This window comes from Lithobates pipiens, unplaced genomic scaffold, assembly GCF_037356315.1.
Source record: "Lithobates pipiens isolate NorthernLeopardFrog02 unplaced genomic scaffold, aLitPip1_a1.2 Scaffold_8, whole genome shotgun sequence".
Lineage (NCBI taxonomy): Eukaryota > Metazoa > Chordata > Amphibia > Anura > Ranidae > Lithobates > Lithobates pipiens.
Genome location: NW_027507903.1, coordinates 447,824,761 through 447,896,849, shown reverse-complemented (window position 1 = coordinate 447,896,849; position 72,089 = coordinate 447,824,761).

Below are 72,089 nucleotides of genomic sequence, written 5' to 3'. Positions count from 1 at the left end.
TTCACTGATGGGCACTGGTGGGGCGGCACTTATGGGCACCGATGAGGTGGCACGAATGAAGTGGCACTGATGAGGTGGCATTGGTACAGATGGGCATGGATAGGCGGGACAGATGGGCATGGATAGGCGGCACAGATGGGCACGGATGGGCACTGATAGGTGGCACGGATGGGCACTGATTGGTGGCACAGATGGGCTCTGATAGGCGGCACAGATGGGCACTGATAGGCGGCACAGATGGGCACTGATAGGCGGCATTGTATTGTTTTATACTGCACTAATGGATGCCAATCAGTGCCAAACAATAATGCATGCCAATCAGTGATGCCCATTGTGGGCACTGATTGGCATCCATTGTGGGCACTGACTGGCATCCCTGGTGGTCTAGGGTGGCATACCTTGTGCTGGGCATCCCTGGTGGTCTGGTGGCGTCCCTGGTGGTCCAGTGAGGGCATCCTCAGGGGGGGAGGGGGTGCGCTGATAATCGATCAGCACAGACCCCCCCTGTCAGAGGAGCAGCTGATCGGCTCTCCTCTACTCGCGTCTGACAGACGCGAGTGAGGAAAAGCCGACCACCAGCTCTTCCTATTTACACTGTGATCAGCCGTGATTGGACACGGCTGATCACGTGGTAAAGAGTCTCCGTCAGAGACTCCTTACTGAGATCGTAGTTGGGGGGTGTCAGACTGACGATCGCCACGATGCGCGTCTGATCACGTCATATGACGTCATATGATTTTGAAACCACTATGCCGCCGTGCTTTTGTTGTAGGGCGGGCGGCAAGTGGTTAAAATCAAAATTCAATTAAAAAATTATTAATAAAACAATTAATTTCTAAGTCCACGTTTAATCATTTAGGCACCAAAGACTGTAATTGATATATCCATTGAGTTTCATTTTGAAAAATAGCCTGTTTTAAATTGGTACCCTCCAATTTCCCTCCACTCTATCAATGCCACAAAAAATTATTTAGATGGATCCTTATTATGATATCTTCTGAAGTGGTATGATAAGCTGTATTTTCGGAAGCCCTTGTATCCCTTCTGTTCAAACATTTCCAACAACATATTATTTCATAGTCCTCTGGAAGATCACAATTTCGTTTTACCCTCCATTTTGGATGATGGCCGCTACAGGTGGGAATATAGCTGTTCCTATCTGTATTTTTAAAGAATGTGCAGGTATGTATGCTATTGCCTTGTGTGAATATTTCTAAACCCAAATAATTAACCTTCTCTATATTGTACCTTGCTGTGAAGGAGATATTGTATTTATTAATATTGATATGTTGTAAGAATTCTTTTAAAGCATTCTCATTGCCCTCCCATATAAGAAAAATGTCATCAATATACCTTCTATACGTTATTAATCCTGGGATATTTCTGCCATATAATTCTTCTGATTCCCACTTGTTCATCAAGATATTAGCCACTTTGGGAGCATATTTAGCTACCATGGCAACACCCCTTATTTGTTTATAGTATTGGATGGACTTTATATGATTGCACTTTATATATATTATTATTATTTTTTTGCAGTTTATACTTGCACTGAGCACTTTATACCACGTAATTAAGCCATATCATGAAATTGTATATGTTGATATAGATTTGCTTAATATTATACTGGTTTGAGTTATAGGAGCAGCGCTGAGTTTAATTTTTAATCTTTTTCACAAGAAGGAGTGCTCCAAAAAACAGAAAGAAGGAGAAGAGAAAAGAAAGGAGGAAGCAGAGGGAAGACTGAGGATCACCGGAACACTCAAAATAAAAAAGGTAAAAGGGAAAAAGTGATCAAGGTGGATCTCCCTGGAGATGCCAAAGTTCCTAACCATGGTTAGGGGCCTCCAACCTATTATAGATCCTAGCAGTCATCTTCTCTATTAACTCCACATCCTTAATTCTAGCGTACATTGCAACGGGAGGAGGGAGGAGAACACTTTTCCAGTTAAGAGCTATAAGACAGCACGCCACCATAAGGACATGCCATAGTAGCTTCCTATAGGGCTTAACGAGTTTCAAAATAGATTGACTTGTCAAAAAAAACTTAGCAGTCAGTGGGATGGACATCTCAGAAAGATAATTGAAAAGGCTTTGCACTGAGTGCCAAAAAGGAGCAATCAGTGGACAACTCCAATACATGTGAAGGAGAGTACCCTTGTCCCTATGACAGTGCCAGCAACGATCAGAGCTGGTTGGATAGATGGCATGTCTGGCTTCAGGTACCAAATATAATTTTTTTTATATGCATTCTCTTTATATAGCGTACACAGAGATCTTTTAGCTACCCGAAACCAAATTACTTGCCACTCCTCTAAAGAAAGTTCCTCTCTCAGCAGCCGCTCCCATCGGAGCATATAGGAGTGCTTAAATATAGGAGTGAGGTAAATATCAGATATCAATCCCTGTCATGAGGGACCTTCAAAAATTAACTGTTTAAAGGGGGACGAACGGGAAAAGGTTAGGGTTGGATTGATGGTTTGGGTGTAGTCCCGGTGTTCTGTCAAATTAGCCAACTCGTCAGAAACTCCAATTCCGTCATTTCCAGAATCAAATTTTGATGAGTTGGCTGTACTGCCCATGCGCGTGCACCCGACATATAAACAGAAACCCCGTAAGATCTTCATGCCTGAACAGAAACCCATCAAATACTTTGATCACCACAGTGCGCCTGTGCAACAGACTTACTGAAACCCCGTCAGATCTTCCTATCCCCATACTGCGCCTGCGCTAAACACGACAGTTCTGTCACCTATAAAACATGGCAAATACGCGGATAGAGGAGAAATGGCATGGGGTTTTCACATACGAGATAGAATGCAATTAACATGATGAACTGGCAAGATCATCTATGGAACAATTTGTGGATCTGTATGGGAGTGACAATAAATCAAACACAATTACAGACGGCTGTTCCTGGGTGACTGGATTATAATAGGACAAGCAGATCAGATTACCGATCTTGTAGTTTAAAGCGGGAGTCCGCCGGGAGTCCGTTTTTTTTTTAATTTTTTTTAAAAGCCAGCAGCTACAAATACTGCAGCTGCTGACTTTTAAAATAGTGACACTTACCTGTCCAGCGCCCCCGCGATGTCGGCACCCGAAGCCGATCTCGATTGTCTCTCGGGTGCTGCCGCCGCCATCTTGGGTATGGGAATCAGGAAGTGGAGCCTTTCGGCTTCATTTCCCGGTTCCCTACTGCGCATGCGCGAGTCGCGCTGCGCAATAAGGATGGACCCGCTGCCTCTGGGATCTGTGTGTTTCCCAGCAGGCAGCGGGGGACTTTCGGAAAGGGGTGTAATCTACGCCCCTTTCCGCAGAGAGCTATCCCGGAAGTGGGTGCCGATACCTGTACTGTACAGGTACCTGCACCCCCCTCCCCCCTGAAAGGTGACAATTGTGGCGCCGGAGGGGGGGGAGGATTCCAAGGAGCGGAAAGTCCACTTTAGGGTGGACCTCCGCTTTAAACTGAGGGTAAGGCTGGGAGTCAATCGATGTCATACAAATTGATTACAGTAGCACCAACATAGAAACCACAACATACAGGACCCATCACCCCCAACATACAGGACCCATCACCCTAACATACAGGACCTATCACCCCCCAAAATTCAGGAGATATCAACCCCAACATACACGATCCATCACCCCCAACATACAGGTGACCCAGATCCCCAATATGAGGAACCTAGCAAGTCAAGACAAGAAATGTCATAATTAAACACATACCTTAATAAATAGACAATAGCAGGAGACCACCATCACCAGGTGGCTTGCTGATTATATGGGTCTCACAGTCTGATAAAATAAAATGAATTTATCTGCATAGCTTTCTTATGGGATATTGCTGATAAATATTTCTGTCCCATTGATGGTAATCCAAACTACATTCTCATCATGCAATAACTACCCCCCTACCCGCACTATAGCAGAAAGATGGCTACAGCCCAAGCATGCGCTGTCTGCACGTCCCCTGCTAGGGGCACATGGTGTGCTCTGTCATCAGAGTCAATGAGACTCGGCTGATCACAGATCGGAGCAAGGCCCGGCCCATTGCCACATGATCAGCTGTCAGCCAATGACAGCTGATCAGCGTCAGGGAAAAAAAATCTCCAGCTTCTGTCACAGAGACACCGGTCCTATACAGGGAGAGGCACTGCTGCTGTAGATTGCCCACCAGTGCCACCTACCAGTGCCCACCAGTGCTGCCTACCAGTACCCACCAGTGCCACCTATCAATGTCCACCAGTGCCAGCTATTAGTGACCATCAATGCTGCCAATCAGTGCCCATCAGTGTCTCATCATCAGTGCCACCTATCAGTGTTGCTTATCAGTGTCACCTTCCTGGATAGGCAATGGTATGGCTGGGCACTGATAGGTGGCATTGGTGGGCACAGATGAGGCGGTACTGGTGGGCACTGATAGGTGGCACTGATGTAATGCACTGATGGGTGGCATTGAAATGTGCTGATGGGTGGCACTGAAGCTCAATGATAGTTGGCACTGATGGTCACTGGTAGGCACTGGAAGGTGACACTGATTGGCAGCACTGATAGGTGACACTGATGATGAAACACTGATGAGCATTGATTGGCAGCACTGACGGACACTGATAGGTGGCACTGGTGGGCATTGATGGAGGGCACTGGTGGGCATTGGTAGGCAGCACTGGTGGGCACTGGTCCCTCTGACAGAAGCCAGTGATCAGCTTTCCCCCCCCCCCCGACGCTGACAAGTGATCACGTGGTAAGGGGCTGGGATCTATGATTAGCCGGGTCTCATTGACTCTGTGATCACAGAGCACACCATGTGCCCCCAGCAGGGGACGGGCAGCCAGTGCATGCTTGGGCGGATGGACATACATGGATGCCATCCCAGCAATTATGGCCTGTGCTGTAGCCGTCTTTCAGCTATAGCGTGGGCAGGGGGTGGTTAATGGATGATGAGAATGTGGTTTGGATTACCACAAATGGGACAGAAATAATTATCAACAATATCCCATAAGAAATCTATGAAGATAAATTAATTCTACTTTATCAGACTGTGAGACTAATAGCAAATGTTAAAGTGGTGGTCCGCCCACCTCTGCAAAAATTAAAAGCCAGCAGCCACACCTACTGCAGCTGCTGACTTTTAATAATAAGCCACTTGCCTGTCCTGAAGTCCAGCGATGTCAGCATGCTTTTGACATTCCCGGTAAGGGAACCCAGCAGTAAAGTATTACAGCTTCACACTGGGCCCCTACTGTGCATGCACGAGGCACTGCTGCTCTCTCCTACTGGTCCGGCAACAAGGGAAGGAGGGAGCCGAGCTTCTGACGTAATGCGCCACAGCCTCGTCTCCCCAAAATTGGAACAGGATGCCTGTCAAAGACAGATATCTGCTCCCCTTTCCCCCCAAAAGGTGCCAAATGTGGCATCGGGGGGAGGGGGGGGCACAGATGAGCAGAAGTTCCACCTTTGGGTGGAACTCCGCTTTAATATAATCAGCAAGCCACCTGGTGATGGTGGTCTCCTGCTATTGCCTGTTTATTTAGGCATGTGGTTAATCTTGACATGGTTTCTCTTCTAATAACTTGCTAGGTTCCTCATATTAGGGATCTGGGTCACCTGGATGTTGGGGGTGATATGTCCTGTATGTTGGAGGTGAGGGATCCTGTATGTTGAGGGTGATGGGCCCTGTATGTTGGGGGTAATGGGTCCTGTATGTTGGGGGTGATGGGTCCTGTATGTTGGGGGTGATGGGTCCTGTATGTTGTGGGTGATGGGTCCTGTATGTTGGGGGTGATGGGCCCTGTATGTTGGGGGTAATTTGTCCTGTATGTTGGGGGTGATGGGTCCTGTATGTTGGGGGTGATGGGTCCTGTATGTTGGGGGGGGATGGGTCCTGTATGTTGTGGGTGATGGGTCCTGTATGTTGGGGGTGCTGGGTCCTGTATGTTGTGGGTGATGGGTCCTGTATGTTGGGGCTGATGGGTCCTGTATGTTGTGGGTGATGGGTCCTGTATGTTGAGGGTGATGGGCCCTGTATGTTGGGGGTAATTTGTCCTGTATGTTGGGGGTGATGGGTCCTGTATGTTGGGGGTGATGGGTCCTGTATGTTGGGGGTGATGGGTCCCGTATGTTGTGGGTGATGGGTCCTGTATGTTGGGGGTGATGGGTCCTGTATGTTGGGGGGGATAGGTCCTGTATAGGTCCTACTGGAATCAATTTGTTTGACAGTGATTGACACCTCAGTGTAAACTACAAGATCGGTAATCTGATCTGCTTGTCCTATTATAATCCAGTCACCCAGGAACAGCCATCTGTAATTGTATTTGATTTATTGTTAACCATGCAGATCCACATATTGTTCCGTAGATGATCTTGCCAGTTCATCATGTTAATTGCGTTCTATCTCGTATGCTAAACCCCGTGTCATTTTTCCTCTCTCTACGTATCTGCATTGTTTTATGGGTGACAGGGCGGCCGTATGTAGTGCAGGCACAGTGCGATGATAGGAAGATCTGAGGCGGTTGGAGTATTTGACGGGTTTCTGTTTGTTTGTACTGCACAGGCGCGAAGATCTGGCGGGGTTTCTGTTTATATGTCTAGTGCACGTGCGCGCACATGGGCAGTACAGCCAACTTGTCAAAATCTGATTCAGGAAATGACGGAATTGGAGTTTCTGACGAGTTGGCTAATTTGACAGAACGCCATCTCTGCAAGTATCCATAAAACACCTAGTGGGGGAGGCCAAATATTTCCTGAACTTCATTAAACTGCAGTAATTTACAGAATCTGCCAATTGCCAAGCAATGTGATACACACTTCTGCCTTCGTAGGAATTTGAGTCAAAATGTGCTATCTTGTTGATGGGGCTCCCCCCCCTCCTCCTCCCCCCCTTTTTTTTCCGGGGGGGGGGGGGGGGCTGGGAGGGGCTTTGTTTGAGGCCTGGATTGACTACAAAATCCATAAGGCGGGGGAAATGAGAATGTTCGACCTCCAGAATATCATAAGATAGTGTTAGTCATGCGACTATTTGTTTTGTTGTATACTAATTACGGTCATCGATGATATACTGTTTCTTTGGTCTGACACCAAATTTTTTGTCGGTGAATTAATGTGTTATGACACTGCATTATATGTACCGCATTCCTTAAATAAAGATTAAAAAAAAAAAGTGCTATCTTGTAATATTTGCACTGTGCTATCTTGTTGATATCAATTGCTTCCCCCTAGAAGACCCTCCACCCCTGGGAGTTTTAAGCGTGCTGGCCAAACAGAGTCTGTAAAATGTGCATCCAGTGCTCATCTGAACTGAGCCCAAAAGACCAATAAACCTAGAACACAAGTGGCTTCAATAAAAAAAGGTATAAAATGAATATAATATGTCAAAGGGTCATCGGAATCTGTGGTACTTGAAATAAATATAAGATGCTATGTTGCACTTAGCTAACATAGCAAATGTTAGTATCATAAGAAATATCTTGAATTTAGTTATGGTGTTAAATCTACTAAATATATAAATATTATTTATTTTTTCTCCAACCCTTCTAAACTCATTTGCCATCTGAACTAAAAATAAAAGCAGCAAAAAATAGCTTTACCTGCAAAAAATATTCTTCCACTGAATTCTAAGACACACTTCCCGAGACTAGCAACTGTCCACTAGGTGTCATTACAGAACTTGTACTCTAAATAAATTCTATCAAATAAAATTAAACGATTTTCTAATATGAAGAATGCCTCCAGAACGTGGATACCCAAAGGTGTCCCTCTAAATATATAAAGCAGCACAGGACTTTCTTGCATAAATTTCACTTTTGGATGTACTTAAATTGTGTCATGCTAAGCTAGGGATTGGGACACATTTCTACATACCAGCACAAAGTGTATCACCAGCTAGCGAGGAAAAAAACAAAAAAAAAAACAAAAAACACTTTGCTGTAAAACAAAGGTTTTAGTTGCATTCAATTGCAAATACATGTGGAACCCATACTGTTGCACCAAGGCACCTCTGATAAATTTGGTCCCTGAAGCAAGCCATATAAACTTAAGCCCCATACACACTATCTGATTTTCTGCTGATTTTTGTCTTCAGATTTACCAAAACCATGTAGTGCAAGGGCCTGCCTGATTGCATACATATTGAAACTCCTAAGGTTTGACCTCATGTAATATGGTTTTGGTAAATATGAAGGAAAAAATCAGCAGAAAATCTGATAGTGTGTATGGGGCTTTAAACTCTTATGCCTTACACACGATAGGATTTTCCGACAACAAATCTTGGATGTAAGCTTATTGTTGGAAAGTCCACGCATGTTCGGAATCAAGCAGAAGAGCTGCACTGGCTATTGAACTTAATTTTTCTTGGCTCGTTGTACGTGTTGTACGTCACCGCGGTCTTGACGTTCAGAATTTCTGACAACGTTTGTGTGACTGTGTGTATGGAATCAAGCAGAAGAGCTGCACTGGCTATTGAACTTCAATTTTCTTGGCTCGTTGTACGCGTTGTACGTCACCGCGTTCTTGACGTTCGGAATTTCTGACAACGTTTGTGTGACTGTGTGTATGGAAGACAAGTTTGAGCCAACATCATTCGGAAAAAATTCCACGGTTTTGTTGTCGGAAAATCCTATCGTGTGTACAGGGCATTCGATTTTTTCTTCCACCAGTCTGTGCATTGAACAAAAATATAAAATCTAATAACAGATTTCTTCTTCCAGCTTTACAACACAGATGTAGGAATCCTCCACTGCGTCCAGCTGCTGACAGACACTACCAGCAGCTGCCAGAATATCCAAACAGGGTGACTGAAAGCAGTCACTGTTCAGCTGAAAAATGTTTTGTCAAGCTCCTTAAATTTTTAATTTGAAGGATGTGGGTTGGGAGGGTGATTACATGGCCACTCTAGAGTGAATTTCAGATGTCTCTGGCTGAAATTCGCATAGTGTATGGCTAGCCTAATTCTAAATGATCAGATTTTTCTTCTAGTTTTAGGAGATATTTAGAAATTCGCAGAGAGCAGGCTTACCTGAATGCAACCCTTTCCTCCTTACAGTAACACGCAAGAAGCTCAGACATTATCTCTGCACAGCATCTTAAGACTTCTAGTATGTGCCCACACTATAATCCAAAACGACAATGGCAGCCTCTCTGATCTCCACAAGCCAGGCTGTAATATCACAAAGTTAATAAAAGAGTAAAGTAGTGTTTCAGCTAAAACATTTTCTAGAGTTTTGGATAGAGAAGAATGATCAGGGGTGTCAAACTGAATTTCATCATGGGTCGCATTTGCATTACAGTTGCCTTCAAAGGGCCGGTTACACCTGTAAAACTATATACTGTAAATGTTTCTACTTTTTTTTATCATATTAAATAATTGCCTCTGCATTTGATTATTGCTGGTTTTAGTAATGCTTTTAGACTCCATGCAGAATGGCACTGAGATCATTCACACTAGCATGTTGCACTGACTTAGTAAGTCTGAAAAGGAGGTTTGCACACCACTGGTATCATCTACAAGAAACTTTATTGGAGACTCTTCAGACTGAACATGGTTCTGCCATGGTGTTCTGTATGAGTAATTCCTAATAAAGTTTCTTGTGGATGATACCACAGATGTGCAACCCACCTTTTCAGCTGCTATAGAATCTTATTAGAAACACATTTCCAGAGCACTCCTCCCTTACATCACATGTCAAGAGTAGGGATGAGCCGAACAAGCCCCGGTTTGGTTTGCACCAGAACCTTTGAACGGACCAAAAATTCGTACGAACTTTAGAACCCTATTAAAGTCTATGGGACTCGAACGCTCAAAATCAAAAGTGCTAATTTTAAAGGCTTATATGCAAGATATGCAACAGACAACACCAGCAATAAGGTGTATCTTCAGGTGTATACTGTTCTGGAGGCACACAACACCCACTTTAACTCCTGCAGATGCCTGTATTAGAGAACACCAGCAATAAAGGGTAGATACAGGTGTATACTGTGCTGTGCTGGAGGCACACAACACCCACTAACTCCTGCAGATGCCTGTATTAGAGAACACCAGCATAAAAGGGTAGATACAGGTGTATACTGTGCTGGAGGCACACAACACCCACTAACTCCTGCAGATGCCTGTATTAGAGAACACCAGCAAAAAAGGGTAGATACAGGTGTATACTGTGCTGGAGGCACACAACACCCACTAACTCCTGCAGATGCCTGTATTAGAGAACACCAGCAAAAAAGGATAGATACAGGTGTATACTGTGCTGGAGGTACACAACACCCACTTTATCTCCTGCAGATGCCTGAGAAAAGAACACTGTCCCTGCCTATTTTGCTCTTTCCCTGCACGCCGGAATACACTACACAAGGCCGCTGCACTGGCCAATTATGCCTCTTCTCTCTGCCGGCGCTGTTATTGGTCAAGCATGCGGGGTCACAGTGCATGCTTGGCCAGTCATGAGCCAGCAATGCACTGCGATGGCGTAGTGCATTGTGGGCCGTTCGTGCCACACGAATTTGGTGCGAATGGTCCACAAAGTTCCGAATTTGCTGAACAGACGAACGGCCAATGTTCAAGTCGAACATGCGTTTGAGTCAAACACCGAGCTCATCCCTAGTCAAGAGTCCCCCACCCTTCCTTACATCACAGTTCACCCCCCTACCTTGTCCTGCTGCTGTGAAGAAGCTGAGGGTAGAGGTGGGAAGCAGAAAGTGCAGGGTCTGGAGGAGGACCAGAGGAGGGCTGGAGTCAGATGCAAGAGTCTGCTGAATGCTGAGACCAGGGGAGGTGGAGACGTGGGGGTGCTGTGGCTGCATGAGAGGCATATAGGATCTGTAGGAGGAACTCTTTCCTCCTCTCTGCTGCTGACTGCGGAAAAGAGGGGGGTGCCACAGCTGCAGGAGAGGAGCAAGGGCCACATGAAATGGCCTGGTGGCCTGGATTCAGCCCACAGGCCTTGTGTTTGGCAGATGTACTCTAAATGCTTGTGTGAATTATTGGGGAGATTTCTCCTTCTAGCCTAAACTGGTTACAGGTTATTACCACCAAAGCAGGTCATGAGGGTAAATCTCTTTAAGCCCTTGTACACACGGTCAGAGATTCTGATAACCAAAGTAGTCGGAGTAATTCTGACAGATTAATTCCGGAAGAGGTCCGGAAGTGATGTTGCACACACACGGTCGGACTAAGTTGTCGGAAAATCCGATTGTACGTAACGTGATGACGTTATTTCGTTACGACGGGACTACGTTCAGGCTAGTAGCCAATAACTTTGGTCTAGGAATTTGATCTGAGCATGTGTGGCACTTTGTCCGTCGGAGTAGGCTACACATGATCAGAGTATGTCCGATCGGAGCATTTTGTCGGAAAATTTTACGGGCAAGTTGGAAAACTTGGTCCGTCGGATATTCAGACGGAAACAGTCCGATGCAGACCACACACAGACGGAATATCCGACAAAACGGTCCGATAGGACACATTCAGTCGGAATCTCCAACCGTGTGTACAAGGGCTAATAGCAAAGTAAATTTTACAAAGATGTTATGCTTTTCCCACCCTAGTCCAAACTTTAAAGTTGGAGTTAAAGAGACACTGTCTATGTCCATGCATAGGTTATTGGATATGCCATTTACCTAAATGGATGGGAGTAGGCTAGTAGTGATTGGCTCCAGGGGAGGAATGTGGCAAACCCAGTTGGAAATTTGCACATGACCCATTTTATCCACCCTGGACTCTGGAAAAGAAGAACGACTTTATAGTTCATAGCAGCTGGTGATTGATTTGGGGTATTTGGAGGCCATCAGTTTGGTGGTGATGTAAAATGATAAGGAACCCATCTTCAGTATGGAGTCCTTTATTCAGTGCAATTAACTTGTAATGACCTGGGTTTTTATGGATCAGGATGTGACTGTGGTTAATTTAGAAACTGTCCTAGCGGCATGATGTTGTGGCTGGGGGCCTAACCTGTGTCTCAATGGCTCTGCAGATACATGTTTCCTGGTGATAAGAGTGGACAGTGCCTGTATAATGTTTTTAAAGCGGTGTTCTTCCTCAAAAAAATACACATACTGCAGGTGCTGGCTTTTAACAATAGGACACTTACCGGTCCTGGAGTCCACCACAGCTAATGTTTCCATCAGCTGTCGGGTGCTGCCGCCGCCATTGTCGGTAAGGGTGCCCAGCAGTGTAGCCTTACGGCTTCACACCAGGAACCCTACTGCACATCCACTCCTCTCTTCTACTGGCCCGACGACAGGGAGAGGAGGAGGGAGGAGGAGGGAGCCCCACGGTGATATCACAGGCTACGGTCTGTACCCCCGGAGGTGGGAACAGGATACCTGCCGAGGACAGGTATCCCCCCCCCCCCCCGAAAGGTGTCAATTGTGGCACCGGAGGGGGAGAGGAGACAAATGAGTGGAAGTTACATTTTTGGGTGGAACTCTGCTTTAACTTGGCTCTTGTATACTGCATTATAACCATGAGTGACAGCACAGGAACACAGCTAAAAGACAGAGGCAGAGGTAGTCATTTACTATAGCGTGAATATGTGATTGCATGGTAATTAACGCTAAGCACGCCAAATAGCGCTAATTAGTGCACAAACGGAATTCACAATAGTGCTGGTGAACAATTACTCACAAAATCTAATTTACTATAGCACCCAGACAACAGATAGCGGCCAAACCCTTACTCTTGTTAGGACCTGGAGAATTGCACATGTAAATAATGTTTAGCTCATGATATGATCCCCTAAATGGTACTGAAATATGTGGTATATTGTTTAAAGATAATCTGCTTTTAAAGTGTGTGAAAGAGTGACTTCTACACTGAAATGTCTTTAAAAGTCTGAGAAGCGACTTTTCTCTGTCTCTTTACTCAGACTCTTTACTCTACTCTACTCTTTACTTTTTACTTTACTCTATGCTCAGACATGCAAACTACTCTCCTTTTTACTCCCATGCCTTTTTATTACAAGAGTTATAGTAAATACCAAAATGGGCGCTGGGTTAAAAAGCATTTTTGGGAGTGAAAATGAGAGTTATGCAGTCTATTTCAGTCATTGATTCTAATGGTACAATTGTAACTTCCCCAAATAAACACTTTTCATGTTGGGATGAATGTATCTTTCTCTCAAAGAAATTGTCCTTGCAACAATGTTACTTCAATCTTCATCATCTATTTTGTTTTTAAAGAGGGATTTCACTGTGAAAAAAATATTAAAAGCCTGCAGCTACAAATACTGCAGCTGCTGACTTTTAATAAATGGACACTCACCTGTCCCAGGATCCAGCGATGTAGGCAGCTGAGGCCGATCGATCGCTCGGCTCTCGGCTGCTGCCGCCACCATTCTAGGTGAGGGAATAAGGGAAGTGGGTGTAAATACCTGTCTTTGACAGGTATTTGCACCCCCTCCCCCCTGAAAGGTGCCATTTGTGACACCGGAGGGGGGGAGGGTTCGGATGAGCAGAAGTCCCACTTTAGGGTGGAATCCCGCTTTAAGAATGTTAGAATGTGTAATGTTTTCATGTTTTGGTAAAATATATTTTTCTCTGTCATGTTCACTTGCTACTTTCCATCTCACAACAATCTTTACCCAAACTCACACGTCTTTACAAACCACAAACAATACCATTGCTGATGCAAATTTAAAATGAGTCCCAATTTTGTGTGTTTTTATTATTTCCAAATGATCCTAATTTGAGCCCAAAAAATGTGACATGTGTACCAACATCAGAGATCAAAATGTAATTCCCAAAAATCACAGGGTAACATCACTATTCTACGCTCACACACCAAGAACCACCAACTATCACAGAATAAATCAAGATGAATAACTCCTGACTAATGTAATTCCACCACCTGTATGTCCAAAGATATGCAGTATATGTGTAATTATGTGTAGGAGCATGTAGCAGCATAGTGGCTCACAGGTTAGTACTTCTGCCTAGCAGTGCTGAGGTTCTGGGTTTGAATCCCAAATATGCCACTTTATGTAGAGAAGTTGTCTGTTCTCCCTATGTTGTTAAACATGACTCAGGGCCTTACATAAATGATGTCTAAATGTAGTATTTATGTGTAGGAGGGTTCCACCACCATTGCAAATTGTGTCATATGTTTTCCATGGGCAAGGACTCTAATCAGCCTCAACATTTCCCCACCACCACTAATTGCAGCCTCCTACCAAGCCAAAACCCACAAAATGACAGCTGTTTAGCTCTCAGCATGCTGACAGTAATCAGCCATAACCAGCCTTCAAAACAGATGGTATATGCCAGAAACAGGTTATTCATTGATGTTACACCGAGTAAATTGATACCCAAAATGCTGAGTGCTGAGCACGTGCCCTCAACTTCTTTAGTCAACCATGGCGAGGCCAGTTCTGAGTGGAACACGTCCTGTTAAACCACTGTATGGCCTTGGCCACCATGCTGCAGCTCAGTTTCAGGGTCTTAACAATCTTCTTATAGCCTAGGCCATCTTTTTGTAGAGTAACAATTATTTTTTCAGATCCTCAGAGCGTTGTTTGCCATGTGGTGCCATGTTGAACTTCCAGTGATCAGTATGAGAGAGTGAGAGTGATAACACAAAATTTAACATACCTGCTCCCCATTCACATCTGAGACCTTGTAACACTAACGAGTCATATGACACTGGGGAGGGAAAATGGCTAATTGGGCCCAATTTGGACATTTTCACTTAGGGGTGTACTCACTTTTGTTGCCAGCGGTTTAGACATTGATGGCTGTGTGTTGAGTTATTGTGAGGGGACAGCAAATTTACACTGTTATACAAGCTGTCCACTCACTACATTACATTGTAGCAAAGTGTAATTTCTTCAGTGTTGTCACATGAAAAGATATAATCAAATATTTACAAAAATGTGAGGGGTGTACTCACTTTCATGATATACTGTATAATGTTAATGAAAGCTTCAGATTTAAAAATATTGAAAATGACTGTACATTTGGAATGCTATCAACATAATAAACCTTATATGATGTTTACAAATAGTTTAAGGAAAAGAGGCAGTGATAACATGACCCACCCATGGCGTGGATCCCTGTGTTGATCAAATGCGTAAGGTGCCCCATTTTGGTGAGGGATCTTAACTCTAGAATAAAATACTTGTCTTACCAGTGAAAAAGTGAATGCTAAAGTGACTTTTTGAAAGCTGGGGACATAAAGTCAATGACACTTTTATAATGGCGTTAAACTATAAAATGGAAAAAGATCGACTGAAAAAAATATAGACTCAACCCTTGATAACTAGGCCAAGTGTCTGTGCCACCTAATATGAATGTTTTTAATGCAGAAGTCATATTTAGAAGCCTTTTAGCCCTGTGAACATTACTGCATTGAACTCAGTAGCCTTTGTTGCTCTCTGGGAAACCTCTGGACATTTACTAAAGTACTTTTTACCCCATTCCGCTCTGACCTGTCCTTTCTGTTCCTACCTTGCTGATTTCACCTTTCACGACAAGAAATGTGAATCAGAACCTGCAAGTAATACAATAGAGCAAATGAGAGCTGCTGCTCCCACACAATTCTGCCACAATATTAAAACTGCTGTGCTGACTTTAATAACATGGCAGGGTTGATTGGTTATCTATAATTACTGCTCTCCTGCTGCTTGGGTATGCAGGAACAGATATGCATACATTCTCTATGTTTTTTACATAAGAGCTTGTAAGTTGGCATGTGTTTAGACGTGTGTGCTAATAATAGGTAGATACTAGAGCTGCACGATTCTGGCCAAAATGAGAATCACAATTTTTATGCTTAAAATAAAAGGATCGCGATTCTCTCACGATTCTCACAGCGTAAAATCTTTCACAGAAAAAAAATGGGCTAACTTTGCTGTTTTTTTTTAGTTAATTAAAGTGTAATATTTTCCCACAAAATTGCATTTGAATGACTGCTGCGCAAATGCAGTGTGACATAAAACATTGCAACAAATTTCTAGTAAAAGAAAAATGATTTTAACTTGAAACCAACAAATGTCAGAAAAATGTTTAGTGGTTAAACTTGCTGTCATGTCACCTTGAGGCCAGGTGACAGATGCCCACCATAGGGATCAGGAGTGCACTGCAAGGTTGTGGACCCTACGGCTGACTGCTGCGGATGGGGGTCAAGGTGATAGGAAGGCAGGGCCGCCAGAACACCAAGATGGATCCCACCGGGGTTAGAGCGTAAGATTCCCTGGGGCGCGGAGTCTAAGAGCCAGCAGGTGTTCACCAGAGCCTCTAGTGGTGAGGATGGACTTGGTTGCAACTGGCTCCAGGTCACGACCCCCAGGGTCCCCCAGCTCACACCCACAGTAGGCAACAGGAGGATAGGGATGGTGAGGGACAAAGCCAAGGTTGGGGCCACAGGCAGACAGGAATAGTCAGGGACACGCCAAAAGGTCAGGATCACGGGCAAACAGGGATAGTCAAGGACACGCCAAAGTCAGTAACGGAACAACAGAAGAGCACACGGCAGGTAACAGGAAGCTAACACACAATGGTTGATCAGCAGGGTTGGCCTGCAGTGCACAGGTTAATATAGAGTTCTCTGATAGGAGCTAGGGTGGAGCCATGCCAGAGGATGGATTACAAAAGCAGTCAGGTGAGGGTCGGCTGGTCTCTAGAGATGAACACATGGAGACAGGTAAGCAGACGAATTCTATTGCATAACCATGACAGTACCCCCCTTCTTACGAGGCCTCCCCCTTCCCCGCCTGGGACCAGGTTTAGAGGGGAACTTCAAATGAAACTTCCTCAACAGATGAGGTGCAATCCACGACCTCTCCTCAGGACCACAACCTTTCCAGTGCACGAGGTACTGGAGAATGCCTCTACAGAGTCGGGAATACAAAATTTGGCTAACCTCGTACTCTTGATCATCCTCAGAGACCGGTGCTACGGTAGAGAGAGGACAAGAGAACTTATTGAGGACTAAAGGCTTCAGAAGGGCAACAGAAGGGCAACATGGAAGGAGTTAGAGATTTTGAGGCTTTTGGGAATCTGGAGCTTGAAACAAACCGGATTCAGTTTAGAAATTATGGTATACGGACCAATGAATCTTGGGGCAAATTTGAGAGAAGGAACCCGGAGTTTGATGGCGGAGAGCCAGACTTTTTCTCCTGGCTGAATAGAAGGTGGCTTACGCCTGTGACGGTCAGCAGAACTCTTAAATTTGTTGTCAGCTTTCTGGAGGGAATCATGAACGTCAGCCCACATGGAATTGAATGATTCCTGAACAGTAGCCAAAGCTGGAATGTCAGAAGAACAAGTCATAGGAAGAGGGAGTTGAGGATGTCTTCCATAAACAGTGACAAAGGGTGTTTTCTGAGAACTGACGTTGACATGATTATTGTGGGAGAACTCAGCCCACGGTAATAGTGATGCCCAATCATCATGATGGGCAGAGACCAAGGTACAGAGAAAGACCTCCAACTCCTGATTAACTGTATCAGTCTGGCCATTGGATTGGGGATGATAAAAAGAGGTAAAATCCAAGGTAATGTCGAGGGATTTGCAAAAGGCTCTCCAAAAACGAGAAGTAAACTGCACACCCCTGTGCGAAACGACATGAGAAGGAACACCATGAAGGCGGAAAATCTCTCGTACAAAAATGGGAACCAAGGCAGGGGCAGAAGGGAGACCAAGAAGAGGAACAAAATGAGCCATCTTGGAGAACCGATCAATTACTACCCAAATGGCCGTATTATTCTCCGACAGTGGAATATCATTGATAAAATCCATGGCGATATGAGACCAGGGCTCCTTAGGAATGGGTAAGGGCATGAGAAGACCAGCAGGGGCTTGAGTGGAAGATTTAGACTGAGCACAGACATGACAAGCCTTAACGTAGTCTTTAACATCCGAGCGGAGATTAGGCCACCAGTAGTGACGACTGATGAGCAGGAAGGATCGGAGGAACCCAGCATGACCTGCAACCTTGGAATCATGTCCCCAACGAAGGATCTTAGCTCTTAGCTCCGTGGGAACAAAGGTCTTGCCAGGAGGAATTTTTGATTCCAGGGTGGTAGAATGGGCAACAATGCATGAGGTAGGAAGGATCGGCTCAGGATCAGGGTTGGACTCGTACAAAGTGTCAAATGACCTAGAGAGCGCATTAGCTCGACCATTGCAGGAACCAGGTTTGTACGTAATCGTGAATTTAAAACGGGAAAAGAAGAGACTCCACCTGGCCTGTCTGGGGTTCAGACGTTTAGCATTCTGTAGGTACTGTAGATTCTTATGATCAGTAAAGATCGTTATGGAGTGAGGGGAACCTTCCAAGAGATGACGCCACTCCTCCAACGCCAATTTAATTGCGAGAAGTTCCCGATCACCAATGGCATAATTTCTCTCTGCCTGAGAATTTTTTTTGGAGAAGAACGCACATGGTTGACGTTTCTTCTCAAAGAACTGAAGAAGCACAGCTCCCACCCCCATCGAAGAAGCGTCTACTTCAATAAAAATGGGTCCCCAGGATTTGGTCTCCTGAAGAGAGGTCCAGAGACAAAGGCCTATTTCAGAACGTGAAACGCAGAGACAGCCTCGGGAGGCCAGTCTTTGGCATTCGCACCCTTCTTGATCAAAGCGATAATAGGCGCGGTAATTCCTTATGAACTGCCTATAATAATTTGTGAAGCCAAGAAAGCGCTATGTGGCCTTGAGGCTAGCGGGAAGGGGCCAGTTGGTAATGGCTGAGACCTTTCCGGGATCCATGCGAAGACCCGCACTAGAAACAAAACATCCCAGAAACAGGACCTCGGAACATTCAAAGAAACATTTCTCCATCTTGGCATAGAGATTGTTCTCTCTAAGGCGCTGAAGTACGGTGCGTACATGGTTTCTGTGAGCAGGCAGATTTTCGGAAAAGATGAGAATATCATCCAGATAGATGACAACAAACTGGTACAGTAGATCCCTGAATATTTCATTGACAAAGTTCTGGAACACAGCTGGAGCATTACACAAACCAAAAGGCATAACCAGGTATTCGTAATGCCCGTCCCTAGTGTTAAACGCGGTCTTCCATTTGTCACCTTCCCGTATTCGAATGAGATTGTATGCTCCTCTGAGATCCAACTTAGTGAAAATGGAAGCCCCCTTCAACCTGTTGAATAGCTCAGATATTAGAGGTAAGGGGTATCGGTTTTTGATAGTCACTGCGTTTAAACCTCTATAGTCGATGCAGTGTCTGAGGGTACCATCCTTTTTGGCAACAAAGAAGAACCCTGCTCCTACAGGCTATGAGGATTTCCGGATGAAACCTCTCTCTAGATTCTCGGCAAAATACTCAGACATGGCCTGGGTCTCTGGAATGGAAAGAGGATAGGTACGACCCCTGGGCAGGGTTGCTCCAGGGACAAAGTCAATAGCACAGTCAAAAGATCTGTGGGGAGGAAGCACCTCAGCAGACTTCTTACAGAACACATCCCGGAAATCGCTGTATGCTGCGGGAAGATCAGACGATACGGAAGTGGTAGCAATGGGCAGTTTCCCCTTGGGGGTCACCTTGAGAAGACAGGACGAGAAACACGAAGGACTCCAAGCCAGGATCTGCCCAGAAACCCAGTCCACATGTGGCGAGTGGAGCTGTAGCCAAGGACGGCCCAATACAATGGGGGTAGAGGCCTTGGGTAGGATGAGGAAGGAGATCCACTCCTGGTGGAGTATCCCTACCGACATCCTAATAGGTAGCGTCTGGAAATGGATAGGGCCCCCTGGGAGCACAGTGCCATCAATTGCCGAGACTACCAGTGGAGTAGCGAGGGGAGAAAGGGTAAGCTTCATAGAAGAAGCAGTTCTCCAGTCCATAAAATTGCCAGCAGCCCGGAGTCCAGATATGCTAGGACTGATTGGGGAGAAGTGCGTACATGGAGGAACACCGGAAGAAGAAGACGAGAAGGTGATGTTTCTGGGTCCAATACTCCACCTTCCAAATGTATTAGAGCCGAGCGTTTCCCAGACGAAGCGAGTAGGAGTCACGAAAATGACCCTTGCCCCCACAATAAAGACACAAGCCCAGAGTTCTGCGTCTAGCACGTTCTTCGGGGTTAGTCTGGTCCGGCCCAGCTGCATGGGTTCCTCAGCAGACAGAGGATGCTCCACAGGGCGACGGGAAAAAAGTTCAGGCTGACTAGGACCTAGGGGGTGCTGGCGTCTTTTATCTAAGGACCTCTCCTGGAAACGAATGTCAATCTGATTGCATAAGGAAATTACATCGTCCAGACCAGCGGGGATAGCTCTTCCTGCTAATTCGTCCTTCACTCGGTCAGAGAGGCCATGTAAAAAGGTTGCGGCCAGGGCCTCATTGTTCCAGCTCAATTCAGCTGTGAGGATACGGAACTGAAGTGCATATTGTCCCACTGAACAAGATTCTTGGTGAAGGCGTAAAAGCGCACTAGCTGCAGAAGAAACCCGAGTTGGCTCCTCAAAGATATTACGAAAGAGCTTCAAGAAGTTGGACAGGCTGGAAACCACCGGATCATTGTTCTCCCACAGGGGAGCAGCCCAGGCTAAAGCTTCACTGGAGAGGAGGGAAATGATATAGGCTACCTTTGCCCGATCACACGGAAAGTTTTGAGGCTGGAGCTCAAAATGAATGGTGCATTGGCTGAGGAAGCCCCTGCAGGCCTTGGAGTCCCCAGAGAAACGGGACGGAGCTGGCAGTAATAATGAATGCATGGATGCGACTGGTGCGATAGGTGCAGTTGTAGACTGTACTTGAGGCTGCAGGTTCGGGGTTCCCAAGGAAGCCTGTAGCTGCTCGAAGCGGGAAGCCAGATCTTGAAGGAATCGCATCACCTGAGTCTGATTAGATTCCTGGGTCTCAAGTCTCCAAACTATGCCCTGCAAAGGATCGACTGCAGGAAGCGGCACGTCAGCCAGGTCCATGGCTGACCAAACTGTCAGATCACCTTGAGGCCAGGTGACAGATGCACACCGTAGGGATCAGGAGTGCACCGCAAGGTTGTGGACCCTACGGCTGACTGCTGCGGACGGGGGTCAAGGTGATAGGAAGGCAGGGCCGCCAGAACACCAAGATGGATCCCACCAGGGTTAGAGCATAAGATTCCCTTGGGCGCGCAGTCTAAGAGCCAGCAAGTGTTCACCAGAGCCTCTAGTGGTGAGGATTGACTTGGCTGCAACTGGCTCCAGGTCGCGACCCCCAGGGTCCCCCAGCTCACACCCACAGTAGGCAAAAGGAGGATAGGGATGGTGAGGGACAAAGCCAGGGCTGGGGCCACAAGCAGACAGGAATTGTCAGGGACACGCCAAAAGGTCAGGATCACAGGCAAACGGATAGTCAAGGACACGCCAAAGTCGGTAATGGAACAACAGAAGAGTACACGGCAGGTAACAGGAAGCTAACACACAAAGGTTGATCAGCCGGGTTGGCCTGCAGTGCACAGGTTAATATAGAGTTCTCTGATAGGAGCTAGGGTGGAGCCATGCCAGAGGATGGATTACAAAAGCAGTCAGGTGAGGGTCGGCTGGTCTCTAGAGATGAACACATGGAGACAGGTAAGCAGACGAACTCTATTGCATAACCATGACACTTCCCTTATTTACACACCAAAGTGTATATCTTTTATCTAAAGGACAAATCATTACTATGTTTATACTTAAGTTCCAATGCTAAAGAATGTTGTGATTTTTGGCAGACTGCCCGTTTTGTTTTTTTTTTGTTTTTTTTGACCGCTGTCGGCTGTAGCAGAGCGGAGAGAATTCTCTGCATAGAAAGAATCAGGAAATACTTTGTCAAGATCGCAAAGGGGAAAAAATTGCAAAAAGGATTCTTACCGATTAATCGTGCAGCTCTAGTAGGTACCTGTCATATGTACACTGTAAAATAAAATAAAAAATGATATGCTTTTCTAAGCCACTGTTCTTTTTTTATGATGCAAATTAATTCAACATGATCGGAGCTATATTCTGATTAAGATATCCATATAAATTCAACGTCTTGCATGATATTATTCATGATGGAAAAATCATGCAAGAATCGGATAGAATAGGGAAGTAAAGCAACTGCAACAGGTACCTTTTTAGAGTCCTGCCAGGGCTGCATTTCCATTTTTTCCCTATGTATTTATACTGTGCCACGTCCTAGAGCTCAAGGTTAGCTTTGCCTCAAGATACTGATGTGATTGGAATTTATACAGGTCCTTCTCTTTACTTAGGGGATAACAGTAAAATTGTCATTCATTTACACAAACTTAAAACTATGCCTGACTGTGATAGAGAACTGCAAAGATGTTTTAAAAATTGTAGATGCCAAGGCTGCAAGTCACTGCAAAGATGTTTTAAAAATTGTAGATGCCAAGGCTGCAAGTCACATCTGAAAGATGCAGGAGTGCGCTGCACAATAGGAAATTGAAATAAATGTTTATTTTTGGGCAAATAACACATTATTAAACAGAAAATCAGAAAGACTGGGTTTTGAAAGAGTGATGCTGCATACACACGACCTGACTTTCCGGCAGACTAGGTCCGACGGTCTTTCCGATGGACTTTCGGCGGAGTTCCGATGGACCTCCCGAACGAACAGACTTGTGCACACACGAACGGACTAAGTCTGTTCGAAAGTCCATTTCGCTTTGACGTAAGAGGAGACTAAAAAAGGAAGTTCAATAGCCAGTAGCCAATAGCTTCCCTTACTTCGTATTTGGTCCATCGGACCAGCATACAGACGAACGGTTTTCCTGATAGGAATGGAGTCCGTCAGACATATTTGAAACATGTTCTATTTCTAGGTCCGTCGATTTTTTTTTTTAATGAAAAACAATTGGATTTTTCCCCACACCATCGGATTGTCCGATGGACTGATAGTTCTGTACAATAGTGTCAAAAAGAGTTACACTAAGGCCGCGTACACACGGGCGGACTGTTTGCCCAACTTTGTCCACTGAACAGTGTTTCAGCGGACAGTCCGCTCGTGTGTGGGCTTCAGCGGACAGTTTCAGCGGACAGTCTGACGAACAAAGTTTTTCGGAATTTCCGTAAGACAGTCCGCTGAAACTTGGTTTCAGCGGACAGTCCGCTCGTGTGTAGGCTTGTTCGACAAACTAAGTTTCGTGCATGCTCAGAAAGGATTTACACGGCGAAGGTTGCATTGCAGTGTATTGGACGTCGAATTTCTCGTCCCGTCGTACCTGCCGTTCACATCATCACGCACGCTTTCAGCGGACTGTTCATTCATCGTGTGTGGTCAAGTCCGTTCATGCAAATTTTGAGCGGACTGTTTGTCGGATTGTTTGACGAACAAAGTTGGGCGTGTGTACGCGGCCTTACACATGCTGTAGACAGGTTCAATATCTGCTCAAAAATGAAAGGCTGGAAGATATTTGTCCATTCTGGTATGAATCACTGGAGCACCACATCTGGCCCGATACTAAGCTGTAAATTGTAAATGACAGTGCCGCAAGCATGGCACTTCAATACTTCCACTTATAGACTACAAACCACCTTCACCACCTGTTAAATTGTTCACAGTAGATAGGGATGGGCAAACAGTTCGGTCTGAGCATGGGTTCGGGAGGAACATTGAATTATCAGGGTGTTTGACTGTTTGATCGGCCTGATGAACAACCACAATGCACTGTGCCGCCACACAGTGCATTGAAAGTCCTGATTGGCTGAAGCAATGAAAGCTTTGCCCAATCAGGCCACAGAGCACTGTCAGAGCCATGATAACTCTATTCAATCATGGCTCATTGCTGTTAGGAAGAAAAGAATGGCTGCACACCACAGGAACGTTCTAACGATTCTATAAAAAAATAGCAATAAACAGCCAACAAAGACAGAGTGTCCGAACCCAGGAGGTGACACGCGCATTTCACACTGACCTCGGTGCTTCTTCAAAGGTTCAAGGTCAGTGCGTTGCATACTGTTTAACGCAGTACATTTCTGTGCATTAGTGCACACTTAATGCAGTACATTTCTGTGCATTAGTGCAGGCTTAATGGAGTATATTTCAGTGCCTTATCTTCCATTTACCGAAGTATAGTTCAGTATGTTACTCTAAGTTTAACGCCATATATTGCAGTGCGTTACCTTCCAATTAACGCAATACATTTCTATGCATTAGTGCACGTTTGACGCAGTATATTGCAGAGCGTCAGTGCAGTTTTTCTGCAGTATAATATTGTGTATCAGTGGAGTGTGTCTGTGTAGTAGTACTCAAGTTAAAGTGCACCAGACACCACTTTCCGTGCCATGTACACATTTCCACATCTGTATTACATTGTGTTAATAACCCCCCCCCCATCATGCCTGGGAGGACAAGAGGACAACAAGGAGAGGCAGACGTTCCCATGGCACTGTGAGTGGGCCAGCAGCATATGTGTCCACAGGCAAAGGTGGACATGGTCAGTCCTCAGGCAGGGCATAATTTCCTCTGTTTAGTAATGTTGCCCATGCTATCCAGCCACAGCATGCAGGGGAGGTGGTGGACCAGCTTACTAAACCATCCTTATCCTCCTCATCCTCCATCACCCAAGCAGAGACTGGTGCACAGTCCACTGCAGTTGCCAAAGTGGCTAAACCTGCCTCCTTGTCCACAGCTATTCCTGCCATAGTCCCAGCATCAGGCAAGGAGTCAGCTGAGTTATTTGAACACAGCGCCAGCCACTTGCTCCTTGACGATGCACAGCCATTACTTGATTCAGATCTTAGTTCTCAGGTTGAGTGTCAGGAGCTTGGTAGGAGGCCGAGATGCCGGGAGGGCTCCTCTTGCGGCTGAGTGCAGCACAACCCTGAAGAGGACACAGGGATGCGGTGCCCATAAAAGCACGGGTTGCCTGGTAGTAGCAGCTGGTGCCAGGAACTAGGTAGAGTAATTCTCTGGAGGCAGTCGTGCTTTAAGATGTCCAAAGGAGAGGACAAATGGAAGTCCAATAGCAGAGTCGGAAGCCAGGTCACACGGTAAGACAGTCCAAAGATCGGAGCCACAAGTCCAGGAACAGGAGACAGGAGCACACTGAGTCCATTAGCCAAGCCGGGATCAGATGCAGGGAACAGACAAGGAGAGGTCGGATGCAAGCCAGTAAGTAGAGCCAGGAGGTCAGAACAAGCCAGGTTGGTGTACAGGAGATCAGGTAACAGGAATCACAAACACAGGTATACAGGAGAAGCTGATGATAATCCAGCGATGTGGCACTGTCAGTGGAGTGTTTAAATAAACAAGGTGCCTGTGTCACGTTGTGAGCGCACCGTTGTACACGTGCGTTTGCATGAGAGCGGCATTGTTGCACACGCGTTCGCATGACCACGGAATTGTTACGCACGTGCGTTCGCCCAATCGCGGCGCCAGGCGTTAGTTTAGCAAAGACATTGCGCGTTTGTGTGACCTTCCCTATGCTGGTTCACTAACCTTGCGGAATTGCGCATGGGATGCGCCAATTTACCTGACAGTGCTCCACAAGGGGCAGCCTCCGGATACCTAAATGTGCCCATTTTTTAGGATAACTGCTGTCTAACCTGTGTACAAGCCTAGGAGCGTGCACATAACTTGCAGGCTCCCAAGAGTTTTCTTCGGCAGAATACCCCTTCCACTTAATTAGAAACTGAATTGTGCTACCTCTCCGACGACAGTCAAGGATAGATTCCATTTTGAATTCAGTTTCATCTCCAACCTGGACCGGAGGTGGGGGCACTTCTTCTCTCCCTGGAAAAGGACTAGAAATAACATGTTTAAGAAGTGAAACATGAAATACCAGGTGGATTCTAAATGACTCAGGCAAAGCAAGTTCAAAAGCTACAGGGTTAATTTCATATTTGATCTCAAATGGACCCAGGAACGTGGGTCCCAATTTCCAAGATGGGCATGGCAGCTTGAGATTTACTGATGAGAGCCACACCTTATCCTCTATCTTAAAGGTAGGGTTAACTCTTCTTTTCCTATCATCTTATACTCCTCTTGAGCCTTCTTCATGGTATCCTGGAGTATTCGGTAGTTTGCTTGAATGAAGTCTACTCTGTCCTGAACTGCCGGAACTGAGGATTCAGGAATGATGTTAGATAAAAATGAAGGATGAAAGCTGTAATTTGCCCAGAAGGGTGATTGATTGGTAGAAGCGTGCACTGAGTTATTGTATGCAAATTCTGCACAATCCAGTCATCCTGAGAAAAAGAACAGAAGCATCGCAGATATTGTTCCAGCGACTGGTTGGTCCTTTCAGTTTGACCGTTACTCTGTGGATGATAGGCTGTGGACAAGCATATCTCAATTGACAGTAATTTGCAGAGACTTCTCCAAAACCAAGAGGTAAATTGTACCCCTCTATCTGATACGATGTTATCTGGTATTCCGTGAAAGCGGACAATTTCCTTTATAAAGATCTTTACTGTATCCAAGGCAGAATGAGTACCCTTCATTGGCAAGAAATGCACCATCTTGGACAGACAGTCTACTACAACCAAGATGGTCGTGAATCCTTCTGAGGGGGGCAACTCTACAATGAAGTCCATGGAAATCATCTTCCAAGGTTGTTCTGAGACTGGCAACGGCCTTAACAAGCCCCAATATCTGGCGTTGGACCCCTTTTTCGCTGGCAGGTTGTGCAAGAGTCAACGTATTTCTTACAGTCCGATGTCAGAGTGGGCCACCATAGGGACCGCTGCACAAGTTTAGTTGTTTTTCAGACCCCAAAGTGGCCAGCTAGCTGATGGTCATAAAAGGTTTTCAACACCTGTAGTCTGGCTTTCTGAGGGACAAAAATCTTGTTTTGGTGCCATAGAAGCCTTTCCTGGCTTCTCAAGGAGGAGACTTCTCTTCAGTACAGTGACTAGAGGCATGCTCAATTGAGGATCTTAGATCTGGTTGGATTAATAGGAAATTTTGGCGACAAAATTGCACTGGGTGTAATCTCTTCCGGAGTGTCCGGGAACATTCGGGATAAGGCATCCACTTTTCCATTCTTATACCCTGGGCGATAGGTTATATGAAAATTAAACCTTGAGAAGAATAGAATCGAGCCTGTCAGTGTCTCCAGCATTTGGCCATGCGGAGGTACTCTAAGTTCTTATGGTCCGTAAAAATTAGGATGGGATGAGTGGCACCTTCCAGGAGATACCTCCATTCCTCGAGAGCAGTTTTAATTGCTAAAATTTCCTTATCCCCCACATCGTAGTTCCTCTCTGGAGGGCAAATTTTTCGTGAGGAAAAAGCCACAGGGTGCAGTAATGCCTTGGGGCCCTGACATTGAGATAGAATCGCCCCTGTGGCAACTTCCAAAGCATCAACTTCCAGGACGTAAGGCAAAGCAGGATCGGGATGCTGCAGAAGTGAAGAGGGTCTTTAGCTGGTCAAAGGCAGACTGCGCTGATACACACCAATGGAATTTGGTATGTTGGCGGGTGGTCTGAGTAATGGGTGCTACAATGGTGGAGAAATATATTATGAATCTTCTGTAAAAGTTTGCAAAGCCGATGAATCTCTGAACACCCTTCCTGTCGGAAGGAGCTGGCCAGTCAAGGATAAACTTCACCTCTTGAGGATCCATGGTAATTCCACCTGTGGTAATGATGAGTCCCAGGAATTTAATTGATTCCTTTTTCGAAATCACACTTTTCAGCCTTAGCCGTGTGTGTTGTGAGGATGCATAGTACTTTCTTAACATGCATTCTGTGAAGTTCCAGAGTGGCGGAGAAGATAATAATGTTGTTGAGGTAGACGACAAAGTGGTCTAAATGCTCCTGGAAGATGTCATTAATAAAATGCTGAAAAGTCACCGGGGCATTACACAAACCAAGAGGCATGACTAATGCCGCGTACACACGGGCGGACTGTATGGCCTACTTAGTCCGTCGAAACACATTTCAGTGGACAGTCCGCTCGTGTGTGGGCTTCAGCGGACTTTTTCAGCGTGCAGTCTGGCGTACTAAGTATTTCGGATTTTTCGAAATTCTGTCCGTCATACTTTGGTTTCAGCGGACAATCCGCTCGTCAGTAGGCTAGTTCGACGGACTAAGAATGGTGCATGCTCAGAAAGGATTTACACGGCGGAAGGGTGCATTGCTGTGTATTGGACTTCCTATTTCTAGTCCCGTCGTACGTGCTGTACACGTCATCGCGCAAGCTTTCGACGGACTGTTTGTGCATCCGTGTGTGGACTGTCCGTCGGATTGTATGACGGACTAAATAGGCCATACAGTCCGCCCGTGTGTACGCGGCTTTAATATTCAAAATGTCCAAATCTTGTTCTGAATGCTGTTTTCCACTCATCCCCCTCCCGGATATGGATGAGATTGTAAGCCCCACGTAGGTCAAGTTTGGTGAAGATATGTGCTGTACGGAACCTCTGAAAGAGTTCAGGAATGAGTGGGAGCAGGTAGCGTTTTTTAAGGGTGATTTTGTTTAATTCCCTGTAGTCCACACATGGTTTCAAAGTCTTATTCTTCTTCTCAATGAAGAAGATGCCTGCGCCGGCAGGGGAGGAGGAAGGACAGATAAATCTCTTTTCAAGATTTTCGTTGATATATTGCCTCAGGGTCTCGAGTTCAGTCTCAGGAAGGGGAAATATCTGACCAAAAGGAATTGGAGCACCTGGTAGTAACTCGATGAGGCAATCATAGGGATGGTGTGGAAGTAGGGTGTCCGCCTTCTTATCAAAAACGTCTTTAAATTCCTTGTAAGCTGCTGGTATATTAGGAACTGGACTGGATGTGGGTTGCACGGTCAGGCAACTAGAAAAGTCTTTGGATTCAAGGGCCAGACAATGTTGCTGGCAATAGGCAGATGTAAAGAATACCTCCTTCTTGAACCAATCAATCCAAGAATTGTGCACCTGTAGCCACGGAATTCCCAGGATGACCGGGAATACCAGGGGAACTTAGCACATTAAATCTAAGAAACTCCCGATGACCATTGGTGATGGTAAGTAGTGATGGACGAACGTTTCGCCCGGCGGTCGTTTCGCGGCGAATTTCCGACATTCGCGGTCCGCACGTTCGAACGCCTTTTTCCGTCGTTCGCCGCGGCGGACTTACGTGTTTAATGTATACAAGAACTTTAACCTTTGGTGACACGTTTATCATGTGATACAGGACAGCCAATTGAGACATGACAGCACATGGACACTTGGACATTCCCCCTAACCTATAAATACACCCGATCCGGTGGCCATTTTACATTCTTTCTTCTGTTACGATAGGGACAGGTTCCTGTGTGGAGTAGGGAGAGATAAACCACTAGCTATTTGGTACACAAAAGTTCTTTTCAGGACTGGTATAGGTGTTAGGTGTTGATAGGTTTGCTGTGCTGCTGATTCTTGCAGCAGCCTGAGTGTCTTTTGTTAGTTTAGAGAAAGGGAAAGGACGGTGTATGCTACAGGGACAGCCAGATTAGTCTTTCATCATCATCATCATCATCATCATCATTAGCTGTTACTATCAAGGTCCACAAAAGAGCTGTTCCAGTAACCACTAATCGTTCTCTTTTTTTGCCAATTTGTATAGGGACAGGAAGGAAGCAGTGTTGTCAGGCAGTGAGGGTAATTTTAAAGACTTGCTGTTATTATTAGTTCCACAAAGGTTCTTTTCAGGACTGGTATCAGTGGTACAGTAATAGGCTTGTACATGTATAATATTCTTTCTTCCAAATATAGAAAGGATATTATACTTGACTGCTGCCCTTCTGCTGCAGTCTGCTAAACATTCACAACTCACTTGTTCCACAAAAGTTCTTATAAGGACTGGTAACTTGGTATAGGGTGCTACGGTACATAGGCTTGAGTGCGGTACAGTCTGCTGTTCTGTAAGGACCGCTATCGGTCCACAATAGATAGGGTTGACGTGCACCACTGCTGACCGCTGCCCTATACTGCAGCAGTCCTTCAGCGGTATAGGGACTGACGTACAGTCTGCTAATCACTAACACACAACCTGCTTGTTCCACAAAAGTTCTTATAAGGACTGGTAACTTGGTATAGGGTGCTACGGTACATAGGCTTGAGTGCGGTACAGTCTGCTGTTCTGTAAGGACCGCTATCGGTCCACAATAGATAGGGTTGACGTGCACCACTGCTGACCGCTGCCCTATACTGCAGCAGTCCTTCAGCGGTATAGGGACTGACGTACAGTCTGCTAAACACTAATACACAACCTGCTTGGTCCACAAAAGTTCTTATAAGGACTGGTAACTTGGTATAGGGTGCTACGGTACATAGGCTTGAGTGCGGTACAGTCTGCTGTTCTGTAAGGACCGCTATCGGTCCACAATAGATAGGGTTGACGTGCACCACTGCTGACCGCTGCCCTATACTGCAGCAGTCCTTCAGCGGTATAGGGACTGACGTACAGTCTGCTAAACACTAATACACAACCTGCTTGGTCCACAAAAGTTCTTATAAGGACTGGTAACTTGGTATAGGGTGCTACGGTACATAGGCTTGAGTGCGGTACAGTCTGCTGTTCTGTAAGGACCGCTATAGGTCCACAATAGATAGGGTTGACGTGCACCACTGCTGACCGCTGCCCTATACTGCAGCAGTCCTTCAGCGGTATAGGGACTGACGTACAGTCTGCTAAACACTAATACACAACCTGCTTGGTCCACAAAAGTTCTTATAAGGACTGGTAACTTGGTATAGGGTGCTACGGTACATAGGCTTGAGTGCGGTACAGTCTGCTGTTCTGTAAGGACCGCTATAGGTCCACAATAGATAGGGTTGACGTGCACCACTGCTGACCGCTCACCTATACTGCAGCAGTCCTTCAGCGGTATAGGGACTGACGTACAGTCTGCTAATCACTAACACACAACCTGCTTGTTCCACAAAAGTTCTTATAAGGACTGGTAACTTGGTATAGGGTGCTACGGTACATAGGCTTGAGTGCGGTACAGTCTGCTGTTCTGTAAGGACCGCTATCGGTCCACAATAGATAGGGTTGACGTGCACCACTGCTGACCGCTGCCCTATACTGCAGCAGTCCTTCAGCGGTATAGGGACTGACGTACAGTCTGCTAAACACTAATACACAACCTGCTTGGTCCACAAAAGTTCTTATAAGGACTGGTAACTTGGTATAGGGTGCTACGGTACATAGGCTTGAGTGCGGTACAGTCTGCTGTTCTGTAAGGACCGCTATCGGTCCACAATAGATAGGGTTGACGTGCACCACTGCTGACTGCTGCCCTATACTGCAGCAGTCCTTCATCGGTATAGGGACTAAGAGTTTTGTCACAGGGTCATTTAAAAAATGACAGGCAGAGGAAGAGGCAGGCCCTTCCGCAGGGGTGGTAGGGGTAGGGCAGGAGCAACAGGCTTGAGCCAAAGTGGGAAGTTGCAGAAGGTGCGTTCAATTACTTTAAAGGATGCACCAGACTTGGTTGAGTGGCTCGCTCAGCCTTACTCTTCTGCACCCTCCTCATCCTCTCGATCTGCACCCTCTTCTTCACTCTCTGCTATGTGCACCCCCAAAGACACTACCACCAACAACACGACCACCACCACCACCACCACATACCTTCCGCTTGAGTCACTGGAATTATTTTCCGATCCATATCAAGAGGACATTTCTGATGCGCAGCCACTCTTGGTATTGGATCAGGAAGAGGAGGTAGCAACAAGCGCTACTCAGCAGTCTGACGACAGTACCCAGATCAGCCCAAGGAGGAGGTTGGTCCCCGGTGTTGCTGCCTACTCCGAGATCTCTACTTATAGCGGTGGGGAAGGTGACGTTGATGATGACGTGTCTAGTGATGTCACGTGGGTGCCCACAAGAGAGGAAGAGGAGGGGAGTTCAGAGGGAGATATGGACCAGCAGATAGGGAGGAGAAGCAGCAATGACTTACATTGCACAGCAGGGACAAAGCAGACTGCAAATGTATCAGGAGCGAGTCATCGACCATGTACGGTCACATCTGGCGCTCCCAGGACACCGGCACATGGCTCCGCAGTGTGGGCTTTTTTTAACGTGTCCGCTGCTGACAATAGCGTTGCCATCTGCAATCTTTGCAGTCAACGCGTTAGTCGCGGTAAGCCCAATACTCACCTAGGGACGACCGCCTTAAGAAGGCACATGAGCAGCCATCACCGAGCCCAGTGGGAGCAACGGAACACACAAAGCCACACTGCAGGCTCTCACCGTCCAGCCTCGTCTTCTACTTCTCCTTCTCCTCTCTCCTCACAATTGTCCTCCACTCCACCTTCCATCACGCCAAGCTCACATTTTTCTGCAAAAAGGCAGGCTTCCGTGGGCCTAATGTTTGAGCGTAAAAAAATGATGACGCCGGATAACCCTCTTGCCCAACGGTTGGCGGCTGGCTTGTCAGAACTCATAGCCCGCCAACTACTGCCATATAAACTGGTGGACTCGGAGGCCTTTCGCAAATTTGTGGCCATTGGAACACCACAATGGAAGGTCCCAGGAAGGAAGTATTTCTCAGAGAAGGGCATCCCAGAGCTATATGGCCATGTTCAGCGGCAAGTGAATGTATCTCTGGCACACAGTGTCGGTGCCAAGATACATCTGACCACAGACACGTGGTCTAGCAAACACGGGCAGGGAAGGTATATCAGTTTTACTGCCCACTGGGTGAACCTTCTGACGGCCGTCAAGCATGTAACCCGTGGCACCCGTGTAGATTTGGTTTTACCGCCACGGATTGCATGCAGGCCTGACTCTTCTTCTCCTCCTCCTACTCCATCCTCCTCCCTCTCCTCCTCAGCTGCCTCCTCCTTTTCCGCTGCTAGCGTCTCTTCCGCTGCACCGCCCAAGCTCCCCAGAACCTATTCCACATGCCAGGTGAGACGTTGCCATGCCGTGCTGCGTCTGTTGTGCCTGGAAGCAAAGAGCCACACTGGCCCGGCACTCCTTTCAGCTTTGCGTTCACAGGCAGATGAGTGGCTAACACCGCTCAATTTGACAGTTGGTAAAGTGGTGTGTGACAACGGTGCCAATCTGCTTAGCGCATTGAAACAGGGCAAAATCACGCACGTGCCGTGCATGGCACACGTCTTAAACTTGGTCGTGCAGCGATTCCTTGTCAAATACCCTGGGGTCCAGGACATCTTGCGGCAGGCAAGGAAAATCTCGGCCCATTTCAGAAGATCTTACACGGCCATGGCTCGCCTTGCTGACATTCAGCGGCGACACCATCTGCCGGTCAGACGTCTTATTTGCGATTGCCCGACGCGATGGAACTCAACCTTCTATATGCTTGATAGGCTGCTCCAGCAGAAACGTGCAGTTAACGTCTACCTGTATGAACTCTGCGAAAGAAACGGTTCTGGGGAGCTGGGTTTTTTTTCACCGCGCCAGTGGCTGCTCATGCGCGACACATGCAGACTTCTGCGGCCATTTGAGGAGATCACCAAACTGGTCAGTCGCAGCCATGGCGCCATCAGTGACATGGTACCTTATGCCTTCTTTCTGGAGCGTGCATTGCGTCGTGTCATTGATCAGGCTGTGGAGGAGCAGGAGCGGGAAGATGAGGAAGTCGCAATGCTGGATGAATTCCCAGGGGGGGCTACTCTATCTGAGACAAGTCAACAACAGGAGTCTGATGAGGAGTCAGAGGAGGATGGTGCCGGGGCGGATGAGCAGGAGCAAGAAGAGCATGCTTTAAACCTTTCTGGGATCCCTGTTGTGCGAGGATGGGGAGAGGAGAATGAAGAGGACGACATTATCCTGGATGATGAGCAGGAGCCAGGCCACCACACCGCTTCCACTTTAGTGCAAATGGGGGCCTTCATGCTCCAGTGTTTTAATAGGGACCCCCGTATAAAAAGCATGAGGGTCAAGGACCAGTACTGGGTGGCAACGTACTTAGACCCCCGGTACAAACACAAAATGGCGGAAATGTTACCGCCGTCGCAGAGGGCTGTCAGAATGCAGCACTTCCAGGCCTTGCTTCGAGAAATGCTGCATTCTGCTTTTGCGTGCGCTGGCAGAGGAGCAATTCCCACTCCCAGAGAAGGATTTGCGGGTACCAATCCAACAGCGCCTGCAAGAAGAGGCCGGTTTGAAGATGTGTTGGTGACTTCGGATATGAGGTCATTCTTTCAGCCGACCCATCGACAGGTGTCATCCGGATCCAGCATCAGGGAACGCCTAGACCGTCAGGTGTCCGACTACATTGGGTTAACGGCCGATGTGGACGCTCTGAGGAGTGATGAACCCCTAGACTACTGGGTGGGCAGGCTTGACCTCTGGCCAGAGCTTGCCCAATTTGCAATCGAACTGTTGGCTTGCCCCTCATCCAGTGTCCTGTCCGAAAGGACGTTCAGCGCAGCAGGGGGGATTGTGACCGATAAGCGTACTCGCCTAGCTCACGACAGTGTTAACTACCTCACATTTCTAAAAATGAATGAGGCATGGATCTCGGAGGAATTCAACACATGTGACCAGTAGACCATGTATATGTCTATAAACTATTTTTTTAATCAAGCACACAGACCTTCTTAATTCATTTGGCTCACTTCCTTGACCCAAAAAAGCACACCGTACTATATGCCCCTACCCTCCTCTTTGAAGAGGTTGAGCGGTGTCATATTTCTACTGGGGCTGCTTATGATATCCCTGTGCTGTGCTGACTTCCTCCTGGGGGTTCTTATTATGAAGGGATCACACTATCCCTGTGCTGTGCTGACTTCCTCCTGGGGGTTCTTATTATGAGGGGATCACACCATCCCTGTGCTGTGCTGACTTCCTCCTGGGGCTGCTTACGGTGCTGCTGTCAGTGCTGTATGTCACGGTGCTGCTGTCAGCGCTGTATGTCACGGTGCTGCTGTCAGCGCTGTATGTCACGGTGCTGCTGTCAGCGCTGTATGTCACGGTGCTGCTGTCAGCGCTGTATGTCACGGTGCTGCTGTCAGCGCTGTATGTCACGGTGCTGCTGTCAGCGCTGTATGTCACGGTGCTGCTGTCAGCGCTGTATGTCACGGTGCTGCTGTCAGCGCTGTATGTCACGGTGCTGCTGTCAGCGCTGTATGTCACGGTGCTGCTGTCAGCGCTGTATGTCACGGTGCTGCTGTCAGTGCTCTGTATTACGGTGCTGCTGTCAGATGCCTCTATCACGGTGCATGTGTCATTCCGGTATGTCACGCTGCTGGTGATCATCTCCTGCACCCTCTTCTTTGCCTACCCTGGTCCCTGACCTTCCCTCTCCTCCATTGCCTTCATTAGCTCCATAGTCCTGAATTGTTAGAACAATTTCCCAAATAAAATAAAAATGCTTGTAGTTATCGATCCCAAATTCACCTCATACATGTATTATGTCATTGTCCAGATGGTGGGACTACGTTTTACCCCCTAATAATTACCACGTGGCCGCAAATTCGACATGAAGGTTTGCAAAGTTCGCCTCCCATTGAAGTCAATGGGGCCCGCGGCGAACGTTCGGTTTCGCGAACGTTTGGGTCCGTTCGCATTTCGCTTTCGCGAAACGTCCCGTCGGAAGTTCGTCCATCACTAATGGTAAGAATGGGCATAATTTCCTGGGTGACATATCCGGAGCTAGGTAAGGAGCCATCGGCCAAATGGACTGTCAGTCTCTGTTTCTTGAGATTAAGTGGGAGAGCGAGACTCTTTGCCAAGGCCAAATCCAAGAAACAACTACATGCCCTGGCATCAAGTATTGCCTGAAGATGAACTTCTTCCCCTGCCACAAGCAGTGTGACAGGGAGTGCAATATGGGCTGAAGAAGACTTGGCTACTTGAAGGTGGACTGGAGTACAGAGGGTTGATTTTCTTGGTCTTGTGGGGCAGCAGGTAATGAAATGCTTGAAATGATGAAAAAGCTGACGGAGCAGACTGGAGGCAGTGTCTGAATAGGACGGGAGGCTTGAGCGCATTCAAACTGATGTTCCCGTAAGCATCTGTTGAGCTGAATTGTTAGCTGGATAAGATCCTCAAGTGTTGAGGGGACCTCTAATCTGGCTAGCTCATACTTAAGGGCCTCAGACAACCCTATCCGATACTGATATTTTAATGCTGCCTCATTCCACCCGGAGCCTGTAGCCCATGTGCGGAAATCCACCGTATAATCTTCCGCAGGGCGCTGGCCCTGGCGAAGGGAGTACGCTGTCGCTTCGGCTGTAGCTACCCCTAAGGGATCATCATATAATCATGCCATGGCTTTGAAGAACTGATCCACAGTGTTAAGGACTGAGTTGCTTTGTTCCAATAGGCCATGGGCCCAAGTGTGAGGTTCATCACTTAGTAATGAAATGGTAAAACCTACTTTGATTGCTTTAGTGGCAAAAGTCTGTGGTTGTAAGGCAAAGTACAGGTAATAGAATAGACCTGAATTTCCTTCGATCCCCACAAAAATGTTCTGGCGCTGGGACTCGTGGCTCTAGAGGGGTCATAATCATGGTAGCAGCAGCTGGAGGAGGGCCTTGGCCAGAGGAAATGGAAGGTGCTGCAGACGTTCCTTCAACCGGAGGTATTCCTCTTGGAGCTTCTGAACGACTGGGGTAAGGGCCGTGATTTGTTGCAGAGCGGCCTCCATCAGGGAGTCACCTCTGTCGGCCTCTGACATGGCTGGATTATACTGTCAGGTGCTTGGTAGGAAGCCAAGATGCCGGGATGCTCCCCTTGCGGAAGAGTGCAGCACAACCCTGAAGATGACACAGGGATGCGGTGCCCACAGAAGCACGGGTTGCCTGGTAGTAGCAGCTAGTGCCAGGAACTAGGTAGAGTAAGTCTCTGGAGGCAATCGTTAGGCTTGTGCAATTCGTTTCGTAACTAATCGAAATTCGGCCGAATTTTGCATCTTTCGGACATTCGGATGCATCCGAATGTCCGAATAACAAAATAACAAATTACAACGAATACGAAAGAAATATAACAAATGAATTCGAAATTATTTCAGCATGATTCGACATTATTTCAACTGCATTCGAAACTATTTCAACTGCATTCGACATTATTTCAACCACATTCGAAAATATTTTGTGACCAGAATTTAGGGCCATGTAGACACTTCAAATTTGGATATGTTGTAGTGCTAGTATTATTGTGTTTGCATACCAAATTTGGGGTTTCTAGCTATAAGTGACACCGAGATATGTGGCCCCAAAATCGGGTCGCAAAATGTTATTCTCTGCTCTAATAACTAATAACATTTTGCGACCCGATTTTGGGGCCACATATCTCGGGGTCACTTATAGCTAGGAACCCCAAATTTTGTATGCAAACAAAATAATACTAGCACTACAACATATCCAAATTTAAAGTTTCTAGCACCAAGTGACCCCGAGATACATGGCCCTAAAGTCAGGTCATAAAATATTTTCGAATGTGGTTGAAATAATGTCGAATCATGTTGAAATCATTTCGAATCCGGTAGAAATATTTTCGAATTTGGTTGAAATATTTTCGAATGTGGCCGATTTTTCGAATTCGGTAGAAAACTAAACGAAATCCGAAAACGAATTTAAGGAAGTTAACGAATATAACTAAACGAAATTAATGAATTAACGAATTAAAACGAAACGAAACTAAACAAATTTTTTTCCTTTTGCACATGTCTAGCAGTCGTGCTTTAAGATGTCCAAAGGAGAGGACAAATGGAAGTCCAATAGCAGAGTCGGAAGCCAGGCCACATGGTAAGACAGTCCAAAGATCGGACCTGCAAGTCCAGGAACAGGAGACAGGAACACACAGAGTCTGTTAGCCAAGCTGGGATCAGATGCAGGGAGCAGACAAGGAGAGATCAGATGCAAGCAGGCAAGTAGAGCCAGGAGGTCAGAAGGAGCCGGGTCATTGCACAGGAGATCAGGTAACGGGAATCACAAACACAGATATACAGGAGAAGCTGGTGATAATCCAGTGATGTGGCAATGTCAGAGGAGTGGGCGCGCCATTGCGCACGTGCATTCGCTTGCCCGCGGAATTGTTGCGCACATGCGTTCGCATGACCGTGGCATTGTTACGCCGGCTTGTTCGCCCAATCGCGGCAATAGGAGGTCGCTTAGTAAAGACATTGCACATCTGTGTGCGCTGATGTGCGTTAGAGTGACCTTGCCTATGCTGGTTCACTAACCTTGCGGAGTTGCACATAGGAAGGAACATGAGCCTACAGAGAGGGGAGAGCACTGGTACACAAATTGGCAGTTATGTTCCTCCAGCCACAGCGTATTTGTCAGGAAAGGTTCCCTCCACTGGTAATATCGATCATTTGGCATGCAGTACTGAGATCCACCGGCAGGTGTCTCATGGCAGTTTGGAGCTGTCAGAAGAGCTTTTCCCTGCTGGAATTATGTCATCTTCGGTCCGCAGTACTGGCGTCCACCAGCGGAGGGATCCTGGCAGTGTGGAGCAGGTATTACCTTCTGCAGTCAGGCGTCACATGACTGATAGCAGCCATTGTATAAATACCCGGCAAGTGCACACACACCTTGCCCTGGTATTGTCCTTGTGCCCTGACCTGCAGCCTGTTTATCTGTTACCTGATACCTGATCCTGAACCTGAACCTTGATTCCTGCATCCTGCATCCTGCCTCCTGCTTCCTGCCTCCTGAACCTGTTGTACCTGATCCTATCTATTCCTGCATCCCTGGAACCTTATCCTGCAACCTGATCCCTTTCTCCTTGTCCCCCCATCTGCTGACCTCCTGCCAAAGTGGAGGATGGAGGAAACGGAAGCCGACAATGCCCGTGGAGATTAGGGGAAGGGAGAACCATACTAAAAAAGAAGGGGGATAGTGTTGCGCTCCCAGTGGAAACCACTCATGAGTGGTATGTGCAAAACTATAACAAATAGGTCATATTAAAAGTGCAAATGTGCTAATAAATAGTCAATAAATATAGAAAGGTGGTAACCAGTGTGCAAATCGCTATTCAATAAGTGAACATAAGATTAGTGAATCGTTACATCAATAATGTATCAATAATACACATAGGACTTATGCATAATAATACTGGCATACATGCGTGAATCAATAAAAACTAGCGTAAAGCTGATAGTAGTTCAAAATAATGAATTAAAAATAAATCAAAAAGTGGCGATGTGAAACAAATAATTTTAAAATAAAAATAAAAATGATGGCAACACACATCCGTGAACCCACAGTAGTCGACCATAAATCAATCACAGTCCAAAGTGCAGAGTGCAGGGTGCAGGTAAAGTGCTCCGACAAAACGGGCAGTGATCACAGCAACCAGGTGGCAAATATTTGTATTGGTGATCCTTCGGTGCCCAAAGCACCCAGATAAACACAGAACAATTACCTTACTGCTGTAAGGCAAATAGCATATCGATAGTAATGGGTAGCAGTAGGGTAAGGTTGCCTCCAACGAACCGACTCATGTTGCTTATTCCAAATGGGTCACAGAGGTCACTAGTGGTGCTCGCAAAAGAGGAATAGAACCTACTATGGTGTAGTATCTCCCATAAAATGATTTATTTAAAATAAAGTCAAAACTACTCACAATATAAACAAGGAATTTTGCAGTGTATCAACAAACGAGCATCGCGCTCGTACAGAGACGTCACTTCCGGTGTCCGTGTGCTGTCCTACGCATTACGCCACTGTCACGTGACTTCAACGGGGATGGGCCACGGGCATAGGAAGTGTGCATAAATAGGCTAGATTAAACGATCGGCCATATTCTAAAATAAAACATGTGGAGCGCGGCCATTTTCTTGTGGGCCAGCCGTGCTCATTTCACTTCTATATTGCCGGTGTCAGCAACAGATGTCACAGGGGAAAAAAAAACTATTTGAATCAAATGGACATCTCAAGGTATAAATTTTGCCTGACTATCAATGTCATATCTAACTGAAGATTGTATATAAACTGGCAAAAATAAATCAAAAAAATTGTTTTACAATGAATTTACATTATAATTAAGAGCAAATCTAAAAAAAGGAATCCTTAATAAATCAATAAAATCACTCTACAAATTTTGAGACAAATTATAAAAATAAGGGAAACAGATATTGACTTCCCATAAAAATAGCCTATAAAGTATATATTGGACTTCAGAAATAATGTCCCCATATCACATATTTCGAATGTACATGTTATCATAGGCAAAAGAGAGAAGAAAAAACAAATAAATAAATAATAGATAAATATATATATATATATATATATAAAAAATATATATATATATATATATGTGTAATCATACGGGAGAGGATAAAACTAAAAGTCGCTAATAAAACAATTTAAATCAAACCCGATATTTAAACCTCGGGGGGCAAAAGTGTCAAGCATAAAGATCCACTTAGATTCAATTTGACTGAGGGTCCATACCTTATGGCCCCCACTGCAGTTTTTCTTGTATGGTACAATACCCCAAAATTTCAGCTGTGCAAGATCTTTTTTATGATGTGTTGCGAAATGGTTAGATACGCTATGCTTATCATACCCTTTGATGATGTTCTGTACATGCTCTTTAATTCTTATTCTAAGGGGTCTTTTTGTGCGCCCTACATATTGTAGGCCGCAACTACATTCTAGCATATACACATTCTCCACTTCAAGGGAGAACCATAGCCACCGCCGAGGAGCAAGGGAGGCTGCCGGTGAAGCGCTGCATAGATGGGGTAAGTTCACCTGATCCGCCCGCTGACCAACCGACCACCGGGGGATGTTACTGTTTTCCGCCCCCCCCCCCAAAAAAAATTACCACCGGCCGCCAATGTATATGACAGTTCCTTAATCTGAACGTATTTTAAATTCACTGTTAGATTTTGGGGCCACACAGGGCAGACAGTGACACATGCACATAATATAGCATCATATTTAAATACAATATCTATAATGAAAACAAAAAAATAATAATGAAAAAAAAATAATGCAAACAACCTGCAATAGAAGGCTCTGAATACTTACCTCTCCAAGTATTGGTGACTCAAAACTCCTCTGTCTACAACTGGCATAAAATAAGCGAAACTGAAGCGGCTGAACTGAAGTAAGATGGGGGGGCGTGGTCAGCGCACGAGCCGAATGGACGCTCTGTGAGAGAGCTCCATAACACGAACGGGCATATTAGCGACAATTCACAGCGAATATCGGTAAAAAAGATACGAACAGACGTCGGAAGAGTTCCTGAATCCGAAGGTGATGTCGAAAAAGCGGAAAGACGAACGGAAAATGAAAAAACTAACGACAATCTCCTCTCAGTCAGCGGGAGGGAGAAAAAAAGATGGCGCAGATCCTCTCACAGCTGCTATACCAGCAACGGCCTCCTCAGGGAGAGCGCACTACACTGACATGCCTGATGCTGCTCTAGAAGAATCAACTCATAAAACACATCTGGAATCTCCTCATGGGGAAGATTGCTTCAGCCCTACATGTCACAGCCCGGCTAAAACTCGTATCAAACTGGATTTCACAGGCCAGGAGTTAAGCCATAAATTACCTCATATTAGTCAAGATAACACAGTCATAACTCCTATAGCTTCGCCTATAGCCGCATTCCCCACTAATAACCAGCCTATTCTGGAGACCCAATTAAAAGAAATGCTATTGACTTTACATACTTCGCTTCATACGGATATTTTGCAACTCACAAATCAATTCTCCAAAGCAGTGAACTCCTTAGGTGAAAGAGTACACACTATTGAGAACTCTATGGGAGACATGACCAATACTATTAATGACTTAATAGATGCTCATGAAGAAAATAAAGCTGAAAAAGAGTGGCTTAAATTTAAAATCGCAGATTTAGAAGACCGCTCAAGGAGCAACAATCTCAAAATCAGGGGTATCCCTGAAAATATACAGCAGTCTGATCTTAAAAAAATATGCCACTGACTTATTCTCCAACTTGCTGCCAGCTATACCAGCCTTAGAGCTCACAATAGATCGTATCCATCGGATTCCGAAACCGTAATTTCTCCCTCCACAGATACCACGTGATGTACTACTTAGAGTACATTTCTACCATGTTAAAAATCAAATCCTACATAAAGTGCGACATCTAGGACAACTTCCACAACCATATAATACAATCCAGATTTATGCTGACTTGTCTAAACATACTCTAGATACGAGAAGACAACTTTCCACGATTACAAAAGCTCTGCGTAATCATAAAATTGAATACCGTTGGAAACAACCATCTAAACTAATGATACAGAAGAACGACACCTACCATACAATCACTTCTGTGGAACAAGGCATTAAGTTACTTCACACATGGGGTATTATTCCCGAACCAACTTCACCCATCGGAGCTAAGAAGAATCCGGAGAAACTTACGCCACAATGGCATTAACTTTCATTGACTAGATCCGGTCAAACTACAATCCTATCTATAGGAAACTGATCTATCAGCTTGCCCGCCGTGCCGTGCGATACTAAATCTTTGGAACAGCTGACCTTTGAACCAATTCCCCATTCTAATGTTGCAGTATGCATTGAAATGTTTACCACTGCAAGTTAAGTTTAATGTTTGGTTATATTTTTGTTTGTGTTTTTACTTTTATTTTTTTCTTCACAGTATCCTATACACAACTCATAGCGTTCAAAGAGACAGGTACTGTATGTTGTGAACCTACAAAATTTGAATCAAAACTTTTCAGTCACTAAATTTTTGGACATTCATAGTCATTTCAGACTACAGATTGTTCACATGGAAGTAGGGTTTAAAGCTATTACCAGGCTAGTATGTACTTACTTTTTCCATCTTATTAATATCCTTTTATGAGTATAAAGTTAATATCTTTAAATACGAATGGTCTTAACCATTCAGCAAAAAGAGCGTCGATGTGGCAAATGGCTAACACCCAGCGATGTCAAATATTGTGTATACAAGAAACCCATTGAAAAACAGGCGCTATCCCCACATGCACCCATAAGAACTTTCCTCACATATTTACAGCCTCAGGCCAACAGAAAAAAAGTACTTATTGCCATACATAATTCAGTTAATTTTCAATTACATGAATCTATTGTAGATACCAATGGACGATACCTCATATTAATTTGTAACATTGATAATACACTTACTACATTGGTAAATGTGTATGCGCCTAATAAAAGACAATCCCATTTTCTGAATGGCCTGATGAGAAAAATAGGTAAATGCCGAAAAGGTGCCTTAATAATTTGTGGAGACTTCAACACAATACATGAACAAGAACTAGACACTTCTAATCCCAAAACCAGAACCAACTGTGCACTTAAATTTTTTTGGGATAAAAGCGATCTCTATGATGTATGGAGATGCCATCATCCTGGAGATCGTGAATACACATATCATTCCCTGGTGCATAATACCTATACTCGTATTGATTATATTTTTACGGATAAGTGGTTATTGCAGCGGGTGAGGGAGTCTGACATTGCACCCATCACCTGGACTGATCATGCCCCAATTAGTATGACTATTCTACCTAAACACTCTCAAACGACCCATTTTCTATGGAGAACAAATGCATATCTTATCAAAATGCCTACCTATGTTACAGCTATACAAAACCAGATAACTGAATTCTTTAAATATGATGTGGGATCGGTGTCAGACTCCGCCAACCTATGGGGTGCTCATAAAGCATTTAGTAGGGGAATCCTTATGCAACTGAATGCTCAATTCAGGAAAAATAAAACGAAACTTATTGAGAAACTTACTGCTGACATTAAAACACTAGATTCCCAAAACCAATCTCATCCATCACAACAACTGAAAACTAAACTACAAATATTACGACAGGAACTCAGAACGACTTTATTGGATACATTTGAAAAACATACTAGAAAACTTAAAGCTAAATATTACCATACTAGCAATAAAGCAGGAAAAAACATGGCACTTCGGATCAAAGGCAGATATTCCAAAATCGAAGATTCCATATCTATACCACCCTATTACTAGAGAAAAATTGCAAGACCCCCAAGACATAGCGAATGCATTTAGCTGTTATTATAGCTCCCTTTACAATCTTAAAGAGGATTCTCAAACTCCCACACCTACCCCAAAGATAATAAGTTATTTCTTAGATACTATTAGTCTCCCATCATTAACTACTGATCAAATCTCTGACCTTAACGTCCCATTTTCAGTGGAAGAAATTGCTAGAACTATAGACTCCCTGCCCAACAATAAATCTCCGGGCCCAGATGGAATGATAGGAGAATGCTATAAATTACTTTGAGATATACTGGCTCCCCACTTATGCTCACTTTTTAACAAAGCGCCATCCAAATCAGAATTTCCGGCTGAGATGCTTCAGGCCTTGATCATAACACTGCCGAAACCAGGCAAAGACCCCAACGCTCCCCAAAATTTCAGACCGATTTCATTATAGAACATTGACATCAAAATATACGCCAAAGCAATAGCGAATCGACTGATGAACTACATACCAGACCTCATTCACAAAGATCAATCTGGCTTTACTAAAGGTCGACAATCTTCAGATGCAACAAGATGTCTGATTGATATTATACACTTCATTGAGAGACATCAAACGCCTTCTCTGCTCCTTTCTTTAGATGCAGAGAAGGCGTTTGATAGGGTCCATTGGGGCTATTTACAGTCAGTGCTTTTAAAATTTGGCTTTCATGGAAATATTTTATCAGCAATTTTTGCACTGTATAAAAATCCCTCAGCGAGAGTATACACAAATGATATGATGTCTAGGCCCTTTTGGCATCTCGAATGGAACACAACAAGGTTGCCCCTTATCTCCTTTAATATTTAATTTAGCCATCGAACCTCTAGCAGAACGTATACGATCTAACACAAAACTATCTGGTATAAAAATTGGGCAAATAGATAATAAAATAAGTCTGTTCGCTGATGACATAGTGCTTATAGTGTCTGATCCCATTTCATCTCTCCCGAATCTCCAAAATATACTAACGACATTTGGGGCAGCATCATATTATAAAATCAATGAAACCAAGTCCCATATTTTAGACCTAGGATTAGATAACACAACCAGGCAGATATTGTCTAATAAATACCCCTATCACTGGAAAGACGAGGGGATTTCTTACTTAGGAATCATTCTCACTAACAAAACAAAACAGTTATTTAAAACAAACTTTTTACCATTCAAGAAACATTTTGAAACAGATCTGACAACACTTAGTAAATTCGAATTTACATGGGCTGGTCGCCTGGCAGCTTTCAAAATGATGACTTTACCAAAATTATTATATCAACTCAGGTCCCTTCCAATATGTATCCCTAAATATTACTTTAAATTCTTACAAAGCAGTTTGGGAAAATATCTATGGAATGGCAAAAAATCCCGTTGCGCATACCATATACTAATTAAACATAGAAATATAGGTGGTCCGACTGTACCTGATCTACAGGATTATTATGACGCAACTCTTTTGACCCAAGTGCAAGAATGGTTCTTGCCTACTCCTAAAACTTTATGGGGACAAATTGAGAAAGACATCACGCGACAACCTAATATGCAATTCTGGTTACTTAGTAGGAAAATTAAGTCCACAATTACAGCTCAATACCCACCAACGGTGAAAGCGACGTTACACTCTTGGCAGAGAATCATCACATACAAATGGGATAAAACTGCAATCACGGTGTTAAACCCTCCTCTAACAATCATACCAACATTAATTCCTGGCGTACAAATACACGACTGGAATTTGGGTCGGGATATCAAACTTGGATCCTTCTTCCAACAGGGCTCATTAAAGTCTTTTTCTCAGTTAAGTAATGAATTACAGCTTCCGAAATCTGAGCGAACTACATATATTCAAATAGAAAAGTGTCTGCAACTCAGAGCTTCAATCCCGGTTAAAATATGGTCTTTCCTCAATAACCATGCCACCTCACAGAAAGGAGTAGCTACAATATACCCAATTCTAGGGGAAAAAAACATACCCAGCAAACTACCTTCCTTCCTTAAATGGGAACAAGATTTGGGGCAAGACTTTTCAATTAAACAATGGATGGCTTCCCTAAGAAGCATATATAGGGCCACTGCATGTGTTACACTATGGGAATTGGCACAACAAATTGTTCAAAGACAATACCTGACTCCACATATCCTAGCAAAATTCAAGGGGAACTCTTCACCTAATTGCTGGAGAAATTGTACCCAATTGGGGACCCTGTTTCATATTATGTGGGACTGCCCAAGTTTACATAACTACTGGCAAGCAATCTCCCATTTACCCACTTCCGTAACAGGTATTGTCCTTCAACTTTCACCAGAACTAGCCATTCTGAATATGAATTTACATACGATTCCCAAACAATATCGTAAAGTAGTAACACATATACTTTTAGCTGCAAGATTATCCATAACTAGAAAATGGAAAACTGACTCTCTTCCTACTATGACAGAAGTTATAGAATTAACCCAACTCCACCACTCCTACGAATTGTTATTTCCTAATGACAAATCCCTATATATTAAGGAACAACAACTATGGGAATCTTGGAGTATATGGTACAAAAATTATACTTCCACGATTTAGATAACGCTGATTCTTTAATCATATAGAAGAAAGAACCCCTGTGCGTTTTAATATTTTTTTGGAGGGCTTTAAAAATAATTTCATAACAAAATGACAAATATATCACATGTCTGTTTATCTGAATTAAGCTGCGGAGTAAGAATAGATCTTTATTTTCCTTCATAAAAGATAACTACTTTGTTTGAATTTCCTTTAGGATGTTGGCCTAAGTACTCCAGGACACAGATAGATCCCTGTGAGGGGTGTCTTGGGGTCCAGAAGTGGCCATTATCCATATCGCTTTTTATAATTCTTACAATAATTATATTACAGACTTTATTATACAAGTTCTAAGAGACTTACTCTTGTTCGAGTCCCTTTATGACTATGAATATTAGATACTTGGGAATACTACTTTATTCTTTAATGTGGACTATTTGTTACTATGCTATATTGTGCTGAGAAAACCCTGTCACTACATTATACTGTGTTATGTTACTTTTGTTACTATATATAATTTTTTTTGTAACCCTTGTTGTAACTAACTCTGCTAAAAATCTCAATAAAAACATTTGAAAAGAACTGAAGTAAGATAGATAGAGAGATAGATAGATAAATAGATAGATACATAGCTAGATAGATATATAGATAGATAGATAGATAGATAGATAGATAGATAGATAGATAGATAGATAGATAGATAGATAGATAGATAGTGTTTTATTGTCTCTTTAACCACACAGCATCACTCCAATTAACTGATGCAAAATATAATTAAGTTATACATTTCTGTAAACTAAAAAGAGACATCAATGGCAGTGAAATCATTTTCCTCCTATTATAAATAACAGGTGCACTGCACTTGCTATCTCTCCTCCCTTTATGTAAAACTAATGGAAGTAACAGAAAAGCATTCATACAGACCTTAATAACTCACTCCCTCTACTATACAAAAATCCTCCTCGTTCACATAAAATCAAGAACAATCTGTGCTTCCCACAGAACAAGCTCATAAATTTTACATCCTGTAAAATGCTGTTAAAAGAGAAAGTATTTTCTGCAGATTAACACTGACACTATGTGATTCTGTGGATTTCATCATTGTTCATACGTAAACAGAATTTTAAAAGGGAATCAATAATATTCTTTTACATTTTTGAATAAAACATGCATCGTGCTTGCTGGATCTAAGGGCAAATCTTTGTGCTTCTTGTGTGAGGCTCTAGACAGAAAAAACAAAAAAAACAAATACCGATCAAACTATTACACTGTGGTTACTGCAACACATGGTATTGTACTCTGAAGGGAACCCCAACCCCATAATAAACTCTTACATAAGCCCAGTCAAAAAGATAGAGAATAATAAGAAAGGTCCTACAGTGGTGTGAAAAAGTGTTTGCCCCCTTCCTCATTTCCTTTTCCTTTGCATGTTTGTCACACTTAAGTGTTTCGGAACATCAAACCAATTTAAACAATAGTCAAGGACAACACAAGTAAACACAAAATGCAATTTGTAAATGAAGGTGTTTATTATTAAAGGTGAAAAAAAATCCAAACCATCATGGCCCTGTGTGAAAAAGTGATTGCCCCCTAAACCTAATAACTGGTTGGGCCACCCTTAGCAGCAACAACTGCAACCAAGCGTTTGCGATAACGTGCAATGAGGCTTTTACAGTGTCCTGGAGGAATTTTGGCCCACTCGTCTTTGCAGAATTGTCCTAATTCAGTTACATTAGAGGGTTTTCGAGCATGAACGGCCTTTTTAAGGTCATACCACAGCATCTCAATAGGATTCAGGTCAGGACTTTGGCTAGGCCACTCCAAAGTCTTCATTTTGTTTTTCTTCAGCCATTCGGTGGTGGACTTGCTGGTGTGTTTAGGATCATTGTCCTGCTGCAGAACCCAAGTTCGTTTCAGCTTGAGTACACGAAACAGATGGTCGGACATTCTCCTTCAGGATCTCTTGGTAGACAGCAGAATTCATAGTTCCTTTTATCACGGCAAGTCTTCCAGGTCCTGAAGCAGCAAAACAGCCCCAGACCATCACACTACCACCACCATATTTTACTGTTGGTATAATGTTCTTTTTATGAAATGCAGTGTTCCTTCTACGCCAGATATACTTGGACACACACCTTCCAAAGAGTTCCACTTTTGTCTCATCGGTCCACAGAATGTTGTCCCAAAAGTCTTGGGGATCATCAAGATGTGTTGTGGAGAAATTGAGACGAGCTTTGATGTTCTTTTTGCTCAGCAGTGGTTTTCTCCTTGGAACTCTGCCATGCAGGCCATTTTTGCCCAGTCTTTTCCTGATGGTGGAGGCATGAACGCTGACCTTAACTGAGGCAAGTGAGACCTGCAGTTCCTTGGACGTTGTTGTGGGGTCTTTTGTGACCTCTTGGATGAGTCGTCGCTGCGCTCTTGGGGTAATTTTGGGCGGCCGGCCACTCCTGGGAAGGTTCACCACTGTTCCATGTCTTCGCCATTTGTGGATAATGGCTCTCACTGTGGTTCGCTGGATTCCCAAAGCTTTGGAAATGGCTTTATAACCCTTTCCAGACTGATAGATCTCAATTACTTTCTTTCTCAATTGTTCCTGAATTTCTTTGGGTCTCGGCATGATGTGTAGCTTTTAAGGATCTTCTGGTGGACCTTACTGTGTCAGGCAGCTCCTATTTAAGTGATGCCTTGATTGTGAACAGGTGTGGCAATAATCAGGCCTGGGTGTGGCTATAGAAATTGAACTCAGGTGTGGACAACCACAGTTATAGTATGTTTTAACAAGGGGGGCAATCACTTTTTCACACAGGGCCATGATGGTTTGGATTTTTTTTCACCTTTAATAATAAACACCTTCATTTACAAATTGCATTTTGTGTTTACTTGTGTTGTCCTTGACTATTGTTTAAATTGGTTTGATGTTCCGAAACACTTAAGTGTGACAAACATGCAAAGGAACAGGAAATGAGGAAGGGGGCAAACACTTTTTCACACCACTGTATGTCATATCACATCCCAAAATAATCATGGAATCAAGAAATACAGGGTAAAAGCAGGTTCAGGTTGTGGGGGGAAGAGGCAGCACTAGATGACATTTAGGCACTACTGTGGTGTGTAGTGCTGTCACTCTAACACAGACAACTTGCTGATAGGAGAAAGGTATAAAAAGAGCAATGATTCTGTACCCTCCTTCAATGTCTAATTAACAGGCAGGGGGAATGCCCCACATCAAGTTGCATTTCGTAACTTCTGTGAAGGTTTAGGACAGGGGTGTCCAAACTATGTTCAAAGAGGACCAGATTTGATGAAGTGTACATGTGTGAGGGCCGACCATTTTGCCTGACATTCTTTGAACCATTAAAATTCGTCTAAGTGCGTTAGTTCGAGTACTAATACACTGCCCAACAAGAATTCTCTTGCCTTTGTGGCTGTGTGTGGTGAAAAGATGAGCGCGGGGTGTTATTTGGATACATATATATATATATATATATATATATATATATATATATATATATATATATATATATATATCTTTTGTGGCCCCCAAGAATCCCCTTGCGGACTAAGGATGAGCTTGGGCAAGTTATTTAGATATACCATATTTATCATCATATAACACGCACCTTCACTTTAAGAGGGAAGTTTCCGGAAAAAACTAAAATTTTAAATAAAGAACTGTGAAGCAAAATAAGGGCCATTGCCCACAAATGCAGTCTAATCAGTGCCCATCTGCAGCCTCACCATTATCATGAATGCAGCCTTACCATTGCCATGAATGCAGCCTCTCCATTGCCATGAATGCAGCCTCACTATTGTCATGAATGCAGCCTCACCATTGCCATGAATACCTGCTTACCATTGCAATCAATGCAGCCTTACCATTGCAATCAATGCAACCTTACCATTGCAATGAATGCAGCCTTACCATTGTCATGAATGCAGCCTCACCATTGCCATGAATGCAGCCTCACCATTGCAATCAATTCAGCCTCATCATTGCCATGAATGCAGCTTCACGATTGCCATGAAATCAGCCTCATGATTGCAATGAACGCAGTCTCACAGTCTCATCGCATAGTAGTCCATTATGTGTCACTTACCTGACACAGGAGCCAGCGAAGTCACCGCTGTCCCCTGTAGTCCGGCGCATCCATCTTCTCGTGGGTCTCGCTGCTCCTCCGCTGTCATTCGGCGAAGCCGCGATGACGTCACTCCCGTCTCATGATTGCCATGAATTCAGCCTCATGATTGCAATGAACGCAATCTCACAAGTGCCTGAATGCAGCCTCACCATTGCCATAAATGCAGCCTCATGATTACCATTAATGCAGCCTCACCATTGCCATGAATGCTTCCTGACTATTGCCATGAATGCAGCATCACCATTGCCATGAATGCAGCCTTACCATTGTCATCAGTGCAGACTGATCGATGCCCATCTGCAGCCTTGGAGGGAACAGGGAGGGGACATGATTAGTGATGGACGAACTTCCGACGGGACGTTTCGCGAACGCGGACCGCTAACGCGGCCGATATTTCGTGAACCGTAACCCCATTGACTTCAATGGGAGGCGAACTTTGCAAACCTACAGGTCAAATTTGCACCCACAAAATAATTACTAGCTATGCAAACATAGTCCCACCACATGGCCAATGACATAACACATGTATGAGGTGAATCTGGGATCGACAACTACAAGCATTCTTTTTTGTGAAATTGTTGTGACAATTCAAGACTGTGGAGCGCATGAAGGCAATGGAGGAGAGGGAAGGTCAGGGTAGGCAAAGAAGAGGGTGCAGGAGATGATCACCAGCAGCGTGACATACAGCAATGACACCTGCACCGTGATAGAGTGATCTGACACCAGCACTGTGATAGAGAGCACTGACATCAGCAGCGTGACATGCAGAAATGACACCTGCACCGTTATAAAGTGATCTGACACCAGCACCGTGATAGAGAGCACTGACATCAGCAGCGTGACATACAGCAATGGCACCAGCACCGTGATATACAGCACTGACACCAGCACCGTGATATACAGCACTGACACCAGCACCTTGATAGAGAGCACTGACATCAGCAGCGTGACATACAGCAATGACACCAGCACCGTGATATACAGCACTGACACCAGCACCGTGATATACAGCACTGACACCAGTACCATGATATACTGCACTGACATCAGCAGCGTGACATACAGCAATGACACCTGCACCATGATAGAGTGATCTTACACCAGCACCGTGATAGAGAGCACTGACATCAGCAGCATGGCATACAGCAATGACACCAGCACCGTGATATACAGCACTGACACCAGCACTGTGATAGAGAGCATTGACATCAGTAGGGTGACATACATCAATGAGACCAGCACCGTGATATACAGCACTGACACCAGCACTGTGATAGAGAGCACTGACATCAGCAGCGTGACATAAAGCACTGACACCAGCACCGTGATATACAGCACTGACACCAGCACCGTGATAGAGAGCACTGACATCAGCAGCGTTACATAAAGCACTGACACCAGCACCGTGATATACAGCACTGACACCAGCACCATGATAGAGAGCACTGACATCAGCAGCGTGACATAAAGCACTGACACCAGCACCGTGATATACAGCACTGACACCAGCACCATGATATACAGCACTGACATCAGCAGCGTGACATACAGCAATGACACCTGCACCGTGATAGAGTGATCTGACACCAGCACCGTGATAGAGAGCACTGACATCAGCAGCGTGACATGCAGAAATGACACCTGCACCGTTATAAAGTGATCTGACACCAGCACCGTGATAGAGAGCACTGACATCAGCAGCGTGACATACAGCAATGGCACCAGCACCGTGATATACAGCACTGACACCAGCACCGTGATATACAGCACTGACACCAGCACCTTGATAGAGAGCACTGACATCAGCAGCGTGACATACAGCAATGACACCAGCACCGTGATATACAGCACTGACACCAGCACCGTGATATACAGCACTGACACCAGTACCATGATATACTGCACTGACATCAGCAGCGTGACATACAGCAATGACACCTGGACCATGATAGAGTGATCTTACACCAGCACCATGATAGAGAGCACTGACATCAGCAGCGTGACATAAAGCACTAACACCAGCACCATGATAGAGAGCACTGACATCAGCAGCGTGACATGCAGAAATGACACCTGCACCGTTATAAAGTGATCTGACACCAGCACCGTGATAGAGAGCACTGACATCAGCAGCGTGACATACAGCAATGGCACCAGCACCGTGATATACAGCACTGACACCAGCACCGTGATATACAGCACTGACACCAGCACCTTGATAGAGAGCACTGACATCAGCAGCGTGACATACAGCAATGACACCAGCACCGTGATATACAGCACTGACACCAGCACCGTGATATACAGCACTGACACCAGTACCATGATATACTGCACTGACATCAGCAGCGTGACATACAGCAATGACACCTGGACCATGATAGAGTGATCTTACACCAGCACCATGATAGAGAGCACTGACATCAGCAGCGTGACATAAAGCACTAACACCAGCACCATGATAGAGAGCACTGACATCAGCAGCGTGACATAAAGCACTGACACCAGTACCGTGATATACAGTACTGACACCAGCACCGTGATAGAGAGCACTGACATCAGCAGCGTGACATAAAGCACTGACACCAGCACCGTGATATACAGCACTGACACCAACAACGTGATAGAGGGCACTGACATCAGCAGCGTGACATAAAGCACTGACACCAGCACCGTGATATAGAGCACTGACACCTGCACCATAATAGAGGGATCTGACAGCAGCACCATGACATAACACATGTATGAAGTGAATCTGGGATCGACAACTACAAGCATTCTTTTTTTATATGTGAAATTCTGACAATTCAGGACTCTTGAGACAATGGAGGCGAGGGAAGGCCAGGGTAGGCAAAGAAGAGGGTGCAGGAGATGATCACCAGCACCAGCACCGTGATATAGAGCACTGACACCTGCACCGTGATAGAGTGATCTGACAGCAGCACCGTGATAGAGAGCACTGACATCAGCAGCGTGACATAAAGCACTGACACCAGCACCATGATATACAGCACTGACACCAGCACCGTGATATACAGCACTGACACCTGCACCGTAAGCAGCCCCAGGAGGAAGTCAGCATAGCACAGGGTGGGATCCCCTCATAATGAGCATAGCACAGGGATGGTGGGAGCCCCTCATAATATGCACAGCAGAGGTACAGCCCCAGGAGGATGTCAGCATAGCACAGGGATGGTGGGAGCCCCTCATAATAAGCAGCGCCAGTAGAAATATGACACCGCTCAACCTCTTCAAACAGGAGGGTATGGGCATATAGTACGGTCTGCTTTTTTTGGACAAGGAAGTGAGCCAAATGAAGAAAGAAGGTCTGTGTGCTCGATTAAAAAAATCGTTTCTAGACATAGACATGGTCTACTGGTCCCATGTGTTGAATTCCTCCGAGATCCATGCCTCATTCATTTTTAGAAATGTGAGGTAGTTAACACTTTCGTGAGCTAGGCGAGTACGCTTATCTGTCACGATCCCCCCTGCTGCGCTGAACGTCCTTTCGGACAGGACACTGGACGAGGGGCAGGCCAACAGTTCGATTGCAAATTGGGCAAGCTCTGGCCAGAGGTCAAGCCTGCCCACCCAGTAGTCCAGGGGTTCATCACTCCTCAGAGCGTCCACATCGGCCGTTAACCCGATGTAGTCGGACACCTGACGGTCTAGGCGTTCCCTGATGCTGGATCCGGATGACACCTGTCGATGGGTCGGCTGAAAGAATGACCTCATATCCGAAGTCACCAACACATCTTCAAACCGGCCTCTTCTTGCAGGCGCTGTTGGATTGGTACCCGCAACTCCTTCTCTGGGAGTGGGAATTGCTCCTCTGCCAGCGCACGCAAAAGCAGAATGCAGCATTTCTCGAAGCAAGGCCTGGAAGTGCTGCATTCTGACAGCCCTCTGTGACGGCGGTGGTCTGACAGCCCTCTCCTCCTCATCCGCCCCGACACCATCCTCCTCTGACTCCTCTTCAGACTCCTGTTGTTGACTTGTCTCAGATAGAGTAGCTCCCCCTGGGAATTCATCCAGCATTGCGACTTCCTCATCTTCCCGCTCCTGCTCCTCCACAGCTTGATCAATGACACGACGCAATGCATGCTCCATAAAGAAGGCATAAGGTACCATGTCACCGATGGCGCCATGGCTGCGACTGACCAGTTTGGTGATCTCCTCAAATGGCCGCAGAAGTCTGCATGCGTCGTGCATGAGCAGCCACTGGCGCGGTGAAAAAAACCCAGCTCCCCAGAACCTGTTCTGCCGCAGAGTTCATACAGGTAGACGCTAACTACACGTTTCTGCTGGAGCAGCCTATCAAGCATATAGAAGGTTGAGTTCCATCGCGTCGGGCAATCGCAAATAAGACGTCTGACTGGCAGATTGTGTTGCCGCTGAATGTCAGCAAGGCGAGCCATGGCCGTTTAAGATCTTCTGAAATGGGCCGAGATTTTCCTTGCCTGCCGCAAGATGTCCTGGACCCCAGGGTATTTGACAACAAATCGCTGCACGACCAAGTTTAAGACGTGTGCCATGCATGGCACGTGCGTGATTTTGCCCTGTTTCAATGCGCTAAGCAGATTGGCACCGTTGTCACACACCACTTTACCAACTGTCAAATTGAGCGGTGTTAGCCACTGATCTGCCTGTGAACGCAAAGCTGAAAGGAGTGCCGGGCCAGTGTATCTCTTGGCTTCCAGGCACAACAGACGCAGCACGGCATGGCAACGTCTAACCTGGAATGTCGAATAGGTTCTGGGGAGCTTGGGCGGCGCAGCGGAAGAGACGCTAGCAGCGGAAAAGGAGGAGTCAGCCGAGGAGGAGAGGGAGGAGGATGGAGTAGGAGGAGGAGGAGGAGAAGAAGAGCCAGGCCTGCATGCAATCCGTGGCGGTAAAACCAAATCTACACGGGTGCCATGGGTTACATGCTTGACAGCCGTCAGAAGGTTCACCCAGTGGGCAGTAAAAGTGATATACCTTCCCTGCCTGTGTTTGCTAGACCACGTGTCTGTGGTCAGATGTATCTTGGCACCGACAATGTGTGCCAGAGATACATTCACTTGCCGCTGATCATGGCCATATAGCTCTGGGATGCCCTTCTGTGAGAAATACTTCCTTCCTGGGACCTTCCATTGTGGTGTTCCAATGGCCACAAATTTGCGAAAGGCCTCCGAGTCCACCAGTTTATATGGCAGTAGTTGGCGGGCTATGAGTTCTGATAAGCCAGCTGTCAACCGTTGGGCAAGAGGGTTATCCGGCGTCATCATTTTTTTACGCTCGAACATTAGGCCCACGGAAGCCTGCCTTTTTGCAGAAAAACGTGAGCTTGGCGTGATGGAAGGTGGAGTGGAGGACAATTGTGAGGAGAGAGGAGAAGGAGAAGTAGAAAACGAGGCTGGACGGTGAGAGCCTGGAGTGTGGCTTTGTGTGTTCTGTTGCTCCCACTGGGCTCAGTGATGGCTGCTCATGTGCCTTCTTAAGGTGGTTGTCCCTAGGTGAGTGTTGGGCTTACCGCGACTAATGCTTTGACTGCAAAGATTGCAGATGGCAACGCTATTGTCAGCATTAAAAAAAGCCCACACTGCGGAGCCATGTGCCGGTGTCCTGGGAGCGCCAGATGTGACCGTACATGGTCGATGACTCGCTTCTGATACATTTGCAGTCTGCTTTGTCCCTCCTGTGCAATGTAAGTTATTCCTGCTTCTCCTCCCTATCTGCTGGTCCATATCTCCCTCTGAACTCCCCTCCTCTTCCTCTCTTGTGGGCACCCACAGGACATCACTAGACACGTCATCATCGACGTCACCTTCCCCACCACTATAAGTAGAGATCTCGGAGTAGGCAGCAACACCGGGGACCAACCTCCTCCTTGGGCTGATCTGGGTACTGTCGTCAGACTGCTGAGTGGTGGTTGTTGCTACCTCCTCTTCCTGATCCAATACCAAGAGTGGCTGCGCATCAGAAATGTCTTGATATGGATCAGAAAATAATTCCTGTGACTCAAGCGGAAGGTATGTGGTGGTGTTGTTGGTGGTAGTGTCTTTGGGGGTGCACATAGCAGAGAGTGAAGAAGAGGGTGCAGATCGAGAGGATGAGGAGGGTGCAGAAGAGTAAGACTGAGTGAGCCACTCAACCAAGTCTGGTGCGTCCTTTAAAGTAATTGAACGCACCTTCTGCAACTTCCCACTTTGGCTCAAGCCTGTTGCTCCTGCCGTACCCCTACTACCCCTGCGGAAGGGCCTGCCTCTTCCTCTGCCTGTCATTTTTTAAATGACCATGTGACAAAACTCTCATTCCCTATACTGATAAAGGACTACTGCAGCAGAAGGGCAGCAGTCAGCAGTAGTGCACCTCAACCCTATGTATTGTGGACCTATACCAGTCCTTACAGAATAGCAGACTTTACCTCACTCAACCCTATGTACTGTAGTACCCTATACCTTACCAGTCCTTATAAGGACCTTTGTGGAACAAGTAGGTTGTGAATGATTAGCAGACTGTACCTCAGTCCCTATACTGATAAAGGACTACTGCAGCAGAAGGGCAGCAGTCAGCAGTAGTGCACTTCAACCCTATGTATTGTGGACCTATACCAGTCCTTAAGGAAAAGCAGACTGTACCTCACTCAACCCTATGTACTGTAGTACCCTATACCTTACCAGTCCTTATAAGGACCTTTGTGGAACAAGTAGGTTGTGAATGATTAGCAGACTGTACCTCAGTCCCTATACTGATAAAGGACTACTGCAGCAGAAGGGCAGCAGTCAGCAGTAGTGCACCTCAACCCTATATATTGTGGACCTATACCAGTCCTTAAGGAATAGCAGACTGTACCTCACTCAACCCTATGTACTGTAGTACCCTATACCTTACCAGTCCTTATAAGGACCTTTGTGGAACAAGTAGGTTGTGAATGACTGTACCTCAGTCCCTATACTGATAAAGGACTACTGCAGCAGAAGGGCAGCAGTCAGCAGCAGTGCACTTCAACCCTATGTATTGTGGACCTATACCAGTCCTTACGGAATAGCAGACTGTACCTCACTCAACCCTATGTACTGTAGTACCCTATACCTTACCAGTCCTTATAAGGACCTTTGTGGAACAAGTAGGTTGTGAATGACTGTACCTCAGTCCCTATACTGATAAAGGACTACTGCAGGAGAAGGGCAGCAGTCAGCAGTAGTGCACCTCAACCCTATATATTGTGGACCTATACCAGTCCTTAACAGGGCTGGACTGGGACAGAAATTTGGCCCTGGACTTCACCCAGACCGGCCCACTTACATTTTGAGTGTCCCATCAGCACTCCCTTACATCAGAGTGTCCCATCACCAGCCCCCTTACAACAGAGTGTCCCATCACCAGCCCCCTTACAACAGAGTGTCCCATCACCAGCCCCCTTACATCAGAGTGTTCCATCACCAGCCCCCTTACATCAGAGTGTCCCATCACCAGCCCCCTTACATCAGAGTGTCCCATCAGCACCCCCTTACATCAGAGTGTCCCATCACCAGCCCCCTTACATCAGAGTGTCCCATCACCAGCCCCCTTACAACAGAGTGTCCCATCAGCAGCCCCCTTACATCAGAGTGTCCCATCAGCATCCCCCTTACATCAGAGTGTCCCATCACCAGCCCCCTTACAACAGAGTGTCCCATCACCAGCCCCCTTACATCAGAGTGTCCCACCAGCACCCCTTACATCAGAGTGTCCCATCACCAGCCCCCTTACATCAGAGTGTCCCATCACCAGCCCCCTTACATCAGAGTGTCCCATCACCAGCCCCCTTACAACAGAGTGTCCTATCACCAGCCCCCTTACATCAGAGTGTCCCATCAGCACCCCTTATATCAGAGTGGCCCACCACCAGCCCCCTTACATCAGAGTGTCCCATCAGCACCCCTTACATCAGAGTGTCCCATCACCAGCCCCCTTACAACAGAGCGTCCCATCAGCACCCCTTACATCAGAGTGTCCCATCACCAGCCCCCTTACATCAGAGTGTCCCATCACCAGCCCCCTTACATCAGAGTGTCCCATCACCAGCCCCCTTACATCAGAGTGTCCCATCACCAGCCCCCTTACATCAGAGTGTCCCATCAGCACCCCTTACATCAGAGTGGCCCATCACCAGCCCCCTTACATCAGAGTGGCCCACTGAGCCATCGGCCCACCGGGAAACTCCCGGTAGTCCCAATGGCCAGTACATGCCTGGTCCTTAAGGAATAGCAGACTGTACCTCACTCAACCCTATGTACTGTAGTACCCTATACCTTACCAGTCCTTATAAGGACCTTTGTGGAACAAGTAGGTTGTGAATGACTGTACCTCAGTCCCTATATTGATAAAGGACTACTGCAGCAGAAGGGCAGCAGTCAGCAGTAGTGCACCTCAACCCTATGTATTGTGGACCTATACCAGTCCTTACGGAATAGCAGACTGTACCTCACTCAACCCTATGTACTGTAGTACCCTATACCTTACCAGTCCTTATAAGGACCTTTGTGGAACAAGTAGGTTGTGAATGATTAGCAGACTGTACCTCCGTCCCTATACTGATAAAGGACTACTGCAGCAGAAGGGCAGCAGTCAGCAGTAGTGCACCTCAACCCTATGTATTGTGGACCTATACCAGTCCTTAAGGAATAGCAGACTGTACTTCACTCAACCCTATGTACTGTAGTACCCTATACCTTACCAGTCCTTATAAGGACCTTTGTGGAACAAGTAGGTTGTGAATGATTAGCAGACTGTACTTCAGTCCCTATACTGATAAAGGACTACTGCAGCAGAAGGGCAGCAGTCAGCAGTAGTGCACCTCAACCCTATGTATTGTGGACCTATACCAGTCCTTACGGAATAGCAGACTGTACCTCACTCAACCCTATGTACTGTAGTACCCTATACCTTACCAGTCCTTATAAGGACCTTTGTGGAACAAGTAGGTTGTGAATGATTAGCAGACTGTACCTCTGTCCCTATACTGATAAAGGACTACTGCAGCAGAAGGGCAGCAGTCAAGTATAATATTCTTTCTATATTTGGAAGAAAGAATATTATACGTGTACAAGCCTATTACCATACCAGTCCTGAAAAGAACCTTTGTGGACCTAATAGTAACAGGTACTGATTAAACTGACTGTCCCTCACTGCCTCACACACAGCTTCCTGCCTGTCCCTATTTAAACTGACAAAACACAGGCTGCTGGAACAATAACTTGAATAGCACTTTTGTGGACCTAATAGTAACAGCTAATGATTAAACTGACTGTCCCTGCAGCACACAGCGTCCTGTCCCTCTCTCTACACTGACAAAAGGCAGGCTGCTGCAACAATCAGTAGCACAGCAGTGCCTCAAACCTATATCCTGAACTACACCTAACACCTATACCAGTCCTGAAAAGAACTTTTGTGGACCAAATAGCTAGCGATCAGTAGCACAGCAGTGCCTCAAACCTATATCCTGAACTAAAGCTAACACCTATACCAGTCCTGAAAATAACTTTTGTGGACCAAATAGCTAGCGATTTGGGTCACTGCAGTCTCTCCCTGCTCCACACAGCAACCTCTCCCTAAAGTGACAGAAGAAAGAATGTAAAATGGCCGCCGGATCGGGTCTATTTATAAGTTAGGGGGAATGTCCAAGTGTCCATGTGCTGTAATGTCTCAATTGGCTGTCCTGTACCCCATGATGGATGTGTCATCATAGGTCAAAGTTCTTTTACACAGTAAACACGGAAGTCCGCCGGGCAATAGTCCGCCGATCGGGCGGAAGACGAACAGCCAAAATTCGCCACAAAGCGACCGCTTTGGGAACCATTCGGCCATCCCTAGATAGGATGAGCACCGGCAGATTACATACAGGAGAATCTCCTGTTTACTCGCCAGCCTCTGTAATACAAAGTCCAGCCTCCTATGATAAACAAAACAGTCATCCAATGCCAGCCCAAGAGATGGGACTTCCTATTACAGATGCCGCAGAGTAAAGAGGAGATTCTGTATGTAATCTGATGACATTCGTCCTGCCCCCTCCCTGTCCCCTCCGAGGTAGTGCCAATAAATATGGTATATATCTTTTGTGGCCCCATATATATCCAAATTACCGGGGGATCGTATTAAACCGGATAATGGGCCGCAATTGGCCTGCAGGCCCGACTTTGGACATGCCTGGTTTAGGACATGGTTGCCGCTGTCTAGATAGCAATATTTTTAAATTGTGACTATGGATGAATTATAAATGATGTAACAGACAAACAAATGTTTATGCAGGTAGAGCAACTTGTTTTAATGAATAGGAATTAAGTTCAACTTAAATTCCAGTTCCTCTCCTGCTTCTATATCATTCTGTTGCCATAGTCCAGGACTTTGCCCTGGACCCTCAGGCATCACCTCACCCTCCTCAGGTTTCCATCCTCCAAACCCCCATATGTCCCATGCACCCTCCTTCTCAGCTTCAGCAGATTCCTCACCTGCTGAAAGTGCCCAGATTACCATTGAGATGACACAGTTTCTTATCCTGCAGGGGAAGAAGCTGGTTGAGCTGCATGGGGACAAAGCTGTGACTGAAAGTATCTGCTGGCAAGATGCAACCATTGGATGAGGAAAGTTCTGCATGGACAAGACATTTGAGAACTAACGTGTGTATAGATGCTCAGTTTGTCTCTAGAACAAGATACTCAAAGGGGGTCCTGGGAACTTTCAATTATGCTGCTCAGCAACTGCTACCAAGTTGTTACATGTGCAATTTGTTTCTGTCTGAATATGAATTCAGACAAATGTTTGGTTATTCGGAGATTCAGATGTATTCAAATCTCCAAATGAAATAGTAACAAATTATGTGGAAATTTGTTTAATTTAGTTTCATATATTCATTTTCTAATCAATTCCAAATTTTCAGAACAATTCAAATTGGTCCAAAAATGAACGACCAATTTGAATTCTGTGTGAAGAATAGCTGGCTGTTAAGGAGCGGGCCGGGAAGCCGGCCGCCACATCCTTAACAACTGATAACCCATCAGCTGTCAGCGGGCTTCCTTGCTGGCAATGAAAAATTCTGAAAACAAAAAACAGTGGGGGTCCCCCCCAATCTTTAACAAGCCCTTCAGGTCTGCTATGGATTTTAAGGGGAACCCTATGCCAAAATGTATATAAAAAATGTCATTGGGGCCCCCCAAATCTATACCAGACCCTTATCTGAGCAGCCCAGTAGGCTAGGAAATAGGGGGGGGTGAGCAGCCCCCCTACTGAACCATACCAGACAACATCCTCTCAACATGGGGGGTGCTTTGGGACAGGGGGGCTTCCACCGCCTCAAAGCACCTTGTTTTGGGAAAAAAAAACTTTTTTTAATCTTAATGCACAAAAACACACTATATTGCCCAAATGTTTGGTGAAATATAAAAGATGATCTTATGCCGAGTACATAGATACTAAACACGACATGGTTTAAAATTACGCACACCCGTGCATTAGTGACAAACTATATACATTTGTAAAAACATTTAAAAGCCTTTACAGGTTACCACTTTAGATCTACAGAGGAAATCTACTGCTAGAATTACTGCCCTTGATCTGACGTTTACATAGATACTGCACATGCATGGTGCAATTGCTGTTTACATACGACACAAGATCAACGCTTGCATTCACCTTTGCATGTGTGCACAGGGAGACAGGGGTGCTTTAATTTTTTTAAATTTTTTCTTTATTCTTTTGATTTTATTTTTACACTGTCCCTTTAGTTTTTACATTTTTCATCATTTTTATTGTTATCACAGGGAATGTAAATATCCCCTATGATAGCAAAATGTAGTGACAGGTACTCTTTTTAAAAAAATGGGGTCTATTAGACTCTAGATCTCTTCTCAGCCCTTAAAGCATCTGACCACACCAAGATCTGTTTGATAAGATGTTTTCCCAATTTCCCAATGGCACTGTTTATATCCAGCGAAACCGAAGTCATGAAATGCTCGTAGCTTCCAGTTTTTAAGCCATAGAGATGATTGGAGCCATTGTAGTCTCCGATCCGCTCTATAATCAGCTGGCAGAACCACCAGCTGCATTCTTGGGTTCTCCGGTGGGACAGGAGAGCCCGAGAAAACCATGGAAGATGGCGGGAGAGGGTTGGCGTTCCCTCCCACTGCTTGTAAAAGCAGTCTAGCGGCTAAGTAGCCAATAGGTTTGCTTTTACATGAAAGCCAGCTGTAAAAAATGATACCAAGATGATACCTAAACCTGCAGGCATAATTCTGGTATAACCACTCAAAGTCCAGCAACATACCAGTAAGTCGCTGGTCCTCATAGGGCATATACTCTAATGTTCTTTTTTTTTCATGCAGCCTAACAGATTTCTCCATTCAAATCGACTGATTGGTGGTATGCCCACCATTAGAATACTGCATCCACCCACTTCTAATGATGGGCATACAATAAATATAAAAATATATATGCTGAAGCATAGGGGCGATCCGCCCCTATGTCCACCCCTGCCCCTATGCTTCGACATATATGCTCTTTTTTTAACCGTCATGATGAAATCACCGCCTAGAGTGCTGGAGTCACGGAATTACGTATCGTGAGAGCAAACCCTGTTGCTGTCAAAATAAACAATTAAATCCATGCTGCAGTTGAATTGCGTACCTGAAAAGCAAACAATGGTAACAATAAAACATTAACTCAATAAAAACTATTTTTTATTGCAATCTGTGCCAAAGAAAGAGTAAAAAAATATATGCCGAATCATAGGGGCAATCCACCCCTAATGTTAGGGGCAAATTTCCCCTAATGTCCACCCCCATGCTTTGGCATATATGCTCTTTTTTTTTTTTTTTTCACATTTGAAAAAGTTTTTATTCAAAAATTTAGTCAATACAAGAGAAAGTACAGGCGTGTACAACATCAAATGCACAAAAAGAAAAAATTGGACATAGACATAGGAGACCAAACATTCGCATAGAATACCAATAGTAAAGTGTAAAACTGCCCCTATCTTTTGGCCCGGAGCCATACCTATGCGCAGATTGGTTACAGAAAACAACGCCAAACGGCACTCGAAAAGTGATAATACCAAGCTGCGAGCAACAACTGTACTTCTTGGGAAAATGGAAATGCAGAGAGTAAAGAAGAAAGAAATAAATGGTAGAAAGAGAGAGTGGAAAGAAGAGAACCATATGCATAGTGTGAGATTGTTCATTACATAGGAGCATCATCTAGTAACCTATGAAAGGTGGCATGTAGGTCGATTCCATCGACCAGTCAATTTTTGGCAATTCATATGCATTCTTCTGGCGAACAAATCATCCGACCAGAAACTTATATTCTTGAGAGTATCGGTACTCGAACCAGGGAGACCAGGTTTTGTGGTATCTTGCTACAGTTTCCTCTGATTGTGCCTTAGTATCTTCCAATTCACATATATGGGAAACCTTTAACAACCAACCACTCCTTCAAAGAAGGGGTGTGCGTGGTTTTCCAATATAGAGGTATAAGCGACCTAGCCGCATTTAGTAGATGCCTTGATAAGGAATTTGCGTGCTTTTTCAAAGAAAAGTCAGAAATGTTAAGTAGACAACATGCAGCGTCCAAGGTAATGACGGTCTCCGTGATTCGATGCACCAGCCTCTTAACATCATCCCAAAATGTACTTATTTTGTCACAACTCCACCATACATGAAGCATAGTACCCCTTTCCTGCAGACAACGCCAACACATATCACTGGATTGGGGGTACCATTTATGAGTCTTGTCAGGTGTGACATACCAACGGGTAAGTACTTTATACGCGGTTTCCTGCAGTCTTGTGCTGATAGAGCATTTGTGGGCTAATATACAGGCCTTCTCCCATTGAGCGTCTGAGAAATCTATTTCTAAATCTGCCGACCACCTCTCTCTGAACCTATCTCTCATCCCCTTCGCCAGGTGTTGCAGCCAATCGTATGCTGTAGAGGTAGTTTTTGATACCTGTTCCCCTTTAAGGCACACCGACTCCAACTCTGTAAGTTCTCTAATAAAATGTTCCCTGCGTGGTGGTTTGTTAACGAAGGATCGTATTTGAAAGTACGCCCATAGGGGCAGAGAGGGGATGTCATTATCCGACTTCAACTTCGCGAAGTCCTTCATCACCCCTTTATCAAAGCAGTGCATAGCTAAAAGTGGAAGTCGTTTGTCGGTAGGCCTTAATGTTTGATTCCCCAGTCCTGGAGCAAAGTCGGGGTTATGTTGTAGCGGAGTAAGCGGGCCTCCAGGGGAAGAGAGCATGTTTAGCTTGGACAGTTGATGAAAGATTTCCAGGGTGGTCCCTATTAAAGGGTGTTTCGTCAGTGTCGGGGGGTATGTGGCTCGGAATCCACAGGGAGAAAGGCAGGGGTACTGGGACTGAGTCCCTCTCTAGCGTCACCCAGTCCTTTATTGCAGCATGACAATGCCAGTCCACAATTCTCGCAATATGGGAAGCTCGGTAGTAGTTCCGAAAATTAGGTATTCCCAGTCCACCCAAACTCTTGGGTTTCATTAGTAAAGAGAATTTAATACGGGCCTTTTTTTTGGGCCCATATAAATCTCAGCAATATGGCCTGGAGGGATCTAAAAAAACTTTGCGGGATCCTAATGGGCAAGGCTCGAATTAGGTATAATACCCTAGGCAGGACATTCATTTTTGCACGTTCTTCCAAACCAGGAAATAGGCTTAGTATGCCAGTGTTGTAAATCTCTGTCAATGGTCTTAAGTAGAGGCGTGAAGTTACGGGCGAAAACAGAGTCTATCTTGGGTGTTAGCCACACTCCTAAATATTTAATGGCATGGGACACCCACTTGAAGGAGCTATTCTCCATTGATCTGTGCAATATAGGAGCTGGTAGAGTAATGTTCATCGCCTCCGACTTAGAGTAATTAATCTTGAGATTAGAGATGTACCCATAGACCGAAAATTCCTTCACAAGTGATGGTATAGACATGTGCGGCTCAGTAATGAAAAACAGGAGATCATCGGCATAAGCCCCCACTTTGAACTCCCTTCCTTCCACCCTGAAGCCCCGCACTGAGCTGTTAGCCAAGACTCTCCTAATAAAGGGTTCCAGGGAGATAATAAACAACAGAGGAGACAGGGGGCACCCCTGTCTCGTGCCATTCCTTATGTCTACCCTGTCCGATAAAGCACCATTGATTTTAAGTTTAGCTGAAGGATTCTGATACAGGGCTGTTATCCAGCTCATCAAACAAGGTCCCAGTCCTATGTGTCTACATGACTCAAACATGTAGTCCCAGGCTACTCTATCGAAGGCCTTCTCCGCGTCGGTAGACAGGAGAAGGCCCTCGATGTTTCGCACATGGGCAGCGTGTATCAAATCCAAGGCCTTGGTGACATTGTCCCTAGCTTCTCTACCTGGCATAAAGCTCACCTGGCTCGGTCCAATCAGTTTACTGAGGAAGGGGGACAATCTCGTTGCAATTATTTTCGCCAATATCTTAACATCTAAGTTCAACAATGAAATCGGTCTATAACTTGCGCAGTGTGTGGGGTCCTTGTCCGGTTTTGGGATGACTGCAATGTGCGCAGACAAAAATTCAGGAGGGACCCTACCACCTTTCGTCAAGGAGTTTAGCGCCGAATGTAAATGTGGGGTCAGGGTGTCCATAAATGTCTTATGGTAAATGGCTGTGTAGCCATCAGGCCCAGGGCTTTTACCCGTTTTAAGTCCTTTAATAGCTAATCTGATTTCTCCCTGGTCTATAGGGGCATCCAGTATCTCCGAGTCCTCCTTTGCAAGTGAAGGTAGTCCCGATCCCTCCAAGTAGTCCCGTATGTTTTGAAGTCTCCCATTACCCATGTCAGGGGGCCTATGTTGTGGCGGGAGGTTATAGAGTTTTGTGTAGAACTCATGAAAATGTTGGGCTATAGCATCAGTCGTTCTGTCTAAACGTCCCTCCTGGTTCCGAATTCCCGGGATGTCTGTCTTGGTGGTGAGGTCTCTCAATGCCCTGGCAAGTAGGCGGCCCGCTTTATCCCCCTGTCCATAATACGTCTTCTTCCGCAGAAATAAAAGTCTCCTGGTCTGCAGGTCCAACGTCTGTCGGAGGGCCAACCGGGCCTCAAGAAGCTCCTTCGCTGACCTCTCCGACAGAGATTGTTTGTGAAGAGTTTCTAAACGTCGAATTGTGTGGGTAAGTCTGCTTATATCTTTCTCCCTATCTCTTTTCCTTTGTGCCCCTAACGACATCAACAACCCCCTGACCGTACATTTGTGGGCCTCCCAGATCGAAAAGGGGTCCATACCTGGGGTCACATTGTGCTCAAAAAATTCCTTCAGGGTCGATTCAATTTTGGGAAACGAAGATGGGTCAGTCAATAGGGAGGAATTCAGCCTCCACATAGGTGTCTTTTTAGGAGTATCAAAATGATTGAGGCTAATGGAAATTGGAGCGTGATCGGAAAGAGACTGAATTCCTATATGTGATTGTTGCACCCTGTGTAAGTCTCTTTGGGTAATAAATACATAGTCAATCCTAGAGTGACGGTCGTGAGGAATCGAGTAAAACGTAAAGTCTTTGTCGGATGGATGTAAGTAACGCCAGGCGTCCACTAAATCCAGGGAGTGGAGAAGAAGCTTAATGGCCTTCAGGGTATGGAAGGAAACCGCTGTCCTCCCTGTGGACGTATCCAAGAGAGGTTCCAGCGGGATATTGAAGTCACCCCCTAAAAGCAAACAGCCCGTCCCAAACTCTTCAAGCTGTCGCACCAGCGTTCTACAGAACGTCAAGTGCGAGGCGTTAGGGAAATATACATTGGCAAGCGTCGTAGGGACCCCTCCGAGGGTACCCTTAAGAAAAATAAACCTCCCCTCTGGATCCACCTTTTTGTCTGTGAGCTCAAAGGAGGCTCCTCTACTTAGTAAAATGGAGACCCCCCTGGATTTAGAAGTATCATTAGTTGCGTGGTGTGCATCTGTGAAGTAGGAGTCGGTGAGCTTAGGGACCTGACCAGTTTTGAAATGTGTCTCCTGCAGGAAGACAATGTGCGGTTTACCTTTTTTCAGTTCCCGGAGCAGGGTAGAACGCCTCTCCGGTATATTCAAGCCTTTCACGTTGTGAGACACTAACGTCGGTGACGTGCCAAGAGCTGAGTAAGCCATCTGTAGGGACAGAGAGAAATGGTAGGCTTTGCCTACAGTCACCACCTGCAAGACTCAAAGATTATTATGTTGAGACACTCCTACTATATCTATTTTACAGCGGCCAAGAGAGGCAAGAAAGAGCTACAGAGAAGGAAATAAGGACAGAAACAGAAAAGTCAAAGTAAAATGAAGGGTTAGAGGTAACGACCCCCGGCGGCCAGTAAGTCGGCCAGGTATGTCAAAAATCCGGCACCCGGGAGGGGAGAAAAATCCCCGCCCAGCCACCGGGCCACGTGTGGGAACAAGGGAGACACGTAGCTTCAATAGCAACCGTTGTCAGATGCAAATAAACAGTAACGGTGTGGTATACTAATAACATGTAGAAGGAAGCCAAGCCTTGGCCCCCTGTAGCTGGTATATCAAGCGTATAAACATCTCTGCCATAAAAAAAAAAAAAAGAGATAAAAATATATATAACTTAAACGAGTAGAACAAACATACAAGCATAAAGAGAAACTCAGCACAAAGCAGTGACCCGATAAAAATGAGAGTCGGATACCAAGAGGTGCAGCCGGACAGGGAGGGGAAGACAGCCCGTTTCCCCCCCCAAACGCCCCCCCCGTGCAGCCTCCCCGGGCATGTGCCTCAGGGGCGAACCCCCCTCCGCCCCCCAAGTCCTAAAGGTCTCACCCACGTGTGGGTAGTAAGTGTGCATCCATGGCCAAACTGCAACAATGTGTCAACTGACTTAAAATCCCCATTGCTCAGGAGCAAATCCCATCAACCACCTAACCAGAACTCCCGTAGTTCATGTGGGGTTCTCAGCCTTCCTTCCATAGCAGCGGGGTTGGATAGCTAGGGAAACACGACCCAGAGAGCCTTGAATACAAACCTAGAGCATGGGTAAAAAAGCCCCTGGGCGAGTTCCCAAAATCAGAAAAGTCATAGGGCCTTAGTGGTGCCAAGCTCCAGTGAAATCTGTAGTCTGGAACAAAAGGTCTCATGGGAGTCGCGTAAAACAAAAACAAATTAGCCCAGGAAATATATGGTGAGGGCGGACCACAACAAGGGGGGGACACGATCACCGGGGGCCTCAGTGCCAACAGTTAATCATCTGGTGGTGGTCTAGAAGAATGCGCTCTGCTGCGTGGGGTCCCTGCGCCCGGACCATCCTGCCAGGCTGAACGCTGCTTTTTGGCGAGGCGCTTGTCAGGTGTAGTTAGAGGAGAGTGGGGTGGACTCCTCTCTCTAGGCGGTAGGGAGAACTCCTGATACCAATCCGGGAGGTCCACAGGGTCGAGGTGTAGAGCATTGCAAAACTCTGGGAGATCGCTCGGAGTGCGGAGCAGGTATTGCTTGCCATTGTGTGTCACTGAAAGAGCAAAAGGGAAACGCCAGGTATAACGAAGATCTCTCGCTCTGAGTACATCTAGTAAGGGGCGCAAGGCTCTGCGGTTTTTCAAAGTTATCTGCGAGAGATCCTGGAACAGTTTAATGTTCTCACCGTTAAACACGATGTGGTCATTCCTGCGCGCCTTAAACATAATCTCTTCTTTTAGCGAAAAGTTCTGCAAGCAGCATATAATGTCGCGAGGTGGTTGAGCATCGGGTCCCCTAGCTCGGAGGGCTCTATGAGCCCTGACGAATTCGATGGCTGAGTCCTCGGGTCTTTCTAGCACGCTGTTGAAGACCCTCTGGAGGGCAGGCATAATCTGGTCAGCAGTCACCGTTTCCGGCACTCCACGGACCCTAATATTGTTCCGTCTCCCCCTATTGTCAAGGTCCTCCATGTGTCTATTCAGGTCAATAAAGTGTTGAGCGTGTGAAGAAGTAACTGTATCCAGTCTGAGTATTGCTCTGTCTCGGAGCTTCCCCGCAGTGTCCGCCGCGGCCATCTTTTCTGTTAGAACCAGCAGATTGGTTTTTAGGTCCGTTATGGCCGCAGAAAAGGATGCCTTGATGTCGGCAGCGAAGCCGGACATGTCTGCATATGTGAGGGGGTGATCGGGACGAGCAGGTCTCCCACCGTGGTCCTCTGAGGCCGACTGAGAGTCCTCACTGAGATCCCCGTCCTCGTGCGACGGCGCCATCTTGCCACCTTCCTGGGCCCGCTGCGCGGCTGTTTGTTTCTGGAAGATCTCCGAGATGGATCCTCTCGCAGACACCGCCGTGGATCTGCGGGATCGTGTGTGCTGAGACCCGCGGAACTGCTTGTTCATCCTCGCTAGGCTTTCGGCAGAGAGGTGCTAAGGGCCTCGGGCTTGACGGAGCTCCTCGTTCAGGCTGCCATCTCCGCCGCGCGCCATATGCTCTTTTTTTAAGACCCCTTTCACACTGGAGGCGTTTTTCAGGCGCTTTAGCTCTAAAAATAGCGTCTGAAAAATACCTCACCTGCAGTCCCAGCGTGAAAGTCAGAGTGCTTTCACACTGGGTCGCTGCACTGACAGCATGTTAAAAAAAATTCCTGCAAGCAGCATCTTTGGGGCACTTTAGGAGTGGTGTATACACTGCTCCTAAAGCGCCCCTGCCCATGAAATTAATGGGCAGCGCATCCGAAGAGCCTCAGCAGCGGGGCTTTGCGGGCGCTTTTAACTCTTTATTCGGCTTCTAGCGGGGGTTAAAAGCACCCCGCTATGGGCCAGTGTGAAAGGGCTCTAACTGTGGTGGTGAAATCACCTCCTACAGTGCTGGAGTCATGGATTTATGTATCGTGAGAGCAAACCCTGTTGCTGTCACAATAAATAAACCCGTGCTGCAGCTGAATGGCGTACCTGTAAAGCAAATAATGGTTAACCATAAAACAAAGTAACATTACAGTATAAAAGTAGGATATACCTGCAAAGCAAACATGATAAAATACAGTAACAATAAAACATTACAGTAAGCATAAAATACAGTAAAACAGAACAGAACAATAGAGAGAGAAGAACAATAAAACAACAACTATTTTTGTCTTTTTTTTTACTTATTTACTTATTTATTTTTCTACATTTTTATGGAGTTTTTTCTTTTCTTTTACACTTTTATTATAACTTTGAACGTTCCAGATTAGGGTCTCTCAAAATGAGATAGCCTTCTAACATCTTTCGAGACCCTGTGTAAGTGTGCCCTAGGACTGTGCCATGCTGTACCCTATGCTAATACTCAACTAGTGTATTGTAGCAACAAAAACAGTCACAGATGCAGAGTAGACATGTGCGTTTCGTTCTGTACGAATCTCAAATTTGTACGAATTTCCCTAAATTCGTACGTTCGGGAGGATCCGAAATACGAATTGCCATGCGTCCGAATTTTGTACGCAATACGAACTTTTGTTTGCGAATTTCGGATCAGTTGTCGTCGCATCGACGACTCAGTCATTATGCTTATTATGAGGGGCTCCCACCATCCCTGTGCTATGCTGACTTCCTCCTGGGGCTGTACCTCTGCTGTGCTCATTATGAGGGGTTTCCACCATTCCTGTGCTGTGCTGATATACTGAGCACAGCAGGGGCACAGCCCCAGGAGGAAGTCAGCACAGCACAGGGATGGTGGGAGCCCCTCATAATGAGCACATGGCTGCCATGCACAGCTGGTCCAGTTTTGATCCCTCGCACTGTACGGGGTCACTGGAAATTGTTTGGTGTTACCAAGCATGTGCTCTCCGCACATCCCCGTTGACCCCAAACAGTGTGGGGTGATCTATCAAAACGGGAGCAGGCGAAAACTGGACCAGCGGTGCATGGCAGACAATCCGCTTCTCTCTTTCATTTTCAAATCTTAACGGAACGAACTGAAGAGACCATGGGCAACTGCTCCAGATTCTGTTCGCTAAAATTTTGATCAATTTCCCTAAATGTCTTTTTATCTGTTCTAGCAGTCATATGTGTAAATGAGAAGAATAGTGGCGCACATCAGGGCACATTGGAGAACATCAGGATACATTTGGGCACATCATTGCATATTGGAGCACATCAGGATACATTGGGGCACATCAGGGCACATTGGGGCACATCAGGGCATATTGGGGCACATCAGGGCATATTGGAGCACATTGGGACACATTGGGGAACATCAGGGCACATTGGCGCACATCAGGGCATATTGGAGCACATTGGGGCACATCGGGGCATATTGGAGCACATTGGGACACATTGGGGAACATCAGGGCACATTGGGGCACATCAGGGCATATTGGAGCACATTGGGGAACATCAGGGCACAGCGTTTACCAGCCAGCATGCAGAGTAGCGCAGGAAGCGTGTGTAATAAGTTCTCTCTCCGCTCCTTCCTGGTGGCACCTCCTCTCTTCTCGTCCATCCCAGATGATGTCACAAGCAAATAGAGGTAGATGAAAAGCGAGAGGGGAGGGATTGTGTGGAGGGACAGGGACCAACTACTAAGACCAAATGGCCATCTCTGCTGCAGACAGTCAGTTCAAGGAATGTTCAGAGTGAGGGAGGGGTACCCCAGCTTTGGCAAATTGATTTTCAAAAATGCTAACTGCTCCATTAGCTGGGGTGGGGAC